The sequence below is a fragment of the Leopardus geoffroyi genome (assembly GCF_018350155.1).
Source record: "Leopardus geoffroyi isolate Oge1 chromosome D3 unlocalized genomic scaffold, O.geoffroyi_Oge1_pat1.0 chrD3_random_Un_scaffold_48, whole genome shotgun sequence".
NCBI classification, from domain to species: Eukaryota; Metazoa; Chordata; class Mammalia; order Carnivora; family Felidae; genus Leopardus; species Leopardus geoffroyi.
Genome location: NW_025543560.1, coordinates 58199 through 122500, shown reverse-complemented (window position 1 = coordinate 122500; position 64302 = coordinate 58199). Strand labels below are relative to the sequence as shown.

General features: G+C 50.3%; 2 protein-coding genes, 1 long non-coding RNA gene and 1 pseudogene across 3 annotated transcripts in view; 3 read left to right on the top strand and 1 right to left on the bottom strand.

Annotated features, from left to right (window-relative positions):
• LOC123595692 overlaps positions 1 to 7333 on the bottom strand; it is an 11468-nt gene extending 4135 nt beyond the window's left edge. Inside the window, exons 1-2 of the long non-coding RNA XR_006711305.1 lie at positions 7218 to 7333; positions 6007 to 6012 (exon numbers count right to left, since the gene is read on the bottom strand). This is a non-coding gene — a long non-coding RNA (uncharacterized LOC123595692). The remainder of the gene's footprint in view (positions 1 to 6006; positions 6013 to 7217) is intronic.
• Positions 7334 to 23770: 16437 nt separating this feature from the next.
• LOC123595687 (liprin-alpha-1-like) lies at positions 23771 to 37151 on the top strand. Its single transcript, XM_045473358.1, has 8 exons — positions 23771 to 23938; positions 29790 to 29891; positions 30163 to 30273; positions 30918 to 31055; positions 32576 to 32722; positions 34279 to 34413; positions 35970 to 36107; positions 36957 to 37151. The coding sequence occupies exons 1-8, from the start codon at positions 23771 to 23773 to the stop codon at positions 37149 to 37151; spliced, it is 1134 nt and encodes a 377-aa protein (XP_045329314.1).
• A 2593-nt stretch (positions 37152 to 39744) lies between these two features.
• On the top strand, positions 39745 to 49018 carry LOC123595691 (liprin-alpha-1-like). The gene is made up of 4 exons (XM_045473361.1): positions 39745 to 39820; positions 42941 to 43082; positions 47784 to 47935; positions 48601 to 49018. Exons 1-4 carry the CDS (start codon positions 39759 to 39761, stop codon positions 48767 to 48769), a joined length of 525 nt encoding a protein of 174 aa, XP_045329317.1. The 5' UTR covers positions 39745 to 39758; the 3' UTR covers positions 48770 to 49018.
• Positions 49019 to 54130: 5112 nt separating this feature from the next.
• Positions 54131 to 63451, top strand: LOC123595686 (annotated as a pseudogene).
• The last annotated feature ends 851 nt before the right edge of the window (positions 63452 to 64302 follow it).

Genomic DNA, 64302 nt, shown 5'->3' with positions numbered 1-64302 from the left:
TTTCATCACAATTACCCACAATCAATAGCATCCCTACTTGAAATTACAAACAGTGAAATTCTCATAAAAATAACTTTGCCCCTTGATTCCTAGCAGGCTCTCCACCTCGTCCCCTCCCTGACTCCTCACAGTCCAGAAAACTGGAGGACAGCAGACAAGTCAAAAAGGAGTGGCGCAAAGGCCAGCACTCACTAGGCAACATGCCACAGTTCTGTGACCCGGCCCGGCCCGCCTCGCCCAGCCCCCCAGGGAGGTCCTCCCTGCTTCACCACCTCAACTCTGGCGGGGCTACCGTCCTTACAGGTACTGAACACCCCCAAACCCTGCCTGGAATGGGCTGCCCCGGTTACCTAACTCCCACTCACCTGCGTCCCAAGTGCTGGCTACCCGACGAAACGCAACCTTCCGAATTGGTCCAGCGAGACTTGGACGTGTCTTTACCTGAGCTTTCTCCTTCCCTTTGAAGCGGCTATTATTTTGGCCACTTCAGCCCTAAAGACCAACAGCAGTGGCATGTATTGATGTTCCGTAACTGTTTATTTAGTATTTTTAAAACCCTCCACTTCACCCCATCAGCCACTTATACTCCAGGAAATTCCTGCAAGGTTCTTAAGATGTCATGCTATTCTACACTTCACTACTTTTGTTCTTTTGCTCCATCTACTGAAACTGTCCAAATTAGCCTGGCGAACACGTCCTCATCCTTTAAGACCCAACTCAAACATAACCTCCCAAGGAAGCCTTTCCTGGTGTTTCTAAGCAGAGCCAAGCACTCCCCGCAGACCTCTGTCCCTTGCTCTTTCTTACCCCTCGTGCGTCCCTCTTCACGTCTGTCTCTCCTGCTTGGCGCACATGATGGCAAAGCCCTGGCAAGGCCCCTGCACCAGCTGGTCACTGGGTCTGCACAGAGAGGACACTCTCAAGAGTGTGCCCTACAGGGCCTGAATCAAGACCTGGTTATGCTTCCCTCCTATGTACACTTCCAACACCTCCTCTTACTCAGACTCAGACAAATCAAAGAGCAAAACCTTTCAGAAAGTAAACGCCTTTCAGAACCACATGAGCAGGAAGAAGGAAGGAGAAAACAGGTTAACTTCCCTCCCCGCAAAGAAATCACAGGACAGGCAAAGGAAACCAGAAGACTGGCTATCCCCCCCTATTCCACCGTATGGATCAGGAGAGCTAAAGAATCCTGAGATTCCACAACTGGATCTTAAAATCACCACGGAACCATCTTCAAATAAAAATAAAGCAAAAAAATAAAAAAGTCCCTGACATAGGAATTTGTCACTGAAAAAGATCTTGGGCCAATGCTGTCAACTACAACACCAAGAAATGACAACGTGTATCGTGTTTCTATTTCATTACAGGTTGACGATACACACTGCCTCGAAATAAACCTATGACCCCCTCTTCCATGACGAAAATTCAAGAAAACACCACTACAAAATGGAGAGTAAGGCGTGGGGGTGGCAAAGCCTCTCACCATCTCCTCCACTGTCCCAATCTCACTCCCAAATCTGTCCTGGATTTACAAGAGTTCCCTGTAAAATACCCTAGAATCCGTATCTGAGAAAGAGTGTTTTTTATTTTCATATTATAACTAAGATGTCTTTTAGACATTCAAATTACAAAGTGATTTGGACGTAAAAAAATCGAAGACAATGATCATTCACTAAACGGGACTTCAAGGACTCTAGCACCAGAGGAATAAACTAACAATGTTAATTTTATATTCCTCGCTGACAGGAAGAGAGACAGTAATCACTACGTGGCATTTTTCAATTTCAAACGAAAGGCAAAAAATATATCATCAAACAAAAAGCATCAATATATTATATACATAAAGTACGTAATATACCCTTTAAAATAAGAGTATTTGAATCTTAATTTAAATTTTTTACAAAACTGAGAGAACCTGCATTTTACATTGTTACCAGCATAATTCATGCCAGACCATAAAACAAACTCTTTCTATCTATATCTTTTTAACCAAAACAACCAGTCAAACCAAATGCTTATGTTATCTGGCTGGATACATCTGTAGATATGATGGGTATAATTAATTGTTCAGCTAAAAATGCAATTCCATGGTGCTTTTAATGATTTAGGTATACACAGCTTTAGTTCCCAGAACAGACTAAAAATAGTGATTTTAATTTATTCCTGCTGCCTACAATTACCCACAACCATGTATTTTTAAATATTTCCAGCCTATAAAAATTACTAATTTTTGCCACTTGTGTTTATCTGCATTTAGACTTTGATTTGGATAAATTAAGCTCTCAAGTGTTCCTTGCTTTATGAAACTCTGCATGTTGTAGACTTCAACACAAATAAATGACTTGTACCATTAGAGGTTTAAATAATGTAATGTATTTCATGCTCAGCCTGAAGCTGGATTCCAATGAAGTTGCTAATGCACGTAATGATTAAGTGTAACTCAAATACTAACTGTGTTGTTGAAAACATGACAGGCAATAATTTGGTCTATTATATTCTGCCATTTAATTGCCTAGTACAGACATTCTCTGACACATTATGAAGCAATGATTTACAATTATTCAAGCTGCAAAGGTCAGAAAGTGACATTATAATCATCTACATAGAGATCCCTTCTAATGCACAAAAACTAGGTAATGCCACACACACACACACACACACACACACACACACACAAAGAGTTTTACTGCATTAGTAACTTTCTATTTAAGGTTTCTTAAACCAAATAAGAATAAACAGCTCATAAGCACATCAATACACAATAGAAAATGTCTAGAATCTTTTCGTGAACCCGGATGTAACAGACTTAAGAAAATGCCCTTATTCTCTCCTGATTAGGTAAATTCTACTCTACTACTTAACTCGACACACAAGATTCAAGACCAGACACAGGGAAGTCCTTCAGAAAATAACCTAATCCCCAGACTACGCGTACTGGGGTCTCTGTGAATCAAGGCATGCAGCACTCAGCTAGCACTTATGAGGTTGGTGGAAATCACACTGGTCTGCTACTCTTTTTTTTTTTTTTCCCTAAGTAACTGATCATAAAAAACAAACACAGTAACCAAAGCTGATCAATCTTCACCCCTCTCATCCTAATGGAAAGGTAAGAATATTCTCACCTGTCCTGGCACTTAATTCTATTATACGATGTTCAATTTGTAACCACTCCAGTGCAATAGACTACCAACACATACACAACAAAGGGGAAGAATGATAAAGTTACTGAAAACAATGCTTTAATGTGAGAAAGTGAAACAGAGAAAGAGACACAAAAACAGACTGAATTCCAGAATGCTGAAGGAAACTACCATGCAAGCAAGTTTTCAAAAGAACAGAAACCTGAGCAAAAGCAGAAAACAAAATTGGCTAGGGGCTGGAAGGAGGTAGGTAAATTACAGTTATTACATTCTGGGGAAAATAACCTAGAGAGAAAAAAATAAGTACAAATTAAAGTCAATAACAAACCAACAGATAATGCACAAAGCAGAAAAAATTTTTAAATAAAAATTAAAAAAATAAAGGGACAGTTAAAAGTAAGGAAACCGTGGTCTACTCTTACCAGTACATAATTTGACTCCATTGCCAAAAATACTTTTAATCTCAAGTTTACCATCTGTACAATGGGGATAATAAACATGAGATGAACAATATCATGACACTATGAGATCAACAAATGAAGTGAATGTTAACAAACAACACCACCGCATAAATACCATTTATTATGGACAGGATCACAAACCCTATTACATGTGTAGATACACACAGAGACAGAGAGACGTAAATTTAAACAGATTTAACGAAACATGGGGTCTATAAGCCACCCAGATTTCAAGTTGTGTTTTTAGTAGTCGAAGGTAGGAATCACTAATTTAGGGAAATATGTGTTTCACTTATTTCTAAACACACGTTCCCAACAAACATGATTAACTTCTGCAGAGAGATGCTCTATTACTTCTTCTCTCCCCACTAACCCTTGTCAGCTCCACAGCACATGCTCATGTGAACTACCCAGTAAGTGCTGAATAAAAATACAACCTATACTCTATAAAACCCCACTTGAGATCACATTCACATGTCAGAAAAACGTTAAGAAACTTATTGTTCAAAAACTCCTCCTCTTAAAAGTGAAAGTAAAATAAAAGACTTCTAAATAAAGTGATCAACAACAGGTTCTTAAAACAAGAAGCGCAAAGCAATACATTTTCGAAATTTTTACCATGTCGGGGGCACATGTATAAACCATGGGTAAACAAAACTTAAATCCTGAACTCTGAACCCTAGCTACCTGATAGGAATTAGACGTCTAACACATTCAGCTACTTTTGTCAAACTGACTTACATCCGTAATATACCTTAGCTAAGATTTGCCGATGAAATGGAGACAATTATCTTAAAACCGAGCTTAACGAGTCAAAGAAAATCACTGTAGGTGCAAACAACTGGAATAAAAGTTTTAAAAGGCAGTCTTTGTTAAGGGGGTAGCTAACGCACAACTCTTCAGCCAAGCCTTAGTAAAAGTACACGAGATACCTATCTGATGAGCGTCTACAATCTTCTAGAAAGGCAGACATGAAAAACCAATTACAAAGAATCTAATGTGCTCAATTCAACAAAACGCGCAGTTTACTATTTCCATCAATTTCGCTATAAAATGTGAGGGTTGTTTTTTTTCAAGAAAAGCAAGAGTTACTAGGACAAAAGAATACAACATTGTATTAATTTCATTTTTAAAATGTCTGCTCCATTGTTTTTATACATTAGTCAGTCAGAACTATTTGAAAAGCAGTTTATTTTCTTGCAATTCAGGTAACGAAAAGGTTATTCATAAAACTCTAAAAGCCAGAGATGAAGATCCTAAGTACTGCAGAAAAGAAAACACAGTGCAGGGCCTTCTGTTTGTGACAAAATTATAGAGTTAATGTTCCTGAAAGATCGCTTCACCTTTTAAAGCATGATTTTTTTAAAAGGTAAAATTTATAGCAATTAAAATTGCTAATGAAGACATGCAGCATGGGCTGCTTATGTTCAGGAACTAATAGGTCCACTGAGCATTTCTAGGATCATTTAGCCATCAATGATAATGAATTGACATTGTCACCAGTGTTAATGTACCAATGCTACTGCCACTAAGCTGACGGCTAATTCTTGCTTTTTATCATGATTCTCACTTTAGTTTTTAACCTACCTACTGCCCTATCCATTTGAAATACAGGAAATACAGAACGCCCTACAATACTTTTTCTTTCCCCTGAGAGGGTTCTAACTCGTTAGACCTAACTCATCGAAACTGCTCGTTTCAACTCCACAGACAAACACTTCTTGGGTTTACTACAATTCTTCAGAACTTTCAGCGTCACCGTGACAAGATGTACCCTAGAAAAGTTATTGTTCTATAACTTTTAAATCAAATTTCACTTACAAAAAATTAAGACAACTATTATTTCAAAGCGAAATAAAGTTCAATGACTACCATCATTCTCAAAGACACAGTTTTGGAATCTAGATTGCCGCTCCCGTGCATACGTTCAGACCTCTGTGGCATCAGCACACAACTCAATGTATCTCTATGTATTTATAACTCTTCATCCTGGGAATCGAGCAAATAGACGAGTGTCACATGTCAGTGGTGTGCGGTAACAAGCAATGAGCCAAGTGGGTTTAAAAAGGACAATCAAAGCCAACCAATCCTGTACTGCTTTGGATGCTACTTAGGTCAGAAACTAGTCTCCAAAAAAGTTTCTTCTCTTTCCCAAGACTTAGTAACCCTAATAAAAATTAAAAAAAAAAAAATGGAGGAATTAGATTTCTAATAACAGAGCACGCAAAAACTGCCCGATTATTTTGAAGATCTGAGGAAGAAACTGCTTAGTGCCATCTAATAGCAAATTCTCATTGGAGTCAGGGCCTTCCTCTTTCCTACGACTCATACGGTAAAAACAATAAATGAGGTATCTCTTAAAATTCCAAGACCTAGAGCAATTAAAATGAACCATTTGGCACTCAACCCTTGCAGCTAAAGCCAGTGGCAACAAAACTCATTCCCCACTGATCTTCAGGGGGCTTGAGGGCAAAGGTTCATCTTCATTTACTTTAGCTGCAAGTTACTGAGCCATCAATTCGGCCAATGAATAAATCACAGACCGTGGTTAATAAAACTGCTTGCAAAGTTATTTGTAAAACTATCTTAAGGGTCAAAAAATGCAACGGCATCCTGGCATGACATGACTGCCCAACAAAAGACAGAGGCTGTTTTTGACTTAAAAGATATTTGCCCACTAAATCTTCCACTAAAAAGGGAAACCTAATATAACATGTGCACAGTGCATAATTTAATTGAGCCTGTAGTATTTAGGGAATCGGCCGTAAGAATTGCACGTTTCTCAGGTTTCACAGAAAGTGTTTTCACAGGATACACATATTAGTTAATTTCTCTAGCATAATAGCATTAAAATATATTTTTAATCAGAGAGAGGGTATTAAAATCCAGCTCTGAATGTCCTATGATATACCATAGATGTCATGGCATTTTAAAACCTTTTAAACATTTCTGCTAAATTAATCAGTTGTGCATTAAGGCATCTCAGTGCTTCCTATTAAACGCAACACATCTGAGTGACAGCTTAACACCGGCAACGATTCTTTAGAGGAAGAGTCATTAACTAAAAATGGCAAACAAGTTTTGGAATAAAGTTACACAAAAACATACATTATACACTGTTTATTTAAGCTTCATCTCTGCCACAATCAGTGACCAGTTGTCTGAAATTAAATCTTTTTCTGCCTTTCTCTTTATGGGATATGTCCGGGATATCTAGCCATTAATGTGATTAAAAATTAAAGCAGTATGGCAAAAGAAAAAAAAAATACATATACGTTCCTAAAGCTGTATAATGTATATTTTTTATGTCTTTAAATGGAATTTACGGTTCTCTCTGGCAATGTGAATGAACATCCTATAATTTAGTCAATTTACAGATTACGGGTTCAAATTGACCTTGTAGCCCATAAAATTGCTCATCTGCAGTAGAGGATTAGAAGTGGGAGAAGAATGTCATAACTGTATTTAAGGAATTTACCATAACAATGGAAAGGAGGGTACGCAAGCATAATTTTAGCCACTCTTACTCATATCACTTCTGAATTCTGAAACAATGGCTATCCCGCACATGCTGCCTGGCTCACCAAGGCAGAGATGGTTTCAGGTTACTCACCCACAGACATGACACTTGTATTCCCTCATCCCAAGGTGCCTTTTGACATGGTTTCTGGCATCGCCAAGCTGAGCCGTTGCGAAGTGGCATATCTTGCACTTGAATGGTTTTGATCCTAAGTAAATTTAACATAAAATATGATTTGAATTTGAAGAACACAGTACTGATAGTTTAAGGAGAGGCCTAGATCTTAAATCACACTTTTCATCCGATTAGAAATTTCTGGCCCCAAAATGGAGTACTTGCTTTCCTTTCTAACTGGAATAGACCCGCATTCCATAATTATTCCACCAAGAAGACTTTAATGTTTCAGTGAGTGTTCCTAACTTTCAATAATAACACTCTTAAGATTTAAAGTCCAACGTGATGCCGCTGAGCAGTGCTAAGTGTATCAGATGGGCTAAGTAATTTTAAATATTTTTCTACCGATTCGCAAAAATATCTTTTGGAGTCGCTCAACATTTAAAATGGAACATTATAAAACACAAATGCATACACGGTAGCTGATATTTTTTTAAGTATGTTTATCATCAAATACATTTCTCAGTGGCCATCTCCCTCCTACTTCTGCAGCTTTCAATTTATTCACATTAAGAATGGCATTTCAGATTTTTTTCGGACATTTATCCCAAGTGATTCACTATATTACTATTTTGGTAGCACACAATGTAAGAATACACAACGGATAAGTTATCTGCTTTTATGATCATTTTAGAGTCAAAAATCTGTGATGATTCTGCAAACCAGGAAGTACTGACATTTTATTATTGATCTCAAGAACAAATATTTCATCATTAAAAAGCATAGTACCAACAATTTTTTTTAATTGCATAAAGAAATAAGGTTAGCCTATACTCAAAAATGAGAAAGCAAACTAATTTCAGAGGCAACAAACCCGGTGTTGGTATCAGACAGACTGTAACTGGAACATAGTTAACCAACAGATAATCGGTACCCACGTGAGCAACAGCAACACTCCTTTCAGTGTAACAGGTATACACCATTGTTTTCAATTTTCTAACCGCTAAGTCCTCAAACAAAGAAATCAAAATCATAAAAATCACAGCCTAGAATCAGAACAATGTGCTTCCAGATCTTTCGTAGCATGTTTAGTACCTATTTGGTGAAGTATCTCTTCTAATATAGTTAGAATACGAAATATGGGAACTTCAATAAATATACAAAAAGAGCTCAAATAAAAAAATTGCAATAAATCACATCTGATCAATGAACCTTTGTGCAGTGCCCTTGAAAAATATAATCCTCCAAGAATACTTTGTTGACATTGAAGCACTCAGTAAAAAATTTTAGAGTCTTAAATGTCAATTTAACTCCCAAAAGCTGACAAAAAAAGTGAAGCATTTAATTTTAATCTTCCAACAGAAATAAAAAAGTCAACAGTACTAAGCGCGGGCAGACAAGGTTGAATACTTCACAGCTCAATGACAATGAAGCCAGATCTCTTAATACTTCCACTTGTGCTGTTAGAAGTAGATGTAAAATATATTTAGCACCTGAATGGCTATATCTAGTCAGCTTTATCTGTTTAAATGTCAACAGCAGGTTGAGACCACAGCTCACAGTGATCACACCCTATCAATCACATTAGAAACTACAGTTTATTTAAATGATTCTGATAAAACCAAGCCTAACACTACCTGGAAACATTTCATCTGAAGCAGAATTCTATAAAGGGACACATAAAAGACGGGAGTGAGAAGAACCAATTTACCTGTACTTTAAACTGAAATGCATTCAAGATAATAAGGTACTCAGGAAATTATTAATTAACAATAACATCAGGACTCCAACCGAAGAAAATAAAGCTCTCTCAATATCTGCCTTACAATTTGGGTGAAAGGCTAATTTACAGTATCCTGTGGATTTAAGTTTCCTGGCGTGCCCCCTGCACTGACCCTGTGATGAGTCCCTCCTGAGTCAGCGTGCCTGCCACAGGGGCTGGGCACAGACCCTCCAAGCTTCCTTATGAGGCTCCTCAGTGAAAACCTCTAGTTCCTCCAGGTCTCGGCGCTCACTGCTAGGGTGCTGACAGCACATAAACGAGCTACTCTGCTGACTGCTTTCATGCAGAAATCACTGAGGTCCTGACTATCTTTCACATCTTCTATTCACAGCAGGCTGTGTTAACATCTCCTTTCTATGCCATAAAAACTCCAGGGAACTGGAGATCATACTTTTCTGCATAAGGGAAAAAAAAGTCCTTTTTTCCAATAATGTTTCCACTTTTAAGCTTGGTATGCACATCCCAAGATGAAGCCAGGCATACTGTTAATAAGGCAAAATTCGTACAATTATGTATTTCTCCCCTTGTCTTTTTCACAAGTGTATTGTGATTATTATAAACTGTCAATATTACTTTAAATAGTTCCATCCCTGGGAACAGCATTATCCTCACGGGGTTTTTTTCCTTTTAATTTGGCCTCTGAGGGTTTGCCTGTTTAATTTTTTTTAATGTGTAATTTTTTTTAATATGAAATTTATTGTCAAATTGGTTTCCATACAACACCCAGTGCTCATCCCAACAGGTGGCCTCCTCCATACCCATCACACAACCCCCCCTCCCTCCCACCCCCATCAACCCTCAGTTTGTTCTGTTTTTAAGACTCTCTTATGTTTTGGCTCCCTCCCTCTCTAACCTTTTTTTTTTCCTTCCCCTCCCCCATGGTCTTCTAGTAAGTTTCTCAGGATCCACATAAGAGTGGATGTGCATTTATTCTTGAGAGAGAGAGAGAGAGACAGACAGACAGACATAATGTGAGCAGGGGAGGGGCAGAGAGAGAAGGAGACCCAGAATCTGAAACAGGCTCCAGGCTCTGAGCCGTCAGCACAGAGCCCGACGCGGGGCTCCAACCCACAAACCGGGAGATCAGGACCTGAGCAGAAGTTGGATGCTCAACCGCCTGAGCCACCCAGGCGCCCCTCTGAGGTTTTGAAAGGGAAAAACAAAAGGGGCTCTAGCTTTCTGGCCCCTTACATTCTTTTACCAAAAGAATCCCAAAGGCTTTTAAAACTAAAACTCTCCACCTAGACCTACACGGGCACTCCTCAGCATCAGTCACTGCTAACTGCCAGGCATACGCGGATGTGACGACAGCATGTAAAAAGCGATACTAAAACTTGATACTAAAACTAAAGAATGAAGTACGATGTATAGAACCCATCATCCAATGCTTCGCCACGATGGCCTCCATTCTACAACCCTCCCTACACAGTGAACACTCCCTTCCGCCCTTCATTCCCTCATTCGGTCAATAACACGGGGGGCCAGGTCCGGAAGGGGCCCGCACTGACCAGCGCAGAGACCAGAACTGACCAGTGCGGAGCCCCTGCTTGGGCTATGCTTGGAGTCAACAGACCACCTCACCTCACCACCTCTTCTCCAGCTGATTCAGCTTCTAAACCGCCAGACAGGTGCTAAGTGCAACACTAGGCCTGACCTGGCCTGGCCTGGCCCCGCCCCGCCCCGCGCCGCCCCGCCCCCCCAGCCCGCAACCCCAGGGCACTTGACAAGGAGCACGCTCCCCGCTCCCCGCTCCCCGCACCAGGCCAAATCCCACCGCACCGGCTGGAAGCCACGCCCCAGCTGTGCACCTTTCCTGACACACCACCCACACCGGCACCCCACGGAGGGGTGGGGGGGGGTGCGGTGAGGGCGCGACCGGGGGCTGGCGCCTGGGGACTGGAGGGTGGGGGCTGGGTGGGTGGATACAAGAACCCTGGAGCCGGCGGGAGGGCGGGGCAGCGAGTCCCCAGTCTCCGACTCCGCCGCGGCCCTGGGCTCCCTGGGTCCCGGACCTCTTCCCTCCCTGGAGACCTCTTCCCCAGGGCCCCGGGCGTTTCGCGAGGCCCAGCTAGGGCAGCGGGCTGGGGCTGGTGATGTTCTCTGGGGGCGCTGGGGCCTCCGGGGTGGCTTTGCACCAGGTGGGGCGAGCGGGAGGGAAAGGCGGGGGGGGGGGGGGGAGCGTGGGGTGCTGGTTGCGCTCGCCCTGAGGCTGGGGAGGAGGCGCTGAGAACCCGGCGGGGGGGGGGGGGCCGGAAGGCACGGCCGGCCGGATGCCCCATGCTCGCTTCCACCCTCTTCCCAGTAAGCCGCCGGCGTGGTGCCATGCGGTGCGGGTTGGAAGCGGAGGCGCCTGCCTGCCTGCCTGCCTGCCTGCCACCCTGCTGCCGCCCTCCGAGCGGGCCCCGGGCCCTGGGCGGATGGCAGAGGCCGCACAAGAGGACCCTGGCAACGCGCTGTGGCGCAAGCCCGGGCGTTCTCCAAACCCGGGACTCTTGCAGGCTGCTCCTGGCTTGGCCCCACGCCCGCCTCCTCTTCCATCCCGAAACGCACCACAAGGCACCTCGCAGCCCGGCACCACACCACGCTGGGCCGCTCACTGGGAAGTTGGTGGAGCCAGCTTGGGGCTTCAGGCCGCTCCTGCCTTCCGGGCCCGCCCCACCAGGTTCTCAGGGCCTCCTCCCCAGCCCTAGGGCCAGCGCAGCCAGCCACCAGGCCCTTCCCTCTGGTCTGCCTCACCTGGTGCAAACCCACCCCGGAGCCCCCAGGCCAGGAGTGCATGAAATATACGCAGATAGTAGGCTATTAGAGCATTTCCTATCCGGAAAACCTACTCTAACAAGATAAAACGTATCATTTTGCACACAGAAACTGACCGTAGTAGGTACATGGTGCCATTTGCAGTCAAGAGAAAGGCAAACACCTTCAATGCAATCCCCATCATAATTGTGCCACCATTCTTTTCAAAGCTAGAACAAATAATGTTAACATGTGTATGGAAGCACAAAAGACCCCGAATATACAAAGTAATATTCAACAAGAAAACCAAAGCAGGAGGCATCACAGTCCCAGAATGTAGCCTCTGCTACAAACCTGTTATCATCAAGACAGTGTGTATGGGCACACAAACAGACACATAGGATAATGGAACAGAACAGAGAACCCAGATTCAGACCCACAAATGTATGGCCCGGCCCACTAATCTTCCACAAAGCACGAAAGAGTATCCAATGGAGAAAAACCAGACTCTTTAACCACTGGTGCTGGGAGAACTGGACAGCAACATGCAGAAGAATGAAACTAGATCACTTTCTTACAGCATACACAAAAATGGACTCAAAGTGGAGAAAGGACCTGAATGTGAGACACGAAACCTTTAAAACCCGAGAGGAGAAAGCAGGACGGAACCTCTCCGACCTCAGCTGTGGCAATTTCTTACGTGACACGTCTCCAGAGGCGAGGGAATTAAAAGCGAAAATGAACTATTGGGACCCTATCAAGATAAACACCCTCTGCACTGCAAAGGAAACAAGCAACAAAACAAAAAGACAACAGATGAAATGGGAAAAGGTATTTGCAATTGACGTATCAGACACAGGGCTAGTATCCAAACACCTATAAAGAACTCACCAAACGCCACACCTGAAAACAAATAATCGGGTGATGAAATGGGCACAAGACACGAATAGGTACTTTTCGAAAGAAGACATCCAGATGACCAAGAGACATATGACAAGATACTCAGCGTCACTCCTCATCAGAGAAATACAAACCTAAACCACACTGAGATTCCACTTCACATCGGTCAGAGTGGCAGAAATGAACAAATCAGGACAAAACAGATGCTGAAGAGGATAGGAGAAACAGGAAGCCTCTTGCATTGTTGGTGGGAAGAAAAACTGGTGCAGCCGCTCTGGAAACAGTGTGGAGGTTCCTCACTACGTTAAAAATAGATCTACCCTATGACGCAGCAATAGCACTGCTAGAATTCAGGGGATTCAGGAGTGCTGATGCACAGGGGACTCGTACCCCAATGTTTATAGCAGCGTTTTCAACAATAGCCACATGCTGGAAAGAGCCTAAATGCCCGTCGATGGACAAATGGATACGGAAGATGAGGTTTCTATATACAATGGAATACTACTTGGCAATGAGAAAAGATGAGATCTGGCCATTTGTAGCAACGTGGAAGGAAGTGCAGGGTGTTCTGCCAAGTGAAATGAGTCAGGCAGAGAAAGACAGATACCATATGTTTTCATGCATACGTGGATCCTGAGAAACTTCACAGGAGACCAGAGGGGAGGGGAAAGGGGGAAACGAGTTGCGGAGAGGGAAGGAGGCATACCATAAGGGACTCTTAAATACTGAGAACGAACTGAGGGTTGATGGGGGGTGGGGGAGAGGGGAAAGTGGGTGATGGCCATTGAGGAGGGCACCTGTGGGGATGAGCACTGGGTGTTGAATGGAAACCAATTTGATGATAAATTATATGGAATACAAGAAAAAAGAAAAGATGCTCAAAGTCACTCCTCATCAGGGGACTACGAATCAAAACCACACTGAGATGCCACCTCACACGGATCAGAGTGTGCCTGTGGGCGGGCAGTCAGCACTGCTGCTTTGCTGGGACACAGTGTGTCCTCCAAAAGCGACAAGGGGTGGGGGGGTTTGCGCTTTGGGAAACATGGACAATCAGGAGCAGCGAGGCTGCAACGTAGCCCAGGGTGTCCCGAAGCTGGCCCAAACGTGGCCCATCAACGGCATCGGGGCTCTTACAGGCTCCCGAGCCCCCGTCGGTGGCCGAGGAGGGGGGTGGGGGAGGGGCTTGGCAAGAGCACAGACTTGGGTTATGATTGCACGGAGGCCCGCCCATGCATATTTTTGGGGGTGGTTTTGGCTTCTTGGCTACTTTTCTAGAGCAGTTTCAGCAAATGTGACAGGAAGCTCCAGAGATTTCACACACATACCTGCCCTTACTGAGGCCCAGCCTCTCCCCTGAGCAGGTATCCGAAACCCCCACCAGGGCGAGGCCTTTGTCACAGCCCCAAACCTGTGCTGATGTGTGTCCATCGCCCAAGGTCCGCAGCTGAGATCGGGTTCGCCTCTGACGTTGTAACCCAGTGCGTCTGGGCGGGTGCGTGTTGAGGATTCTCTGCCGGTGCAGCGTCCCACCCGGTAGTCTTTCCTCCCTGACGCAGTGGGTTCCGTTGGTGCTGGCGCCACAGCGCATTTGCCAGGCGGAGAGGTGGGCGGGAGGCCGGCAGGTTCTTGAAGGCGGCGGGAGCCCGCATGCGCTGTGGAGGGCGAGGGCGGTGCTCTTCTGAGCCTCCGGCTTCTCCCTTGCTAGAAGTCTTCCACCTACGAGGATGTCGCCGTGGGGCCCCTGTTTCTCCCAAGACCGTCCCGTTCGAGGCAGGTGAGTTCTGGTGGACCCGGCGCCGCTCGGACTCCCGCAGAGGCCGCAGTGCCAGCCGTGAGAGGCCGGGTGGTTCGGGGCGCCCTGGTTCTGCTCACTTGGGGGACAGCGTTTGGCCCCCCTCGGGAGGAAGGCCGGCCTGTCCGTGTGGACGCCCGCAGGCTCCCGGGAGTCGTGGTGGCCGCTCTGTGGCGGTGGGGTGTGTGGGGGGGCGCCTCCCGTGGCAGTGCTGGCTTAACCGCTCGGCAGGCGGTAAGGGCCCTTCTCCCTGCCGGTAGTGGCTTCTGGGAGGTTCTCCGGGTGCCCGCCTCAGCCGCGGCTGTCGTGTAAGGAGGAGTGTGCCGCCCGCCCTCGCAGAGGCTGTCGGAGACCTTCCCGCCTTGTCCGTCCCCTGACCCCGCACAGGCTGCACACGTTCTGTCCCCCGAGGCGGCTGCCACGAACAAAGGCCGCCTTAGGCCCTTGCGTCCTGTGGGCCAGGCCCTAGAGAGTTTGGTGAGCTGGGGAAACCCTATAGAAATTGGGAAGTTGATGAGAAGAAGGGGAGAGTGTCCTTTGTTCCCTGGGTCAGTGTTTCTCAGACTCGGTGGTGTCGGGACACTTGGACATCAGGGGATTATTGAGGGCCCCAGAGAGCCTTCGAGTGTGGGGGTTGTGTCTCTTGATCTCTACTGTGGTGAGGTTGAACCGAGAATTGAAGCGGGCGCCTGGGTGGCTCTCTGTGTTAAGGGTCCGACTCTGGCTCAGGTGGCGATCTCACAGTTGATGGTTTAGAGCCCCATGTGGGGCTCTGTGCTGCCAGCTGCCAGCCTGGACTTGTGTCAGATTCTCTGTGTCCATCTCCCTCTTCCCCTCCCCTCACGTGCCCTGTGTCTCTCTCTCAAAAACAAACATTAAGGAAACCAAGCCAAATCCGAGCATCTCAGATGTGATGCATCCACTTAAAGACAATAAATTAGTACAGATTAACGTACTCATACCTTTCATGCAAAAAATACGTACATTTTCAGAACAACACCGTGTAGAAGCGTGGCATTGGCGTTGGCATTGGCATTGGCTTAGGGCAAGATCTTTATTCTTCTTTGTCCCAGCTGTTCTGTGTTCTTTTGGTCTCTAGCCTTCCTTTAGAAGTAGGAGGGAGTTTTTAATTGTACACTGATCTGTTAGGTAGTTGGAATATATCTATTTCTAGAGGCAGGTGCATTTTAAACTGACCCCTGCCTGATTCAGGACTTGTACTGCTTCCCAGACACTGCTCTCTCCTTTTGTCTTTTCTTTGCTTTAAGATTTATTTGTATTTTGAGAGAGACATAATACAATCGGGTGAGGGGCAGAGCAGAAAGGGAGACACAGAAGCTGAAGCAGGCTCCAGGCTCTGAGTCATCAGCACAGAGTCTGACGCGGGTCTCCAACTCACAAACCGTGAGATCGCGACCTGAGCCAAAGTCGGACACTCAACTGACTGAGCTACCCAGGCGCCCCTGCTCTTTTCTTTGACACTTGAACCACACTGAACTCCTCTTCACCTTTTGTTGGCTCATATTTTTAAGTCTTAGATGGATTTTGGCGTTGTTGTCATTGTTTCGTGCACTTAATGCTTGTGAAGGTTTGTTCTCATAGTTACCCTTTCTGTTGTGACGTTGTTCTGCAAGCCTTGTTTTTTCATATTTCTTTCAGAGACTACATTTCTTTTCTGCAACAAGCTGCTTTAATATTGATTTTAGTTTGTGTCTGTAGTTGATGTGTCGTCATGGTTTGTGTGTGTGTGTGTGTGTGTGTGTTGTTTTTGTTTGTTGTTTCTGTTTTTATTTTTGTTTTTGCTTCTGTTTTGCCTGAAAAACATCTTTACTTTGCCTTCACTGTGAAGAATGTTTCTGTTAGGTAAAGACTTCCAGGTTGGTGGCTATTTTAGTTCACCTTTCATACATGCCAATCCATCATCTGGCTTCATTTGCTTTTCTTGAAGAGTCAGCTGGTAGTGTTGTTGTTGTTGTCCCATGGAAGGCGGTATCTTTGTCCTCTCGTGACTGTTAACATCTTTTTGCCTCGGGTGTTCTTTGTGGAGTCACTCTCATGGTTCTTTTATCAGTTTTGATTCTTATCTTTGTAGCGAAGTGGTACTACCCATTCTGTGTTTCCTCTACTTTGTGGGTTCCTATTGGACCTTTGTACCATATCTTCTGTGTCTTTTGGGCTTCTGTATTTTCTGGACGTTTTCTCTGTGTATGGTCTAGATATATTTTTACCTACCTATCTTTCAGTTCACTGAGTCTATTCACCTGTGTCTAGTCTGATGTGAAACCCACAGACTGAGTTCTTAATGCCATTGACAAGATTTTTTAGTCTTTTAATTATGTTAGAGAGCTAGACAGACTGGGAGCAAGGGAAGAACAGAGAGAGAGGGAGACACAGATGCCGAAGCAGGCTCTAGGCTCTGCACTGTCAGCACAGAGCCCAACGCGGGGCTCAAACTCCCGAATCACGAGATCATGACCTGAGCTGAAGTCAGATGCTTAACCAACTGAGCCACCCAGGCACCTGGAGATCTTAAGTTTAGCTCTGATAATTTGCAGTTTGAGAATCTGTTTTGAGTCTCTGAAAATTTCCCATTTGTCAAGAATGGTTTTTGGACAGTTGACTTTTGCATCCAATAACTCCAGTCTATGTGTCTCCTCTTGGTCTGTTTCTCTTCTTTCTTCTTTGGGTCGTTATGATGTAAAACCTGTTGTTTTTTTTATGTTTATCTATTTATTTTGAGGGAGAAAGAAAGTGAGAGCAGGGGTGGGGGTAGAGGACGGGGGAGAGAGAGACACTGTTGAGGAGAGGCTCTTTTCTGTCAGTAGAGAGCCCAACACAGGGCTCAAACTCACAATCGTGAGCCGAAACCAAGTGTTGGTCACTTAAACGAGTAGACTGAGCTATCCAGGTGCCTCTCTTTTTTTGTTTGCTTGTTTGTTTCTTTCCTTTTCTTATTAAAAGAATTTTTTTGTTAATATTATTTACTTTTGAGAGAGAGAGAGAGAGAGAGAGAGAGACAAAACTTGAGCAGGGGAGGGGGAGACAAAGTGGGAGACACAGAATCCAAAGCAGGCTCCAGGCTCTTCACTGTCACCACAGAGCCCGATGCGGGACTCAAACTATAAAGCGTCAGATCATGACATGAACCAAAGTGGGATGCTTCCCCGACTGAGCCACCCAGGCATTCCTTTCATTTCCTGGCCTTGCCTTGCCTTGCCTTGCCTTGCCTTGCCTTGCCTTTCCCTTCCTTTCCTTTCCTTTCGTTTCCTTTCATTTCCTTGCCTTTCCTTTCCCTTCATTTCGTTTCCTTTTCATTTTTTTCTTTTCTTTTCTTTTCTTTCCTTTTTTCTTCTTTTTTCTTTTCTTTTCTGTCTTTTTTTTGTCTTGTCTTATCTTGTCTTTTCATTTCTTCTTTGTTTTTATTTTTCTGCTGGACTGTATGGAGAAGCATAGAGGCTCTTCGTGTGGTTGTATTCCTTCAGCATTTCATCCCACACACCCCGAGTGCGGCGGTTATTGGGCCCACTCAGGCGTGAGTGAGTTGAGACTGGGGCTCAGTCTTTGTAAGGTGCAGTGTGAGCTGGGCTCACGCTGTCCCCCACTCCCGTGTAGACCTCCAGGCTCTCCATTTGGAGGCCTGGAGTGTTTCCGAGGACCCGTTCTTGATGGTAGGTCCCAAAGCCCAGTTATTTTGTCCACAGCACAATGACATGATGGAAGGGTCAGCTTCTCAGGCAGTGCTTGCCGAGTGCCGGGCTCATTTTCTGTGCCTCCCTGTGCTGTCCAGAGCTCGGTTAGCTGCGACTTTCTGCTGGCCTTTCTGTTAGGTTTCCTTTGCAGCTCGTTGGTATATTGCCTCCAATCCCTGAGGAAATTCAGAATCCTCACATGTCTTGAGGGAGAGAGAGGACTCTGAACATTAGAGTTGGCTCAGCGGGCTTCCCTTTTGTTGGGGTCTCAGTCCTTCCAGTGGTGACTGCCTCGGGGTCTCCTTGATGCCTTCAAACATGCTTCAAATTGAACTCATCTTTCCTAGTTCATGATGTGTTGATTAACAGGCTACTCACATGTATAAGAGCAAGCCAGGGAAGACTGAGAAGTCGTAGTAAACATTTTGGTCATCAGCATTTGTTACAGGAGAAAACGAAACCCAGTAGTCCTTGCCTAGTACCCGTCGTTCTTCTAAAATGACCATCCAGTTTGCCCACGCTCAGCCAGCGTCCATGGGGTGGTGATGGTGTCAGCCTCCCAGCTCCCTATCCCCCACTGCCATGGCCGCCCTCCTCCCCTGTCAGGTGCCTGCCCAGGGCAGGCTTTGTGATGACGGGCTGGCTATGGCAGGGCAACGAGATGAAGTGGATCGCTTAAGTGACAGTTATTCTGGGAGTGTTTGATCGGTGTGGTTTGTTTTCTAATTTTCGTAATGTTTATTTACTATTTAGAGAGACAGAGAGTGTGGCCAGGGGAGGGGCAGACAGAGGGAGAGCCAGAATCTGAAGCAGGCTGGGGGCGGGATGCCCCTCAAGCGTACAGGGTAGCCCCCCCAAAAAGGGCTTCTGTGTTGGTGCACCCGAATCATCTGCAGAGACACAACCACCCACCCTTGTTGAGCCCTTTTGTGACTCTGCCCCATTGTGGTCGCCAGGCTCTGGCTGCTGTGCTCCTCGGAGACGGTGGTGGAGGCACATCTGAGAAGAGTGTATCTGGACGAGCGAAGGGGTTAGGAGGAAATGTCGCTTACTTGTGCACTGTGCTTCCGGAAGGGCCTTTTCCGGAGAGGTCGCTGGGGAGCTGAGGCTGACCGAGCACTCTCCCAGCAGTCTGACTCCGAGGCCAAAGGCTGGGGTCAAGGAGGAGCTTGGCTTTGTTGTGAGCGATGGAAGCGGAAGCGGAGCCAGGTGAGGCACCGGGCAGCTGGTGTTGGGACAGAACCTACCCCGTAAGGAGTTGGGTTTTCAGATAAGGGCCTGGGGTCGTTGTGTCCTCAGGGGGAAGGACCGGCATGATGTTGTGGAATTTTTTATGTTTATTTATTTTTTTCAACATATGAAATTTATTGTCAAATTGCTTTCCATACAACACCCAGTGCTCATCCCAAAAGGTGCCCTCCTCATTACCCATCACCCACCCTCCCCTCCCTCCCACCCCCCATCAACCCCGTTTGTTCTCAGTTTTTAAGAGGCTCTTATGCTTTGGCTCTCTCCCACTCTAACCTCCTTTTTTTTTTTTTTTTTTTTTTTCTTCCTGTCCCCCATGGGTTTCTCTTAAGTTTCTCAGGATCCACCTAAGAGTGAAACCATATGGTATCTGTCTTTCTCTGTATGGCTTATTTCACTTAGCATCACACTCTCCAGTTCCATCCATGTTGCTACAAAGGGCCATATTTCATTCTTTCTCATTGCCACGTAGTACTCCATTGTGTATATAAACCACAATTTCTTTATCCATTCATCAGTTGATGGACATTTAGGCTCTTTCCATCATTTGGCTATTGTTGAGAGTGCTGCTATAAACATTGGGGTACAAGTGCCCCTATGCATCAGTACTCCTGTATCCCTTGGGTAAATTCCTAGCAGTGCTATTGCTGGGTCCTAGGGTAGGTGTATTTTTAATTTTTTGAGGAACCTCCACACTGTTTTCCAGAGTGGCTGCACCAATTTGCATTCCCACCAACAGTGCAAGAGAGTTCCCGTTTCTCCACATCCTCTCCAGCATCTATAGTCTCTTGATTTGTTCATTTTGGCCACTCTGACTGGCGTGAGGTGATATCTGAGTGTGGTTTTGATTTGTATTTCCCTGATGAGGAGCGACGTTGAGCATCTTTACATGTGCCTGTTGGCCATCCGGATGTCTTCTTTAGAGAAGTGTCTGTTCATGTTTTCTGCCCATTTGTTCACTGGGTTATTTGTTTTTTGGGTGTGGAGTTTGGTGAGCGCTTTATAGATTTTGGATACTAGCCCTTTGTCCGATATGTCATTTGCAAATATCTTTTCCCATTCCGTTGTTTGCCTTTTAGTTTTGTTGGTTGTTTCCTTTGCTGTGCAGAAGCTTTTTATCTTCATAAGGCCCCAGTAATTCATTTTTGCTTTTCATTCCCTCACCTTTGGGGATGTGTCGAGTAAGAGATAGCTACGGCTGAGGTCAGAGAGGTCTTTTCCTGCTTTCTCCTCTAGGGTTTTGATGGTTTCCTGTCTCACATTCAGGTCCTTTATCCATTTTGAGTTTATTTTTGTGAATGGTGTGAGAAAGTGGTCTAGTTTCAACCTTCTGCATGTTGCTGTCCAGTTCTCCCAGCACCATTTGTTAAAGAGACTGTCTTTTTTCCATTGGATGTTCTTCCCTGCTTTGTCAAAGATGAGTTGGCCATACATCTGTGGGTCTAGTTCTGGGGTTTCTTTTCTATCCCATTGGTCTATGTGTCTGTTTTTGTGCCAGTACCATGCTGTCTTCATGATGACAGCTTTGTAGTTGAGGCTAAAGTCTGGGATTGTGATGCCTCCTGCTCTGGTCTTCTTCTTCAAAATTACTTTGGCCATTCGGGGCCTTTTGTGGTTCCATATGAATTTTAGGATTGCTTGTTCTAGTTTCGAGAAGAATGCTGCTGCAATTTTCATTGGGATTGCATTGAATGTGTAGATAGCTTTGGGTAGTATTGACACTTTGACAATATTTATTCTTCCAATCCATGAGCACGGAATGTCTTTCCATTTCTTCATATCTTCTTCAATTACCTTCATAAGCTTTCTATAGTTTTCAGCATACAGATCTTTTACATCTTTGGTTAGAGTTATTCCTAGGTATTTTATGCTTCTTGGTGCAATTGTGAATGGGATCAGCTTCTTTATTTGTCTTTCCGTTGCTTCATTGTTAGTGTATAAGAATGCAACTGATTTCTGTACATTGATTTTGCATCCTGCAACTTTGCCGAATTCAGGTATCAGTCCTAGCAGACTTTTGGGGGAGTCTATCAGATTTTCCATGTATAGTATCATGTCATCTGCAAAAAGGGAAAGCTTGACTTCATCTTTGCCAATTTGGATGCCTTTGATTTCCTTTTGTTGTCTGATTGCTGATGCTAGAACTTCCAACACTATGTTAAACAACAGCGTTGAGAGTGGGCATCCCCGTCGCGTTCCCGATCTCAGGGAAAAAGCTCTCAGTTTTTCCCCATTGAGGATGATGTTAGCTGTGGGCTTTTCATAAATGGCTTTTATGATCTTTAAGTATGTTCCTTCTATCCCGACTTTCTCCAGGGTTTTTATTAGGAAAGGGTGCTGAATTTTGTCAAAGGCCTTTTCTGCATCGATTGACAGGCTCATATGGTTCTTATCTTTTCTTTCCTTACTGTGATGTATCACGTTGATTGATTTGCGAATGTTGAACCAGCCCTGCATCCCAGGAATGAATCCCACTTAATCATGGTGGGTAATTCTTTTTATATGCTGTTGAATTCGATTTGCTAGTATCTTATTGAGAATTCTTGCATCCATCTTCATCAGGGATATTGGCCTGTAGCTCTCTTTTTTTACTGGGTCTCTGTCTGGTTTAGGAATCAAAGTAATACTGGCTTCATAGAATGAGTCTGGAAGTTTTCCTTCCCTTTCTATTTCTTGGCATAGCTTGAGAAGGATAGGTATTATCTCTGCTTTAAACGTCTGGTAGAACTCCCCTGGGAAGCCATCTGGTCCTGGACTCTTATTTGTTGGGAGATTTTTGATAACCGATTCAATTTCTTCGCTGGTGATGGGTCTGCTCAAGCTTTCTCTTTCCTCCTGATTGAGTTTTGGAAGAGTGTGCGTGTTTAGGAATTTGTCCATTTGTTCTAGGTTGTCCAATGTGTTGGCATATAAGTTTTCATAGTATTCCCTGAGAATTGTTTGTATCTCTGAGGGATTGGTTGTAATAATTCCATTTTCATTCATGATTTTATCTATTTGGGTCATCTCCCTTTTCTTTGTGAGAAGCCTGGCTAGAGGTTTGTCAATTTTGTTTATCTTTTCAAAAAACCAACTCTTGGTTTCGTTGATCTGCTCTACAGTTTTTTTTAGATTCTGTATTGTTTATTTCTGCTCTGATCTTTCTTATTTCTCCTCTTCTGCTGGGTTTAGGCTGCCTTTGCTGTTCTGCTTCTATTTCCTTTAGGTGTGCTGTTAGATTTTGTATTTGGGATTTCTCTTGTTTCTGGAGATAGGCCTGGATCGCAACGTATTTTCCTCTCAGGACTGCCTTCGCTGCATCCCAAAGCGTTTGGATTGTTGTATTTTCTTTTTCGTTTGTTTCCGTATATTTGTCAATTTCTTCTCCAATTGCCTGGTCGACCCACTCATTCTTTAGTAGGGTGTTCTTTAACCTCCATGCTTTGGGAGGTTTTCCAGACTTTTTCCTGTGGTTCATTTCAAGCTTCATAGCCTTGTGGTCTGACAGCATGCATGGTACAATTTCAATTCTTGTATACTTATGAAGGGCTGTTTTGTGACCCAGTATATGACGTATCTTGGAGAAAGTTCCATGTGCACTCGAGAAGAAAGTATATTCTGTTGCTTTGGGATGCAGAGTTCTAAATAGATGTGTCAAGTCCATCTGATCCAATGTATCGTTCAGGGCCCTTGTTTCTTTATTGACCGTGTGTCTAGATGATCTATCCATTTCTGTAAGTGGAGTGTTAAAGTCCCCTGCAATGACCACATTCTTATCAATAAGGTTGCTCATGTTTATGAGGAATTGTTTTCTATATTTGGGGGCTCCTGTATTCGGCGCATAGACATTTATAATTGTTAGCTCTTCCTGATGGATAGGCCCTGTAATTATTATAAAATGCCCTTCTTCATCTCTTGTTACAGCCTTTGATTGAAAGTCTAGTTTGTCTGATATAAGTATGGATACTCCAGCTTTCTTTTGGCTTCCAGTAGCATGATAAATAGTTCTCCATCCCCTCACTCTCAATCTAAAGGTGTCCTCAGGGCTAAAATGAGTCTCTTGTAGACAGCACATAGATGGGTCTTGGTTTTTTATCCATTCTGATACCCTGTGTCTTTTGGTTGGTGCATTTGGTCCATTTACATTCAGTGTTATTATAGAAAGATACGGGTTTAGAGTCCTTATGATGTCTGTATGTGTACAGTGTAGCCCCCCCAAAAAGGGCTTCTGTGTTGGTGCACCCGAATCATCTGCAGAGACACAACCACCCACCCTTGTTGAGCCCTTTTGTGACTCTGCACCATTGTGGTCGCCAGGCTCTGGCTGCTGTGCTCCTCGGAGACGGTGGTGGAGGCACATCTGAGAAGAGTGTATCTGGACGAGTGAAGGGGTTGGGAGGAAATGTCGCTTACTTGCGCACTGTGCTTCCGGAAAGGCCTTTTCCGGAGAGGTCGCTCGGGAGCTGAGGCTGACCGAGCACTCTCCCAGCAGTCTGACTCCGAGGCCAAAGGCCGGGGTCAAGGAGGAGCTTGGCTTTGTTGTGAGCGATGGAAGCGGAAGCGGAGCCAGGTGAGGCACTGGCAGCTGGTGTTGGGACAGAACCTACCCCGTAAGGAGTTGGGTTTTCAGATAAGGGCCTGGGGTCGTTGTGTCCTCAGGGGGAAGGACCAGCATGATGTTGTTGAATTTTTTGAAAGCTGGTGCTGGTTCTGTGTGGATAGTGGGTTGGGGGAGGAGACAAGAATGGATGCTGTGTGGACGTCATTGGGTAGAGTGGCTCCTTCTAACGTGTGGGTTGAGCTCTAAGATTCGTGCTTTAGGCAACAGGTACAAGCCCCTCACATCACCCATCACATAAAGCACAGGACAGTGTGCGTCTTTATACCCTTTACAGAACTACGTAATGTGTAAAAGCAGCGTGTGTAATATTTACGTGTGTGGGTACAAGGCGTACACTAAAGCATTCACCTGTTCTGGAGAGCGTGGCAGGCACTGTACTAGGTGCTGAACGCTATGTGCTGCAGTTACCTCGCCCAGAGACGTATGTGGTTTTACGGAGAGCAATAGAAGGGCATGGGAGTGTGTGGTTCGGTGGAATAGGAGGAACGTGTGCACAGTGCGGCCGCAGGATGGCCGTTTTGTCCCATGGGTCGGCGTGGGTCAGACTCGGGGAGGCGGTTTTCCTTGGGAGGTTCGGCTGCCCTGTGTTCATGCACCCCACTCTGTCTCCCGGACGCCTCTCCAAGCACCTCGTAGTGAAGCTCCATCTGGGCGGACTGTGGGCTCTTGAGCTCCACACGGGCCACCACCCTCCTCCCCACACCTGTGCCTCCTCCTGGGAACAGAGCAGCTTGCTCCCTGGTCCGGTGGTCAGAAGCCAGGGAGATGGCTTTGCCTCTTTCCTGCTCTTCCCTCTCCCTGCTGGTCCGTGGGTCCTGTGGCGTGGAGCTTGCCTGTCTCAGAAGCCATCTGTGAGGTCTCTGGAGATCTGTACCCTGTCATCACTTGGGTGGACTCGGGGAGGGCCCGAGTCCTGCGGTCTCTCCTGCGCCGGCCCCACTCACCTCGCAGCAGCTTGGCTGTGGGGCGGGGGGCGCTTCCTGCTGTGCAGAGATGCTGGCGTCCTGCCCCATCCGTGTACAATACGCCTCGCTCTCTGAGAAGACGGCCTTTCTTTCTGAATCTGTGTCCTGCCTGCTGGCCCTTAGTGCCGGGTGTTGCCGAGCAACTTGGTCACTGACTCCTTTGGGGAAACACGTATGCCTTGTGTACGAGGACCGTCTAAACTTCTCCTTTTCTGCTCCTAGGTTGCTCAGTCAGTTAAGCGGCTGACTTTGGCCCCGTCATGAACTTTTTCTTGGCGAGGTAACCCCCGAGACGGGCTCTGAGCTGACAGCCCAGAGCCTGGAGTCTGCTTTCAATTCCTTGTCTCCCTCTCACTCTGCCCGTCCCCTGCTGCTCTCCGTCTCTAAGAAATAAAGAATGACATTAAAAAATTAAAACAGAAAATCTATTTCTAGTTTACTCTTTTCTGTTGTTCACAAAGGTCGTGCTTGCTTCGTTCTTCCCCAAGGATGAGTAGAGCTGACCGTGGAACAACTTGGTGTTCGGGGTTCCACCCTGCCCACGATTGAAAATCCGTGTATAACGTTTGGTCCCCAGAACACTTAACTGTTCAAACTCTCCTGTTGTCCAGTAACCTGAGTAGAAACAAAAACAGTGCATTAGCACCTGTGTCTTGTATGTGTTATATACTCTATTCTTCGAGTCAAGTAATCGAGAGAAACAGTTTTACGTCACAGGGAAATAGGTGCACAGCTCTGCGCTGTATTGATCCCTAAGTGTATTCTCCGTTTGTTTCTAGAATGAATTGTCTATCAGAACCCACATCAGTGCTGGCTCAGGTGACACACTACGCTGTTGTTACGTGTATCATTAGCACTATGCGTCCGGAATGGGAGGAATTGGAAAGATTCCTGTGTATTCACGGATGTCACAATTCATGCGTTACCAGTGAAGGGTGAATGCTTCATGATGGCCTGGTGTAATCAGTACGATTGCTTCGTCATGGCCTAGGAGATACACGGGGGAATGAATGGTTACAAAGCTTTGCTAGCCTGCAGTTTTACAGCCCTATTCCTAATACAGCCTGGACACATTGTTACATTACAAAGACAGCCTGTGATAGTAGGCTGAGAGGCATCTTCTCTGGGCGGGGACAGAGAGAGGCCTGCCAGAAGGAAATGTCATGTTTGGAAAGCCAGGTTATGGAACAACACGTTATTCGTTTTCTGTCAGATCTTACTGCCCTTATGCCCGTGTGAGGATAGGCTGTCCGAGTGCACACAGTTCTCGCACACGATGTTCCTCCTGATGAACGCTTAGGTGGTGGTGACACACATGCGCCCCGGGCGGCCTGGCTGCATGCTCCCTCGATTTTCACGCACAGACGTGTGCATGGCAGGCGAAGTGGTTCACTGAGCACCTTGGTGAGGATTTGCTGTCTGGAAAGTGGGGGTGGGTCCTCACAAATGTGCTGATATGCAGACCTGCATGGGGTGGGGGGGACCCGCTAGCTGGGGCAGGCTTGGGCCTTGGGGCCCGGCGGTATGGGGGTGGAGGCGGGCACTGTCTGTGCAGCTTTCCAGAAGGGCCTTTCTGTTCCTGGCCAATGTTTCCGTAGACGGCTGGCTGGCTTTAGTCCCAGCGCCCTTGTCGTGGAAGGGTCCATGTGGGAAAGGAGCCGAGACTCTGCCGGATCACTCCTGGTGGCAGCGTGCTTTCCAGCGATGACACTTCCATGCCGCCTTCCTCGCCCTCCGTCTGCTTCGCCAGATCTCCTCTCTGTGCTGTCTTCTTCTGTGACCTCCTCTGGGCTTTTCTCTGTGCGCGTGACCTTCTGTAGGATACGCCTTTTGAATCCCTGCATCCCCCAACTCTTTTTCTTTTTCTTTTTGCCATATGCACAGTCTCATTCATGAGTTTCCTGATTGGCTGTGTCATAGGTCCTGGAAATCACGCACGTCGTATGGACAGTCATCTCTAGCAGGGATTTCTTGATTGTGTTGGGCTTGATGGTTTTCCCAGAGTGTTTTGTAACGTCCCTTGGCATCTTCCTGACTTTCATAATGTTCCCTCTGTGGCGGTTCTCTTTGGTAGCATTGACTGTCCTTCTTGTAAAGTGCCTGTGTCATGAGCCTCACAGATCCTCGTGGCCCCTGGTCCGCAGGCTGACTGAGACCCGCTGCGCTCCGGAGCGAGTGAGCCGCCAAGACACGATTGGTGGTGACCCGTGGGGTTCTGGGTGGCCAGGACTTTGTCCGATGTCAGAAGAACTTTGGAGGACAGTCCCTTGCTTTCAGCGTGCTTCCTGAGTTGAGGGACAGAGCCGGGATGGAACTGGTCCGGGGCAAGGGCTCTGGCTGTGCAGCCAGACCACTGGCCACTGGGACTTGTTGCCTTCAGGACCCTGGGGTGAGCTTCCTGCACAGGGCCAGCCGCCCTGATCACACCCCCGCCTGTATCCGCTCAGTCGGTAGCTGCTTCACCCCTTCCCACCCAACATCTTGGTGCTCACTTGTCTTTCTCGTGAATAAATGTCGTTTGTGGCATTTTCCCCCCGACGGGGCACCTCCTTCTGCACGAAAAACCTGTGCAGGCAGCCATGGTCTCCTCAACTGATTTTCTTGGGCTTTCACTTTTTGTGTTGGAGAGGTCGACATGCGGTGGATGGTAGTTCCTTCTTCTCTGCAATCTTCTCTGGGGCGTCTGGGAAACCGTGTGCTTCCTCTTCGTGGTAGAAGCTGCTTCTCCTATCGTCTGGACCATTTTAAAAGCCAAACCCCTTTCTAAAAGCACCAAGCTATCCTGTGCCTGCAGTGAAATGTGCCAGTTTTCGATCCTTCCCTTCCTTCTGCCTTACGTCGTGATGTCAGGTCTTCACTTGTCTTGCAGTTTGAGTTGAGTCTGCAGGTGTGCCCGTCTCACAGCAGTCCTACATCCACAGAGATGCCACATCTTCCACGCGAGACACAAAGATGTCTCACAAATAGCACCAGGTTTTTGCATGGGCTGGGGTAGCTGCAACGAGAGCTTCGAGAATTTCCCTTTCTTTGTGCCTCCGTGGTCCTCACGCTGGCCGGCTGGCAGCTGCAGCTGTGGACCTCGGTACATGTCAGGCCATTCAGCCTTTTCTTGTCATACCACGAGTCTTCTCTGCATCGCGGGAGCACGTCCAGCATCCCTGGGGACACTTCAAACGGGTCCCAGGCTGTAATTCAGGTTCATGGTATTGCCCTTAACACGGCGAAAATGACGCAGGAACCCTGAGAAATCACTTTTCCTGTGGTGCTTGATTTACTGGAGAAAGGAAGTGCTTACCAAGAGCCGAGTAGCAGATTTGTGGATTCGTGCAACACTTGAGGGGACCTCAATAGCAACAGGAGGTGGTGCACACTTCCCCCAGAGGACAGGGTCTGCTACAGCTCGTGTGATGCGGTTAGGACTTAATCCTGCGTCTCCACGTTTGTTTGCCTTTCTCTTGACTGCAAATGGCACCATGTAGGTACGGTCAGTTTCTGTGTGCAAGATGATACGTTTTGTCTTGTGAGAGTAGGTTTGTGTATGTTTTCCCGATAGGAAATGCTCTCATAGCCTACTATCTGCGTATATTTCATGCACTCCTGGCCTCCCTTTTACTTACTAGTTTTGATACTTCGTAGCTGCTCAGCTCATCTGCCAGTCTTGCCAAACGTCACACATCTCCAGAAAAGTTTCCAATGTATTTATTGGAACAAAAATCCCCACATAGAAATGGGCCTGCACAGTCCTACATCAAGGATCAGATAGGCTTCTGTGGGTTCACCTTGTCAAGTCAGATTGCAAGGAACGTGGTCAGTTCTGTGGTAACATTCCCAGAAAATTTCCAATGTATTTATTGGAACAAAAACACATGAACACAGAGAGAGAAGACACAGAATCACAGGCTCAGGCTCTGAGTCAGACAGTCGAACTCGGACGGCATCGTGACCTGGTGAAGTCATTAACCGTTGCTGGAAAGGGCTGATTTATGAAGGAACTTGAAGTATGTCACCAGTTTGTACTTGGATTTTCTAGAATTGCTGAAATCAACCACTCTCTCTTTGGAATGTCAGTTGATAAGTAAACCTTATCCCCTCATTTGTCCTACAGAGACAAAAGCTCTGGGGCGCCTGGGTGTCTCAGGGCGTTAAGCGTCTGACTCTTGGTTTCAGCTCAGGTCATGATGTCATGGTTCACGGATTGAGCCCTGTACCGGGCTCTGCGCTCGACTGACTGCAGAGTGTGCGTCCACCTCCTTGGAGCCCACCTGTACGCCATGTCCTGGTCGGGCGCCCAGTATTGGCGAGAGAGAAGCCCCACGCGGGGTGGTGGGCCCTGGCATCACTCTCCTCAGAAACCCTTCCTCCCTAAGATTTCCTGCTTGACTAAGGAAAGAAGTCGTAAACTCGCCCTTTCGCCAAGAGTCCTACCATCCTTTGTGAAAAGTCCATTGGGTATGGTTGAGTCTGATTGAGCCAGGTGTTCAGGCTAAGACAGCAGCTTTTGAGTACCGTCAGCCTTTCCCCACTGCCGCTCCACAAGCCTGCTTGCCAGACGAGGCCAGAGGCCGGGGACGGGCAGGAGGCTTCTCGGCCTGTTGCTCCCGAGTCAGCCGAGTTCCTGAGTCCTAGACCTGCCAGGCACCTGAAAATGTCTGTCCCCTTGAGTGTCGGTCCCTCCGAAAATCCCCGGGACTCCTGTGGGTGGTGAGGAGGGGACTGGTGTGTGTGATGCTACTTGAGGGTGGTGGGTGCTGGGACTCTGGAGGGCCACGGAGGCCTGGTGTGCTCTGGTAAAGACCCCCTGTGTCTCTCCACTTTTGTCCCCTCGCCGACCCCAGGAGTGTGCAGCTCTCGCTGCAGAGCTCCACACCTGCAGGGAGCAGCTCGTGCAGAGAGAGGAGGAGATCGCCAACCTGAAGGCGGAGAGAAACAACACCAGGGTCAGTAGGCGCACTGCCAGTGTCTTTAAACACAGGACACCATTCGCTCCCCTTGTCCACGTGTCCCCGTGGAGTTGGCCGGGACCTATTGTTCTCAAACCTTGTTTGATCCGTGAGGAGGAGTAAGGCTATTTTAACACATTCGAGGGGGTGGCTCCCTACCTGGGAACTGAATTGAAGGGATTCAGACTTGGTTTTGCATTTGGTGACCTTGAGGCCCGGAATTGAAGGTGTTCTTGAAACACGGTTTTCCTTTTGCCTCTCCCGCCAGCTGCTGCTGGAACATTTGGAGTTGCTCGTCTCCAGGCACGAGAGAGCTCTTCAAAAAACAGTCATACGGCGACAGGCGAAGCCTCCGGCCGGCGTGTCCAGTGAGGCGGAGGTGCTCAAGGTGCTCAACTCCATATTGGAGAAGGACAAGACCGAGGCTGAAACGGTGTGCCTAGCCACGGCGGTCCTCAATTTGTGCACATGCTGTGTGTTCTGGGCACACTTTGTGTGTTTGTGTGACTGGAGTTTCCTTTTCATCTTCTCGAATTCTTGTAAGAAGACAGGTCTGTATGGTCAAAAAGCAGTAGTTGGTGGCAATGTTGTGTGTATCGATTGGCTAGTACAAATTGCATAATGTAATTTCTTTCGGGGAAGATTTGTCTCCCATGTAAAATTGAAAGCGGTTAACAGGCAAGTTTGTGAACAGGAGCATCCGTGAAAACCCTTCCCAGCATTCTGTCATGTTATTTGAGGCGAAGGGGATCTTAGGGTAACTGTATAGTAAGGACTAACGAAACACCTCTGTGTACAAACTCAATCCCTTTGTTTTTCCAGGTAAGAGAGCAGTTACGTGTGGCACTGGAGGGGTGTAGTTTCGTAGAAGAAGAATTAGGGGCCACACGCAGAGTTCAGCTCCAGACCTCATCCCAGGATTTGGTTGGAGGGGGTTTCCTTTTTATCCATTGTTTTTAAAACAACATATGAAGACTAGCAGTGGGGGCCCTCACACGTTGCTTCCCTTTCTGAGTTTCAAAGGTGCAGAGCCAGATGAAAGAGCTCCTGGCTACCCTGTGCACTCTCGTGGCCAAGCTGGAAGAGGACCTGGACGTCTCCAGGAAAGACCTCATCCTTTCGGAAGCAATGAACACCATATTACAAAGAGATGTCCGTGAAGTGAGTGTCAGTTGAAGTGGCCACGCCGTCGTCGAGCCAAACGTGGGGTGTTTGGTTCGGCCTTGCCCAGCGTGTCCTTCGTCTCCCACGGGTTTTGAACGTTTGGAGTTTGGTAGAAGTAGCAGCAGAACGGGACGTGACTCCGGGGCCTGGGCGGGCTGCCTCCCCGTCTGCGTGGTGGCATCTGTCCTCCCTGGGCTCTCCCCTGCAGAGGCCTGGCGGGCAGGCGGCGGAGTGGCCTCGGGCGTGGAGTGTGGGCCACCTGAGCTCGGCCCATGCCGTGCTCTCGGTCCGTTTTGGGAACACACTCGGCACGTAGGAACCAGCGTGGTGCTGCCAGGTCGCTTCCGGGGGCACGACCGTGCGAGGGCGGCTCTGCCGAGGGGCCGTCACGGCCGCCTCTGCCGCCCTGCCCTCCTCCCGGGGGTTCCGTGCTCCTGGTCGTGGCGGTCAGAGTGAGCGAGGGGCAGCCCGCTGGTCCTGGTGTAAGGTCATGGAGGAGTGCGGCCGCTTCTGCACGTGTGGTCGTCGATGGGAATCTGATCATTGTCACAGAAACTAGTAAGGGTAGGATGGTTTCTCTGTGCCTCCTCCTGTCACTGCGAGCTGCCCTTTGCAGACAGTCCCCGCACACCCCACCCCCAGCCCGGCAGTGCCACCTCGGGAAGACCCTGTCAGACCCTCGAGGGTGTACGTGCACGAGCAGTGTGTTTAGTACCTTAGTGTGGGTGAGGTCGTGTCAGAATTTAAAACAAAAGTATTTGCAGAAATTATATAACCCGTTCAGTGAAGTTGTTGTTTGGCAAAGGTGGGGAGAGACCCCTCAGCAGAGTTCAATATGCAGAGAATTCAGAAAATCATTTCTTAGGACTCATCACTTTCACTCTTGAGCCTGCTGACATAAATTGCTTAGTAAACACGGAGGGCTGGAGGAGGAATCCTTCGGGTGGTGGACAAGAAACGCAGGGCAGGACGTCCTGGTTCCATTTGCAGTGTCAGATAGCATGGGATACAATGTTGTTACAGGGTTAAGCTATAGAAGATGACTTCCACTTATATGAAAGGTGGAGTTTGGCTTCCATTTGTTAACACTGCTGCCTCAACTTTGTGGTCATTGGATGAGATTTCATCCACCTTTTCCCCGGAAAAAGGATGGTTGTCTCATGGTGTGTGCCTCCAGAGGCAAGTCGCTGTTGTGTGCAAAGCTCAACGGTGTCCGGAGGCAACCGAGGTTGTGACTTCCGGGAGACTCTATTATCCGTTTGTCGTTGAACACATGGGAAAGAATAAGCCTGGGTAACTGGTCAGAATCCCGAGCAGCCTCCGCACTGTCGGCACAGAGCCTGACGCGGGGCGCCAACTCACAAAGCGACACCGGCTGAGCCACCCAGGTGCCCCGAGGATGCTACTTTTCTGTTTGTTTGGAAAATGAGGACTTCGCCCGGTTTTTGTGTCTGGAGTGTGTTAATGTGTCGTACGCTGATTCTTTCCCTGTTTTCCCTCTGAAATACCTGCTGTAGGCCACGGCCCAGAAGGAAGACATGCAAGAGAGGATCACTACCCTTGAGAAGCGCTGCCTCAGGGCACAGCAGGAAGCCACCTCTCTGCACGACCTCAAGGATAAACTTGAAAACGAGATCGCAAAGAAGGACTCTCTGCATCGACAGGTCGTTGGTTTTCGTTGAACTTCATTCCACTTTTATTAATTACAAGTCAAGTTAAGGACCAAGTGTCAATGTCAAGGTTTTAGGATCTTAGAATCTTGTGTTGACCAGCGGGGTTACCTCAACGTCCAGGGTTTAATTCTTTCGACTTTTATGGAAGCATGTGATGGGGCTATCCTCCTTGATTCCTTCTTTGTCTTGTCTTACATGCACGTTACTCTGTTGCCTGTTAGCACTGTTTCCAAAGGAGTAGGGAGTGGCCGGGAATGTGTAGGCAGCTGGCCATTTTGGTTAGTACCTGAGATCGGGGGGAATGGCAGGTGCAGAAGCACAGTCTGGCGTGAGGATGTGAGACCCTGTGTTTTGGGAAGCAGCACGTCTCTTCCTTGGTTGTCTCAGGTCATCCGGCATTGAACAGGAAAACCACATCCAGCTTCTTGGAAACAGACTGAGTTTGCCTGGTGTGTTTGTCAAATGTGTCAGTCGACCCAAAATGATGATCAAAGTGAAATACTAGGAGGCCATTAAAATGACACCTGGAATGCTGTTTGAGAGCACATAAGATGTTCCAAATCATGAGTGTAAAAGGCAGATCACGAGAGACTACGTGTACAGCATGTGATTTATTTTCTGAGGGTTTTAAAGCATGATACGCGGTCTGTATATACACACAGAGCTATATGCACACAGAAGATGGAAGGCGTCTGTGGGAACAAACGTTAACCTTGCAAAAACCTCACCTTGTACATGATTTTTAAAATGACTTTATATATTTTTAATGCTTATGTATTTTTGAGAGAGGGAGCCAGAGTGAGAGAGAGAGAGCGAGCAAGCATGAGCAGTGGAGGGCCAGAGAGGGAGAGAGGGAGACACAGAATCCAAAGCAGGCTCCAGGCTCTGAGCTGTCAGCACAGAGCACGAGGCGGGGTTGACCCCATGAGCTATGAGATCATGACCTGAGCCGAAGGTGGACGCTTAACCGACTGAGCCACCTCGGCTTTCCTAAAAGTCCTTTAACAAAAAATCTCGTGTCTAAGTTTTCCACGTTGAAGTTTTCCACGTTTTTGGTCAAGAGGGAGAGTGTTTTTGTTGAATAATGGTACACTTCCAAAAAGAACTCAACTGGCATCAGGCATGCTCTCAGAAGCTCTGTGCTGGCTGATGTGCCCACCTCAGAATGTCCTATGTAGCGAGCCCTCGGACCACAGTATAAATATGTTTACGAAGGGTTAGGACCGAACCCTTCTCTCCTTAACTGGTCAGGAAGCACGAGCAAGCTCCTCCAGAAGATGGGTTTTCTTTAATGTGTGGGAACTTTGTTGAAGATACTGAAGAAGAGCAAAGAGTTGGGCAAGACATGTTTTGCGTAGTGAAACGAGGACCAAGGCAGTGGGTGACTCCTTGCAGAAAGGAAAGGGTTACTCTGAAGCACCTACCAACCTGTTGGCTTCAGTCAGAACTAACAGTAGATCTCTGCATTTAGATTTTGTTTCAATTTATTAAAAATGGAAACGGAGAGAAGACTTGCTACGCTTTGATGCTTTGCCTTCATTTCCTAGACTGAGGCTCAAAACCGCCAGTTGCAAGAGCGCCTGGAGGTGGCGGAGCGGAAGCTGCAGCAGACCCCGAGGAAGGCCAAGTCGCTGCCCGAGGTGGAAGCCGAGCCGGCCCAGAGGGTGGCCACCCTCTGCAAGGTGGGGCCCCCGTTTCCTTCTGGGTCCCATGGTGGGAATGTCATTTTCATGGCGGTCCGTTCTTGTATCTCATCTCTCACCGGTAACGTCGGCGTGCCAAATTCCACGAACCGGCTGAGATCTGTTTTCGGTGCTCCTTTGTCTGAGATTGGAATGCTTTTCAAACGGCAGGCATCATCCCCAGTTTTGTTCCCTCCGGTTTTGTCCGACGTGTGCTGTTTGCCATTGGTTGCATCCAAGACTCACTGCTTTTCAGAGTTAAGTCAGCGACTCAAAGCTCAAGATAGTAGCCTTGGGTAAGAGAAGGACAGGGGTGCCTGGCTGGCTCAGTCAGTGGAGCTTGGGACTCTTGATCTCAGGGTCATGAGTCTGAGCTCCCCGTTGGGTGTAGAGCTTACCGAAGGAAAAAAAAAACAAAAAAAGCATAGAATTTTTCCGAGAAATGAGAAAATCCTATCCTCTTTTAAACAGAATCGTTTTTATGTGAAACATTCTTAAATGTTCATTTATTTTGAGACAGACAGAGAGAGCGAGCATGGGCACATACATGAGCAGGGGAGGGGCAGAAAGAAGGAGATAGAATGCCATGTAGGCTCCATGCTATCAGCACCGAGCCTGACACAGGGCTCGAACGCCCAAACCTTGAGGTCATGACCTGAGCTGAAGCCAAGAGTCAGAACCCGACTGACTGCGCCACCCAGACACCCCTGTAAGAAATAAATCTTTAAGGAATTCCCTCGGAGGTTCCACAAATAGAGTCGAGGAACGTGCCCGACACAGTCCCTGCCCTCCCAGTTCTCACAGCCCTCACCACCCACAGAGGAAGGCAGCAGTTGAAGAGGGAGTTTCCAGATATGATGTGGTCGGTGCTGGCATCGAGTGATGCACACAGGACTAGGGAGCCCGTGACTGGGCAGCCAGTCCATCCTTCCAGAACCTGGGCTGAGGGAACCTGTAGCAGGGAGCCTGTCGGTGCTTCTGTGTCACCGGTTCGAGTGCAGTGAGGGTCCCAGTGGGAAGGGGGTGGGGTCGTCACGGGATAATGACCCTCAAGGCTGCCATCAAGTCGGGCAGGCGGCATTGGGCGCCCACAGGCCCAGGCTCCAACAGAGCCTCTCCTCCTTGGTGATCTGCATGTCAAGTCTCCGTTTCTTTTCTCGCCTGTCCTGTCTCCTGTTCCTGGTCAGCCGTGTAGCCCGACCCTTTGTCTTTGGACAGTCTGCTGCTGAGGAAGCTAAATTGTTGGAAGTAACTTCCCAGCTTAGGAAGGCAGCACGCCTGTTTGCTCTTTCCGCTTGCTGCTTCCTCCTGTCCGTGCTGAGTGGACAGGGGTGTCTCCCGGGGGACGAGGCACCGTCCAAGGATCCGGGACCCGGGGTGGGGACGAGACCATTGCCTACCCCCGGTCACCAGCATGGAAGCCCACTGCTTCCCACTGGCAGGCATGAGGCCTGTAGGGACTGTGGGCAGGCAGAAGGCCGCTCACAGCATGTCGTGCGTAGGCACAGCGTGTGGTGTGGGGCAGCCAGCTCTTCTGACCCCGCTGTCGCCCACAGGCCGAGCAGAGGCGTGGCAACATCGAGGAAAGGCTGCGCCAGATGGAGGCCCAGCTGGAGGAAAAGAACCAAGAACTGCAGGGGGTACGTGTCCGAGCGGAGCAGCCGCTTTTCTGTTGCCTGCTCCCAAGGAAAGAGGTGCCAGCAGGTGTGGCTTAGAGATGAGGAAGCCGGAGCCTGGAGGGACTGTCCATTGCCTAGCCTGCGGGTGTGTCCTGTGGGCTCTTCCTCTTCTCTGGGCCCCACGACTGCAGGGCACATGTGTACTCCGTACCCCACGGCCCTCCGTCCGGCAGGAGCCCCTGAATCCTGCCGGCCTGTCCTCGCCGCTTCTGTTTTGGGTTAATTCAGGATATGCGGTAGAAACAAGGTTTTAAACCATACGATCGATGAGAGTTCTATAAAACACAGACCCGTGAACCTTGCGGTTACGTTCGGAAATTACTTGAGGTAAATACAAGTTTCCATTACAAAACGTTCGGGAGATGTGTGAATTTCACGAAAAACAGGTGAAAGTCTTTCTCACCACTGAATCTTTCCCAAAGTGGATTTTTTTTTTAATCTTTCGGTTTTGTCAATGGATTCATTTCTTTCCCCCTGAGGCCAGATCCGAGCTTCTGTTTCCGCCCCGGAATATTCCTCCTCCCGTGTGTAGATGAGCTGATCCCCTTAAGAATATGCTCTTTCCTGCATGTGCATCTGCCTCCTGAGCCCATCTGAGAGCTAATAATGAGGACATTCGTGAGGGCCCATGCGTGTTTTGTTTCCCAGAAACAAAGGGACCTGCTAAGTGATGACCCCTGGGAAGCAGGTTCCTGCGTTTCTGTGCCCCGCTAGGTCGGTGCTGGCAGTGACGCACAAGCACGCCAAAGAGTGCCGTGGGAAGGGGCAGCCGAGGACGGCGTGCGTGTGGGTCACACCGCTGGTCATTCGCACGCCTGAGCCGGTGTTCGCACTTTGGCTTGAAGCCTGCGTCTTCTCTTTCAGGTAAGGCAGAGAGAAAAACTGAAGGACGAGACTAATCAACGTCTCTCAGACACTATCGACCAACTCCTTGACGACTCGGACCAGCGTCTGAAGCGTCAGCTGAAAGAGAGAATGGCTGCCGTGGAAGATAAGGTAGGACATGAGAGACAGCGGCTGAGTGCCCCCGTCCTCACAGAGGAGACGCTCACGTTGTGATCCTGAGGAGCAGCGTGGAGCAGAGGCTAACAGCCACTGTAGAAAGTAGAAATGATTCTTTCACGCGGAAAAACTGCAGGCTGTTAGCCACTGTCTGCGTTAAGTTCCCAGTGTCCTGTCCCTGCCCGACGTATGTGTGCGGGAAGGTGCGTCTCACTGTCTAGAAGAGGAGTATGGTCTGGGGAGAGCCCGAGAGGAAGTATTTTAGGCTTTTACTAACTGAGACGTAAGGAGTCAGCTAGCTTCATGCTAATCAAAGATGGGCACAGAACCAGCCATAGGCAGTATATAACTAAGGGGAGGGGCCGTGTGCCGATAACCCTTTGTTGCTAGGACCCGGCGGTGGCTGGATGTGGTCGGCAGGCCCTCGTTTGCCACCCCTGTGCTGGAACCTTCGGCCTGGTTCTTGTCTGGGGAGCTAATTTCTACCTCTTTTGTCCAGACGGACCGCTAGGAGTGCGCAGTTGTGTCAAGCACTTAACCAGCTGAAAACAGAGTTTCTCCTGTTCCATCTCCTGCCTTCCCTCTTTTCATCTGGGTTGGAAAGAGTCTAAGGCTGGACTCTTACACCATCATAACGGATACACTTGAGGTGTAACGGGAGGGAAGCAGTATCATAGGATCTCTGTGAGAGAAGCTCTGGTGGTGACAGTTGGACGCGGACCTGATACTACCGGTTCTGGTTACACCTGTGTCCCTGTAGATGAGCCCAGAATCTTCCCTCAGATTGGCACTTGCAGACACCAGTGAGCAATGCTAATTACACGGCACACTTGTTTTGGGTAAAACCCATCATGAGGTGCGTTATTATACCCCACGTGAGGTTCTACCTTGATCACTGGGGCCAGCCTTTCGGTAGAATAGTTGTATGTGAGATTGGAAGTATATGTACGAAACTTAGGTCAGGTTTCCCAAGTGACTGAGGCATCACAGACCCTAAAAGCTAGTACAAACCAGTGTACCTGCTGCAAGTAAACTTAGGAACCTGTCACACTTACAGTCAGACGGTGATCCGTGAAGAAATTGCACATGGACAAAGTATGAGTAAAGGCTGTTACTGCAGTTTCACAGACAGCATTTCACTCTGTGGTCATGTGACCCTGATCGTTGGTATGGCCATCCGCTCCATGCCTTGTCTGTGGCGCTGCGTTATCGTAAAGAGAAACGTAGGCATGCTCTAGCATGTGGAACGTTTGAAAGAATCAACACTAAAGGACTGTCAGTACCTTTCTCAGAAGTCTCTGTTAGGAGAAGTTGGCAATCTGAAACCAGTTAGAAGAAACGCAACGTGAGAAGGTATTTCCATCTCTCACTCATTCAGTGATCGGTTGAGACTGGAAAGGAGCAGGTGTCCTGTGGGGCTCACACTTCCTCCAAGGCGAGCCACCAATGTGCTTTCGAGCGGCCCCACGCTCGCAAGTCTGAATAGCATGCATGTGGCGGACTTGGAGCCGAGCAGCCTATGGGGTTCAGATTTCTGAGTCCCTTCGGGGGTTCGCTCGAAAGCTAAAATGTTCGCGTAAACCGTTCGTTGAGTGCAGCGTTGCCCAGCAGGAAGGTAACAGGTAACACGGGCGTCATCCCAAGGGTTCTCGCGGCTGCATTTGAAATGGTCAAACAGACGGGTGATGTTAGTTTTCATGTAGCCCGATGCAGGCAACATGTTATTGTGTCATGTAAATAGTGTAGACGTGAAGGAGCTACTCTACAATGTTTTTCCACATTCAGCCCTTGCAACCCACGGGGCGTCTCACAGTTCCATCCCCTGTGGTCGGGACCAGCCCCATTTTGGGCGCTCAGTTAGCCACGTGCGGCGGTGTCTCCGGCCTGGGACGGCACTGCCTCTGGGGTAGTTGTGTGACCGAAGCTCCTCGTCGGTTTTGCTCCCTGGGGCTGCGTGTGCAGACGTGAGGCTGGGCTGCAGAGGGTCCACGACGGAGCACGTGCCTATTGCACAGAAGGGCTATTCCCCCACCGCCCAGAAAGTCCTGCCCCTCTCTACATAATTAGGAAGAAGTCCCAGTGGCTCGGTGTTTCTCCTCTGTAACCTTGCTATGCCTGAGACCTAACTGTTCAGTAGGGTTTAGGACGTCCACTTGGTGATCCGGGTGTTTACTGGAGGACTCTCGGAGAGAACGGTCTTGGGGTTTGTAACTGCTGAATTTACCCATCGTGGTTATGATGGTCAGCATTTCAGCACACTTGATGCAAGTAGTGTTTTCCATTTTTTCTCGAATTCTAATGAACCTACAGTGTTGTATCAGTTTCAAGTAGACAGCATACCGTTTCAAAAATTGCACACGTAACTCTGTGCTCGTCACCATCGCTGTGGTCACCGTGTGTCACCATACAGGGTCCTTAGGGTATCACGGACCGTATTCCCTGGACTGTGCTTTTCATCCCCGAGACGGCCTTATTTGATATCTGGATGCTGATGCCTCCTAATCACCATCATCTCTTTTGCCCACCGCCCCTACTCTCCTCTCCTCTGGCCACTACCAGTTTGTGCTCTGTGTTGAACGGACTCTTGATGCAAAGAATCGTTAACCTTGCTTGCAACGAGTGTCGTTGTCGTTTGCTGCTTTGTAGGATCGCCTTCTAAGGAAGATGGAAGCAGTGAGTGCTATATTAAAGCGGGCAAGACCGAGAGGCTCTTCACTTCACCACGGGTATGACATTTCCCGGTTCACAGATCTGTTTGAGATGCGGCTGGGGGCGGCTTCCCTCTGTCACCAGTATGACCCGAACCAGCTCATGGTTCCAGAGTAGAACCGTGGGTGTGCTATGGTATGACCCGAACCGGATCAGAGTTACACACAATAACCCTGAGTGTGTTGTAGTCTGACGCGATCCATTTTCCAGGTCCAAGCTAACTGATGATGGGGCGGGGCTGGGGGGGGACACTGCCCTTCACCATGCCTAACATGAACCACCTCACAAACACATACGTTAGCACCTGCTGTGTATCTTCCAGAGGAATCCCTTGGCCGAATGGGCAGAGTGACTGGATGTAGCTCAGGGAGCCGGTAGCTTAGTAGTTGGCAAGAGGGAGAAGTAAAACCTCATTCCAGACGTTAGGTTTGGAATCTCAGGAGACGGGGAGGCATGACAGAGCTCACAGCCATGGGAGGAGGAGTGGAAGTTAGGGGAAGTTCTGTTCGTGTTTGGGTGGGTTTATTTGCGGCCTCCCTCCACCGAGTGTGGCGGTGATGGTGTGGGGCTAGGAGGGGTCCAGCGTGCCAGGTTCGGCCCAGCATCCCTGGAAGCTATGGTCCCTTCCGCAAGGCCAGTGGGGTCACCATGGGAGTGCACACGTGGCCATGGTTGTGAAGGTCACCTTGACGTTGGTGGGGTTAGCGCAGTGCTCGCAGTTTCTTATATTTTTGAAAAGACTGGAGAATGACATGTAATCGCCGTAACTCTGTCGGGACGTTGGTGAGTCGCCTGTGAGGGCGCGGGTCAGCCGGCTTGTGAGCTGCATCCCGCAGACAGTAATTGTCAGCAAGGTATTAAAAGGTTTGCTTGCTTCTTTGTAGGAAATGGGTACCATGTGAGAGTCATTCTGGTGTGACGGTGCCTCGAGTAGCTGACTGGGCCCCCTTAGGTGCAGGGGGCAGGCTCCGGCTCCAAAGGCAGGCCCCCTCAGGCCTCACTGGGGTCTGTGCGGCTGTCGACAGGGGCTGTCGGGAGAGTCGAGGGTGTGCTGCGGCTGTCCTTGTTGAGCCTGCTTGTAGGAGAGAGAAGTCAGTGCAGGTAGAGTCACGAGCGGCGCTCCCTGTCCATGGAACTACTGGTGGCACAGCGAATGTGTGTCCGGAGAGAGAAGCACACGGGAAGATCCGGGCACAGAGCAGCCTCTTGGGTGGCTGACGGAGATCCTGGCCAGCAAGACACCCGTGTGCTGAGTGTCACCGTTCCAGGGCTTGAAGACGGGTATGTGTGAGGAGGCCAAGGGAGCAAACAGTGGATGCGGTGCAGGCCCCTCGAGTGCATGTTAGAGTTCTCAAGGGAAGGGGCTGTGCAGGCCCCTGGAGGGTGGCACCCTGGGGCAGGTGCCATAAGAGGGACGTCCACGCCCGTCACCCGCCTGAGGTGAGCTGGCCAAGGAGAAGGATAGAGAGGATCGCAGTGCTCCGGTGGTTGCGGAGGCATTGGCCGCGGTCACAGGTGGCCTTGTGGTCAGAAGACCCCGGGCAGGAGACTGGCTGAGGAACAGGGTGTGTTTGAAGCCGTCTCACAATGTGGTCTCTCGTGTGGTGGCAGAAGAGAGGCTGGTGGGAGCTGTGTCACCGTGAGCGGCCGGGGGCCGTGGGGACGAGACTGAGAAGGCGGCAGGCAGGCTGGACAGCTGAGCCCTCCTGGCACGACCTCACAGCCACGTCTTCTGTTTGGGTCCTCCTCTAGCAAGATGACACGGTCTGGGTTGCAGAGGAAAAGAAAGGTGACGGACCAACTTCCACACGCAGGCGGGGCAGATGGGAGAGAGCTCTGGGATAGGACTGGATGCAGGGTGGTGGGGTCAGGAGCCAGGGAGCCTGAGATAGGGTGTCAGAGTCAGGGGACACACGCGAACCTCGGAGGAGCCACGGACCATGCCAGGTCACATGCGGGGTGGCGTGTGTGGCTCTCCCCGATTGGCGATGTGTCGGGGCCCCACAGCGGTGAAGCTAGACCGCCTGAGCTCAGGTGAGCAGTTGTTCTGGCAATGGGGGGACCAGAGGAGGGGAAGATGGTTGTGGCCAGTGGGCAGTTCTGACTTGGCTGTCTTAGAAACAATCAGTACCCTGAGGCAGCACGTGTCAATGACGTTTCTTGAAAGGCCGCAGAGAAGAGCTTGAAGCACCACAGAGGAGACGCCCTGTCGTGGTGGCTCTGTCTCCAGGCCACAAGGGGTGACACCGGGGCCCCCTCTTTAGTTGATGTGAAGCAGATGGGTGTGTTCTGTCTCCAGAGACCATAAGGATTTGTGAAATGGAAGGCAGCCTCTCTTCTTTTCCAGAGAGCAAGGAGCCACTGGACTCCCGTGCAGGGTTCAAGTGTGGAGGGTGAGCCCGTGGCTGAGGCCGGGCACGTGGGCTGGCGGGTGCTCCTTCACACCTGCTGACCGCTTCGTGCCCAGAGCCTTTGCTGAGGGGAGCAGCTGACAGCCCAATTAAGTGACTCCCCCCTAGGGGCTCGGGGCTCCATGGAACTTTTCTGGAGACTTCTGTGGCCAAGGGGGACATTTGTCTGTTAGTCTACCTGCACAGAGGCCAGAGACGCTTTTGCCTCGGAAACACCGGGCACACTGCCACCTCCTGTCTACGGGAGCTGCGAGGTGTGGTTCCCGAGGATCCTGCCGCGGATGCCCCTGGGGCGCCCGATACTGGTTGGAGGAGGGAAACCTGGGGTCACCTGGCATCACAGCGAAGGCCTTGGCACACGTGGTCCGATGGCAGGTGAAGGCCAGAGGGACGTACAGGAGTGCTTTCCGGTCAGTTGGGCAGGAGGTGGTGCAGACACGCAGGATGACAGCTTGACTGGGGGCAGGCGCTGCTCCACCTCGGGGACGTCTGGGCCGCGGGGATGCGTTGCACCTGCTGGGCCCGGGAGACCCTGTCTCCACAGGGCCCGGCTAGCGGGCTTGCACTGGAGCCAGGGGCAAGGATGCCTTCCATGGAGACCTTTTTCTGTGACCTCATTTTCCCAATTGACGGGTTCTGGCCTGGCTGACAAAGTCCACTTTTCTTTAGATGACAACCTTGGTGTGTGTGTGCGTGTTTGTTTGATTGTTTCCGTCCGTATTTCAGGCGGACGCACGTCAGCAGCGTCCCAGCTTCCAGGTTCCGTCTGGCGGACAGCCCCACAGATGCCAGCAGCAGCAGCAGCAGCGCGGTGTTGCGGCGCCGCCAGAAAGGCCGTGTGGCCCGTCTGCGACATGAGCCTTCCAAGGCAAGGACCTCCATCCTCTGGGGGCTCTCATGGGACCCACCTGCCTGCTCCAATGTCACCTGCCTTTTCCTCTGTCTGTGAGGCTCTTCTGGAACTAAAGAACCGATAGGCTGCTTTCTCTTTTCAGCTTCCCCCATTCTTCTTTGGCTGCCTTAGAATTTACTTTTGAGAGCTTTTGTTCTCTCTTTGTATAAAGTAGCAATGTGGATTAAGATAGGACCTAGTGTTAAGCACAGCACAATGCAAATTAGTAAGGGTTTGAAACGCTAATGAAGGTGAAGGGAACACGTGTATTCATCCTTAAACAACAAAGAAGTCACCTTTGGAGTTTAAGGACTTTCGTCCTTTGGCTCTTCAGCCGCGTATATTTTTATATATTTGGGTAAGTTTTGAGCACCTGTAGTCATGGAACAAGTTTGGTGCAGACATCGTCCCAGAGCTAGGGTGCAGCATGACTGAAAAACCCAGATGAGGGGCGCCGGGTGGCTCAGTCGGTCAAGCGCCCGACTGCTGATTTCTGCTCATGTCACGATCTCTGGGTTTGTGAGATCGAGCCCCGGAGCCCAGCAGCCCCGCATGGGGCTCTGCGCTGACCGCGCCTAGAGCCTGCTTGGGATTCTCTCTCTCTCCCTCTCTCTGCTCCTCCCCCACTTGAAATAAAACAAAGAAAACAATAAATAGCTAAAAAGTCAGAGGAGAGGCCTGCACCCCTCTGTGTGCACAGTGTAGTGAGGGGAGACCAGCAGCGAACGGGAAGTAAAAGGTGATATGTGTGTTAGTTCTCTATTTCTGTTTGACAGATGATTGACAAGTCCCTAGATGGGCACCTGTGGATAGCCCCAGAGTCCAAGGGGGGCTCTCTGGGCACTGCCCAGTGTGGCGGTGGAGAGAGAGAGACAGAACTGGCAGAGACCAAACGGTCACAAGGGGGAAGGAGCTCAGTGAGCCCGGTGCTCGGGGAAAGGGAGACCGGGGGCCTGGTCATGCTGGGTGGGGCCAGGCAAGGTGGAGGCCGAGGACCACGGTGGTCTGGTCCAGGAGCCCTTGCGCTAAAGCCCACTCGCCCGAGTTCCAGAGTCTGTGTAGACACAGTAGGGGCAGCTTTCTGGAGGACTCGAACTCTGGTTGGGAGCAGAGACGCAGTGCTAGCTGGAAGGAGACACAGGGTAAAAGTTCTGCGGTTTGTGTTCTGTTATTTTGTTGTTTTGCCCTGGAGGGTCTGTGGTCAGTCGTGGCTGGCTCGTGTTGTTTCTCCTGTATCTACATTTGTCAGTAGACAGTGGGGTTTTGCCCCAATAGTGATCAATTGTCGTTAGCGTATCACTGTATAGTACAGGTGGATACGGGTATGATCTAGATAATAATTTGTAAACGAAGCGTTTCTTCAAAAGAGATAAGGCACTGACCGTAGATGAACGGAAGCTCGATACAGACAGCACGCTCTGTGGTGCCGACACTCGTGTTCAGGACTCCAGATCTCATGGGCTTACTGAGCACAAGTACTGCCTTCTACACTGAAACTCAGGACTCCTGCAACGTGAAGCTGTCACCTGCCCCTCAGCCCGTTTTTATCACGTACCTGCCCAGGGCACCCTCCTGTAACCAACACGGCGATTCCTGAGAGGTTGTCAATCAAATTCTAGGTCAGGATTTCACATTCACGTCCAGCAGGGCATTAACAGAGTGGGTTTGTTTGGTGTTGTACAAGGTGTTGCGGGAACTTCGGCATCCCCTAGGGTGATACTGTAAAAGTGTAACTTGGTTGTCAACAAGGAGAACAGTTACAGGAAAGTTTAGAATAGGCACCTGTTAGATGTCTTTGTTCTACAAGATGCCGTGTTTTAATAAGTTGTGTATGTTGTGATGGAGTTTTACGTCCCTGAGTGATCATTGGTAGTGTCTCTGGTAAATGTCGAATAACCTATTACGTTCAGATGTGTGGTGGAACAAAGTTCTGCTTCCAGTCGTGGTTGTTTCTAAATCTTCTCTCAATGATATCCATCCTGCTGTTCTCTTTAAAATATGTTTGCTCGTTTGGTCTTGGAAATGGTAACTTCCAAGTGTGCAGTAAATGTGATTTCTCTTCCTTCCTTTGCATGCCTCTGTCAGCCTAGTGATGTCAGGAAGCATCGGAGAAAGCGAAAGTGCTTAGGAGTGCAACCTAGCTGTGTTTGTCTGTGGTGTGGGGGAGAGTGCCCGTCTCTTCACAGTGAGCACCACAGCTGGGTAAGGACGAGCGGCTGGCGTGTGCGGGGAAGTCCAGGAGCCACTGGGGGCTCGAGCGTGGCGGCCGGTTTCCACGGTACCTGCGACGGCCACCAGAGCTCACCGTTGTCTCTCGTTTGTCTCTTGCTCGCTGCGAACGTTGTTCCGTGAGACCTAGAAGTTTCTAGGAAGAGAAATTACGGAAGCAGTGCCGTAGAGTTTCGATTTCGGGATCACCACTTTTGACAGCCGTAGCCAGCAGCATTCAGAGAGCTCTTAGGGTTCTCCACCTGGTGTGTGCAGTGGTTTAGGATCCTGTGACCTGGCCCTCACAGACATCCCCGCGAGCCACAGCTTGTGTGGTTAGCCCATTTCCAGATGTGCAAGCAGAGCCTGAGAGCCCGGGTCCTGTGCATGAGGACACTTTGCAGGGCAAACACTGGCCGCGACACCACTCTGCCACATACCCCACCTTTGCTGGGGCGCCCTTCTCCCATTTACAGTGCCCCTCGCCGGGACAGGACACCTCCTGTGTCCAGAGGACAATGATGTGGGTGTGCCCATTCTCAGGGGAAGCTCCGTGCCTCGGGACGGAACCCTCGACCAGAGAGTCCGCCTCCTAACTGGGATGCCTTGCTCCCTGGACCGTACCCCCATCCCAGACCTTCCCAGCCATGCGCCGACAGGGCCGTGCCTCTGATACAGAGCTGGGCGACAGCTGGGGGAGCCCCTCCGCTGCACAGACGGTGTGTCCGTTCAGTTGAATTCTTGCGTTCAAGTGCCAGTTCGGTCACTGGTTGTTTTGTGACCGGGGTGTCTTCATCACCGTCTTTTTTTCCTGCTTTGCTCTCCTGGTAAGTGAGGACAGCGAAAGGTTCATGGCCCTTGGGGTGTCCACACACTGCCCATCGGTGCACGGTCCTCAGAGAACAGGAGCTCACACCGGCGCCGGGGCACAGAGCACGCCCTGCATTCTGCTGGCTCGTGCTGCCTTTTCCTCTGTAGCAAGACTTTCTCAAGGAACAGAGGGTCGTGTGATGAACACCCAGGCAGGACGGCCTGCTCCCGCAGCTCACTGATGGCTACTTGGAGGGCTCTTTGGAGGTTTTGGGGGATGAAGTCTAGGTGTACGGGCAGTGGGTGTCAGGTCCATGCGGACAGGGCCAGCACGGGCGTTGCACTTCCCAGCCTCGCGGGAGCCTCCCGTTTTGGTTGAGACTGAAATGGCCCATAGGCACAAGTCTGGCAGGACCCAGTGCTGGGCGGGGGCCTGTGCGTGGACTGCGCTGTGACACAGGGGAGGGTGTGCTCCCAGAACCCTCCGTCTCTGCTCACCTCATAGCCTGGTCGCTGGTGTGGCTCCCTGTCCTGTTCCCTTTTGGTGTTTGTCTTCTCCATATCTTTGCTTCCACCTGGGTGTGAAATCTACTTGTGTTGACTGAGTCTGACCCTGTTTGGTTTTATGTGGATAATTTGTAGCCTGTTAAGGTAGCCTTTTGTTGTCTGGTGATTGTCAGGAAATCAGGAGAGGAGGCAGGTGTTCTGGAGCTGTTGGTTAAGCTTGTGTCTTCCCTGAGCTCAGCTCGGCTTGGTGCTGACCGCCATGGGTGTCCCGAGCCCCACGCAGCTTCGGAGGTCCTGGTACGAACCCAGTTGGCTGTGCCTGTCTCGCCAGTCCTACACGTGTGTCTCATGAGATCCGGCCCTGCCTCACCACCAGGACCTGTCAAGGGTCATAACGCTGGTGGGTCCGTGGCCCCACGGTCCTTTCCAGGGCCCACAGCCACATAGCCGCAGACCCACAGCCTGTCACAGAAGGAAAAATGGAGTCTGAAGGGGTTCATTTGTCGTGACGGCAGCCAAGGGACACTGTGTCTCCACCGTGTCGAGCAGACTGTCTGTAAGCTGCAGATGAGTCCGTCAGTTTGTAACACCAACCGAAATGTCCCCGAGAAGCAGAAGTCAGACCCGAGTGTGGGGTCAGGGGGTTGGGTGCCTTGTCACTTTACACACGTCCCCGTAGATTCCAGCCTTGCATCGCTACCAGAAGTGACAGTGGATTAGGCCACAAGCTCCCTCCACTTCCCCCAAACAAAGAGCTTTGGACCATCGTGCGTGGGAGGGCTCCGTGCTCGCCAGGGTTTGCCCTGAATGGCGTCAGGAAACAAACACCTTCCTTCTCAGCTGGCCGTGGTGTACGGTGACATGGTTTGGGTCTCCGCCTCTACCTTCTGTGGCCGGGCTCCTGGTGGGGCGAGGTCCTGGGGAGGGTACACCCCTCGGTGCAGATGGGCTGGGGGTCTCAGTGGGCCCACTGCCCGGACGCGAATCCACCCTTTCGCCTGGCGTTAGGCCGATCCTAGGAAGGCGTTTTGGACGCTGCACAAAGCACAGCTCATAGCTTTTCAAATGAGTTGCTGGCTGTGATTTCAGGGCTGTGTGCTCCTCTGTCTGGGTGCACGGTGAACTCATGTCACTCTCCTCTCCACCCCACAGTTGCTGCCTTTGGAGGAGGAGTCGCAATACAGGGTGGCAAGGACACGATGTGTACCATCAGCTCCTTCTTCCCAGAGGTCCCTGAGCTTGGACAGGCTGCAGCAAGGGGCACTGCACAAGGCCAGCCACGAGGACATCAGGGACGCCACAAAGTAAGGGGCACAGGCATCGTAGGAGACATGCCTGTGCGCTGGTTTTCAGCTCTGAGAAACCTTTGATCTCTACATGGGGGAGAAAGGGTCGGAACAGCGATTCCAAGGAAAGGCCAATGAACTGAGTTTACGTGCACGGCGTTCTTGGGATACCTGCCTGGGTGCCCTGGGTGTGGCCGGCAGAGCAAAAGGCAGGTGGGAAAGACCAGAGTCTTGTGATGCTGGTGGCTGTAGGGCAGCCTCGTTTGCTCAGATCCTACGCACCAGCCGTCCTGAGACCTCCCTTTTCCTCCCGGTGGGTCCTGGGTGACATGCTCCCTAGGGCTCCTCCCCTGGGCCGCACTGTGCCCTGTGGGGCTGTCAGGAGCCATGCTCTCTTCCCCCCACCCCCACCAGGCAGCTCCAGCAGCCTCTCTGTTACTCACACCACGTCCTGGGGTGGCTCAGGTGTGCATGTCCTCCGTGCTCCCGGGTCACGGCCAGGGAGGGGTGCTGAGCGTTCTCAACCCAAGGCGCTTGGACTCCAGATATACTTGGGAGGGAGAGAGTGTCAGCTCCCAGGGCGCAGCCCTCCCTAGAAGCTGGGGGATTGTGCTTCTAATCACGCGGGGCGGTGTGTCGTGTGACGAGCACGCGTGGAAGATGCTCTCCTGTGCGTCCCCCAGATCCTCGGGCTCTCAGGATGGCCCCTCGAGCAACGTCAGCAACACTAACAATTGCCAGGACTCACTGAACAACGCCCCCAAGAAGAAGGGCATCACCAAATCCATCCGCTGGTTGCTCGCCAGAAGACAAAAGGTCCACCCCAGCCACACTAGCGACGAGCCTGCATGACCAGGTTGGTGTCCCCTGCGTGTTTCCAGCGTGTGGGTGGTCTTACTGGCCTCATTCCTCTAGATCCGTGGTCTCTCTGCCTGCAGACCCCTCCCCGTGTCGGGAGACCTCACGTGGCTGTGGACACCCCCCACCTCCCATTTCATCACTCTGCTTCCCCACAGCCACTGAATTGCAGCCACTGAATTGAAAACCCTTCCCAGCGTGCCCTGGGACTCAGCAAATTGGGCGGACAAGCTGAAAAACACCAAAAACTTTAAAAAATAAGCGTTGTGTTTCTTGTCACCTTGCTGAGCACTTTTCAGCTGTACCTGTTTTGAAAGCAGTAGCTGTTCGTTTGCTCAATAGACTCTATAGCGGCAGAGCAGTATTATGTCCTCCACGCTGAACCTGAGGCTCTTCTTCAACTGTGGGTCCTGGAGGACGTAGAGCACGTATGAAATCTTGAAGGGACTCACATGGATTCCCAGTGCACCTTGAGAAGTTGTGCACGGAGGATATGTTGTGGCTCACGTGAGGGTGTGGCCCCAGCGCACTTTCGTCTGAGCCTGGCTCCTGCACAGATGGGTTTGGGGGTCTGGGCAAAGTCCATATTAGCATTCCCGTGCTTCCGTTTTCTCACCTGTACCTGGGAACAGTGGGAGCACTTCCGTCACATGGCTTTCAGGAGTGTCTGCATCTAAATATCCACGAGATACTTTGAACACAGAAGCTCCATCACATTATGTGTAACTGCAGCCCCTGTGAGGACCTGGTCACCAGCATTCGGAACCTGTCATTCATGCTGGTGATCTCTCTGGCGTCCTCACTAGGCTGCCCCTGTGTTTCTTTCCCCTGTAGTGTTTGAGTTTCTCTTCAATAGACTCTGACCTTTGCAGTCTAATCAGTACATCTTATTTTCAACTGGTCTTGATTCTGACAACGAGTAACAGCAGAGGGTTTCGTTTGCTACCAAGCAGCTGAGGCGCTGTGATGCCCGGGATGGGGGCCCAGAGGAGCGGTGCGGGCATATCTCTCGGGGCCTTTCCACTGCAGAGCATGTCGCACGTGGGTTGACTGTGTCCCAGAGCTGAGTTAAGTGGATGAAGGAGGCAGGTTGAAACCATATCCCAGTGATCCCACAACTGATTAAAAGAAGTGAGCTCTTTTCAACAGAAGAGATGGTTTGCAGCCTAGCGCAGTGGAGCAGGAGGTGGGCCACGGGGGTACATTGGAGATGGTGGGACGACGGGATGGGGCCTTGAGCCAGGGCAGAAGTCAGTGGGCTCTGTGATACACCGGACATTAGGCAAGGCGTGTGGCCACTCTTCCGTGCCCTGAGAGCCTGCAAGGTCTGGAGCGGGGTGCCTCACGTCCACAGTGGGCCCACAGGGCGCCTTCCCGCTAGAGGCTCTTTCCCCGTCAGTCCCCGGACTTGTCCATTGGTTTGTCTTTCTGTCTGCCTCAATCTAGTCTCCTTCTCAGAACTCATAATAAGGATCATGACTGGCACACTCAGTTGTACTTCAGTTGAAATGCCGTTATTTGTGTTACTGCTCACAATTCAGTAGGAACCCTCAGGTTTTTGGTTCCCTGGGAATGGAAATTTGTGGAAACTGTTCAACAGTGGTCTGATTTGAATGTCCCTATGTTTGAAGTGTATAAAAGTGTTTTACAATAACTTGGATAGTTGCCACCTGGCTGTATGCAATTTGATACTGAAAGTAGACCTTTTGCTCCTGGAACCATGCTGGGAAAATTCTGTCCCTTAGATGTTGCTGATGTGTTTTCTTTCACATCCTTATACTTTCTGTAATGAAAACAGTAAGATTCGTGGTAGTGCCTTCTGGTTCTCCCACCCCACTGCTCCCCGAAATGTGTATTTTTGCAAGTTGAGAGGTAACAAAAAGTGTGGGTTGGCTGCTTTCTGCGTGGAGCCTGCTTTGGGTCCTCTTCCTCCTTTCTCTCTGCCCCTTTCTCCTCATACACACTCGTTCTCTCTCTCTCTCTCTCTCTCTCTCTCTCTCTCTCAAACTCTAAAAAGAGGGGCGACGGGGTGGCTCAGTCAGTGAAGCATCTGAGTCTTGGTTTCGGCACAGGTCATGTTCTCACACTTGGTGAATGTGAGCCTTGCAGTGGGCGCAGAGCTGACAGCGGGGAGTTTGCTTAGGATTCTCTCTCCCCCTAACTCTCTGCCCCTGCTCCACTCTTGCTGTTTCTGTCTCTTTCAAAAATGAAAAAAAAAACTATAAAAAATAAACAAACCAATTAGCTATTGAGGAACCAATAGTTTCACAGAGATGAGGAGTTTGGTTTCTTTCCTTTTTGCTATTTGACACTGATAGTCTTCAGAAATATTTTTGACATCATAACTCGCTGGCTGCAGCCTGGGAATAGAGCCTGTAAGTTGTGTTTTGGGGGTAGCCGGATATCTCACTGCAATCCAGGGCCCCGTGCTCTGGGGGAATGTTTCAGTTATTTATTTGAAAAGACACAAAACGTTGCATTCTCCTTCTACAAAACCGGGACTGATTTCCTCCCACACCACCACTTAAGACTGTCGTCATTGCCATAAGAACCAACCCATGCTTGTGAGGAGAACAGGGCAAGGGCAAGGGTGCTGTGGGACTGTCCCAGCGTGTGGCACTGTCTGCAGCTTAAAGACTATTTGGAAAATGAAAAGGTAGTATCTTCTATGGCAGGGAGGTGATTTCACATAGACGGTGGAGCAGGCCCAGGCAGCCCAGGGCTCTGCTGACTTGTGCCCGGTCAGGGTCCTGGCACAAGTGTGGCCCTGTCTCGCTTTACCCCCTGGGGCTGCCTTCTGGGCAGGGGGCCCGATGGCTGTCAGGGATGTGGGTAAATACCTGTAAACAAAATTGCAGAGCGAGGTCATTTTAAAGGGCTGTAACTTTAGTATACACTTTTGTGTTTTAATTTCCAATCAGTCTTGATTTCTGGATGATGACAAAACTTTAGGAAGGCACCTTCTTGGAGAAAACAATGTAGACCAAAGGACATTTGTGACTTAGCTGCTGGGTCAGCAGAGACTTTCCCTGCAGACTTTTGGGTCACTTCCTCTCTGTCCTCTATGCAGCCAAAGAAGATGCAGCTGGTCGTCGGTCCGTGACATGCTGACCTGCCCCAGCCCCTCGGCGACGGCGCCACGGGAGGCTCTTTGACCGGAATGTGAACAATGGTGGACAATGGCCGACTTCGTATGTAACAAGGCTGTGGCCCGCTCAGGCTTCAATGATCTAAGATGACTCCTAACTTCTGCTTATCTGCTTGAACATTAGTGTGCTCTTCCACCTACCACAGCTAGGCATCGTGGGTGTCCTCAGTGCGTGGGCTCTATCAGAGCCTAGTCCTGGGGGCCTGGGCAGCTTGCCTGGAGTGACCCGCAGAACCTGGGAGCTGGGGTCGTGGCAAGCCTGGGTGGGGGGGGACCTGGGCACGTCCTCCCCCCACCCCTGCCCCACACCCATCCTGAGCTCCCTGGCACCCGAACTCTCAGAAGACCAATCAGGAAGCACTGGGCTCCCACCGCGGGGCAGGGTGCTGGGTGTGCACCCAGGAGGAAGGCGCGAGACCCTGGAAATAATGTCGTGCAACACTAATAAAGGGCTTACCGTTCTTACGGAAATCAACTTTTTACATTTGTTTTTTGAACAAGTTTCAAGAGTGGACCTCATTCTCCATTTGTAGATTTTCCTTAAGTTTTTTATGTTTATTTATTATTGAGAGACAGTGAGACAGAGCATGAGCATGGGAGGGGCAGAGACAGGAGAAGACACAGATTCCGAAGCAGCCCTCACGAAGCCACCTCAGGAGGCTCTGGCACAAGATCCCTCATAGCTCAGGCGACTCTGGGATGGTTCCTTCCCTCCCCGCCACAGAGAGCTTACGGCCATTGGGTCAAGGGATGGACGCCCTGACCCGTGGGCCTTGTGTGGAGGGCACAGCTGACAATCGCTGGGATTTCCTCTTCCTGTACTGTCTCTCCCGCCAGGGCCGATGTTTACTAACTGTGAAGGATACATAGTTTCTTTCTGTGGAGTAAGACTTCCCTTCTCCTTTCTGTCAGGGCATAGTTAGGTCATTCTGTGTCTTCCTGTTCAGAACCTTTGCTGGCTGATCTTTAGTTTCTGCACTTCCTAGTCCTCAGTGTTAAGTGTGAGGTTTGGAACAACAAAGTGCTTCCCTGCGTTTTACATCCAACATTCTGTTTTTTCCCCACCAAAGCTGGGCAAGCCTTAGGCATCTGAGACTTTCTGGAAACAGACCAATTCCCCACAGGTACATTAGGTTGCACACGGTTTATTAAAACTTGATTTGGTGAATCCAATTATGCTTAAAAAAGAAATGTCAATTGAGAAACAGACCAAGCACCGAGCAGATGTCCGAGGGGTGTGGCCTCTCTGAGAACACGCGTTAGCCATCCTTGGCTGTGCTCGCCCCATACCGAATGTTCCGGGGCTTGCAGGCCTTTCCACAGACCCGCCAGGTCCCACCGAATACCCTTGACTCTCCTACCGCTACACGCTCCTCCTTGAGGCCACTCTACCCTCCTCACTGCTGCCCTTAAGGTCCTTTCTTGTGTGTCACGTCGAGTGTTCTGAATGTAATTGTGACTTCACACTTTCCTCCTCGCCTTTTGCTGGCCGAGTCCTGCCACCTCCCAGGTGGGTGCTCCGCGGTACCGGGAGGGGTCTGTCCCCACGGCCCCTGCAGAGGGGCAGCAGGCGCATGCCCAAGAGGGGTTGTTGCCTCCTTCCTGATGATGTGGCTTCACTTGATGGTGTTTCTCAACATCTCTGACGTTCTGCTTTCTCTTCCCCCCCTGTCGCTTGAGTCCTCGGTGGGAAGAAGTGGCGTGGATTCTGCTGATTCTCCTGCTTGTCTTCCTGCGGCACCTTTCCCAGTCCTGACTTGAGGCCAGCGCTGTGTCCACACCACCCGGTGCGTGGGCAGATTTCAGCGGGAGCAGGGAGGCTCCATCCTGCCCGGCTTCGGTGCTTGCTGGCCCCCGTGCCCTGTCCCTTCTCGGTGCATCTTACCTGACTCCTCTTTGAAGAACATTCATCCGTGTCCTCCCCAGCCCCCTCCCCAGGGAGTCCAGGGTGGTCTCCAGGTCCTCCACGTAGCTGCACTTACAAAGACCGCTTTTCCAAATAAAGTCACATGCACAGGTTCCAGAGATTTGCACATAGACGGGACCACCTCCCCAGTCCACCTGTTTCCGGAGAAGGCCTGCTCTGCCCGGTCCTACCCCGGAGGCATCAGGGTGGGGAGGACGGGCCCAACCCTCCCACGGGGAAGAGGACTCTCGGGTCACACGACAGGCCCTAGACTGTCCGGGAAGAAAGCGGAAGATGGAGAATGGTCAAGAGGACCTCTGGCGTGCATCAGGATTACTGCCGGTTGATGTTCTCACTCGAGCGTGCTGGGCCTCTCCTAGCCACGAGCGTGCGTGTGCCTGCTGGGGGTGAGTGTTCTCTGCTTTGGTAGAAGGCACTGTCAGGGACCCCTGAGACAGGAAGCACTCTGGAAAGGCACTAGGACGTGCGGGGGAGACAGTGATGCAAGAGGAAACCATCCTGCCCACACGTGAGAGGAAGCAGCATCAGGCCTGGATGCCAGGATGCCAGCCAGGCTGGGCTGTGGTGAGGGCCAGGTGCAGGGAGGCCTGTGTCCCACTGTGCCGCCTCCAAGGCCTCCGTCCGCTGTGAGCCATGGGCATGGGGGCCGCCCACAGGGTTTCGGGGCGCACACACCAGAGCACATCCAGCAGTTAGAGGGTAGGTCAGCCTCTCCTGCGCAACCGGTGGCTGCCGTCCCACTTGCTTGGATTGTTTTCAGTGCGTCCGGGCAGCCATCCTTAGAGGAGGAGAACACAACCTTTCTCCACTGGTGCTGAGGGGAGGCCCACAGCCTAGTCTCCGTGCTTCAGGGCCACGGCTCTGGTTTTCAGGCCAGGATGCTCGCGGAAAATTAAGTAAAAGCTATGTGTGAACATTTTCAGGAGAATAATAATGTCAATTAATTTAAAATTTTTGAATTAGGGTAGCCTGGGTGGCTCAGTTGGTTGAGCGTCTGACTCTTGACCTCGGCTCAGGTCACGATCTCATGGTTTGTGGCTTTGAGGCCCGCATCGAGCCCTGGGCTGACAGCACAGACCCTGCTTGGGATTCTCTCTCTCCCCTCCCCCACTCACGCAGGTGCTCTGTCTCAAAATAAAGTTAACAAAAATAAGAAATTTTTTTCACTTGTAATTAAAGCAGTGAGTAAGGCATTGTCACATTGCAAAAATACAGGGCTAAGGTTGTCTTAGTCTCCAACATCTTATTTTCTTTTTTATTCATGTTAATTTTCAAACCCACGGGGCTGTGGGTGTGCATTTGGTGGCCCGGCTGCTCAGCCCCCCAAGCTTAGAGCTGTCACACTGTGGCCAGAGAACTTGTTGGGTGGCCTCTGAGAGCCGTTCTCCCAAGCTTCCGTGACCCCGGGCCCTGCTCTTTCAGATGTGGAATATTAGGAAGGCCACACCATGTCCATTCCCCAGGAAGAGGGGGTGCTGATGAGATCCATGGGAGACTGACCCTATTTTGTGGTATGAGTCACCAGTGTCCTTCTGTCTCCCTTTTCCCAAAGGTGATTTTCCTCTTGTTTTCATTTGGCTTGTCTGTGTTTCTTACAATCCCCTGTGTACCCCCTTACAATCACTCCTCATTGACTACACTTTTCTGAATGATGTCAGTGGAAAAGAGCAGAGATGGGGGTCAAGACCGTGAAAGTTTCTGGGCACCATGAGCACATCAAGGAAGAGACTATCTTAATGCTGGTGTGAAATTGGTCTTTTGAAGGGCAGAGACACAGACCAGGGGGAAACAGTTTTCCTGTGAACCCACACTGGCACGACTTGGTCTGTCTTGGGAGCTGATGTTCCCACAACACGTGACTCCGTGCTTCTATACGTGTGTTTGCATAGGTACGTGGTGGCTTAGAATCTCCCATCACAAACAGTTCCTGTATTGATGATTCTAGCATCTTGTCTTCAAGAGCGGAGATTTCATCAAGGGACTCGGTCACCTACGCTCTCCGCAAGTGGGCGTTCCTGCCACACACCATGTCTTTGAATACGTTCCACCTTAAACTCCCCTCCACGACTCTAATTTTCCTGCTTTGTCACTGCGCGTGGGGTATACTGGAGAGCTGCTTTCTAAGTCCCATGTTCTCATGAAAAGCCCCAAATAGGAGAGCCGAGGGATTGTCCCGTGGGAGAGCGGGCCCTGCACCTGACTCGGCATGACCTTATGCAGCCACCTCTCCCGGTGGTGTTTCCTAGTCAGCAAGTGTAGGCAAAAGGAACCTTGAAACTGTGCTCAGACTTTTCTTTACGCTGCACCGGCTTCCGATTGGACCTTCCCGTCCCTACTGTGAGGGACCATCCCTCTCATCTGTTTGGGTCACCTGCGGTGCTTGACTTCCTTGGCCCCAATATCTTTCAGGAAAATGAAGCTGTTCTTGGCTGAGGCAGTGCCAGGAAATCATCCCCAAAAGAGGTGAAGTCTGTAGTGTGGGTATTTTAGACACAAGTGTACGTTCCTCCGTGACTTGCTGAGCCCACACCTTCCACAGAAGCCACGTGAGGATGTCGAGGCCCTGGGAGCCGACTCCCGAGCCGGTGAAGTCACCATCGCTCTCATCGTCGTTTCTGTTCCCGTGGCTTTGAAACATGCTGGATGTTGGGAGAACCCCTGGGACAGTCGTGGGCACCCTGTGGCCGTTCCAGGTGTTGGAGCCGGTTCTACCCCCGTCGCCATTCCCAAGGACACTGGGCAGTGGCCAGGGCTGGTTTGCTTTTTCGCTATACTCTGGGATTGCCATCCAGATGTGTGGACGTGGTGACCCGTGGACAGCCCTGTGGGGTGGCCTTTGTGCCATTTTGTGGTCCCCTGATTGTGACAGCTCTAAAGGCTTCTTGACCTGCCATATTTTGACCACAGCTTGTGATCTGCTTCACTATTCCCAGTGTTAAATGTAGAAAGGGGCTTTAGATGATAAATTCTGATAGTGTCTTGTGTCACCTTCGAATATGTAAGAACATGTAAACCCAGTAGTACTTCAAGTAAAGAGATGCTGTCTAAACGTTTTGCCTCACTGTCTTTGACTAGCGTCCTCAGAGTCTCTGCGATGTGGGATTGTTGACTTGCTTTCCACCTCTGCTATGAGCTGAGGCTTGCAAAAGTGCTTCTCCTAATCCCGCTACCTGATGAAAGAGAACCTTTTCACCATATGAATATAGAAAATTCCAAGTTTCGTACACCTACTGTTGGATTTGGGATGACTCACTGGCCCGGAGCACATTAGTTTCTGTTTTCCCTGTAAACTTGACTCTGAGCCCTACTGACAAGATGGGCCTGGCAGACTAAGGGGAGACTGGCAAAGGCAGGGACTGGGGGTGTGGAGGAATGGGGCCTAGTGGTGTAGAGATCCCACCACGTGACCTCACGTGTCATCTTAGAAGGCACCGACGCCCTCCCACCATTCCCAGTTCTTTCTCTTCTCTTCTCTTCCTTTCCCTTCCCTTCCCTTCCCTTCCCTTCCCTTCCCTTCCCTTCTTTCCCTTCAAGCATACACAAGTTGAGAGAGAATGATTTTTAAGAACACCAGACCCTCAAGGAAAAGAGCTTGAAAGAGGAACAAAAGCCTCTCGTGGTTATGGCAGGAAGTTCGGCATGTGGCAGGACTGGATGGACAAGGTCGGTGTTGGCAGCACGTGCCGGTTCGCTGCGGGCACAGAGTTGGCGAAGTAGGGGCTCAGACTTCTTGCAGAAGAGCTTTGAGTCCATGCGGTGAAGGTGAGATCCTCCTCTGTTGACTGACCTTTCTCATGAGGTGTTCCTACGTTTTAGAAGCTCTTTTAGGATTCTCACGTGTGCCGGGGTGTGGGCAATGTGGCAGAAGGCCTTACTGGGGGGCGGTGGGGGGGCTCTGGGTGGAGGACAGAAGCCCAGAAGCATCTTGAGTGTGGGTGTTGGTGTCACTGCTGCCCCCAGTTCACCACGAGCCTAATATGAGCAGGTCTGCAGACCAGAACCAGATCAGCGACTCTCCTTCACGGCGCAGGCGAGCCTTCAGCCAGCTGGTGCCAGAACCAGATCTGGGGCTGTTCTTCAGTGGGCGGGCGAGGCTTCAGCCAGAAGGTGCTTTGCCGTTCTTCAGGCATTGATGACCTTGACAGAACAGTCTAACCCGGCCCTCTGTATAGAGTCACTTCCCGTGAGTCCGGGAGACAGCACTCACTGAGGACAGTGGGCGAGCCTCCTCTGCCATCCAGCTAGAGGGTTCAGCATGGTTGACTGCACACATCAGCCTTTGGTGGCACTTTGCATCCTCTGTCCTGAGACACCCGGAGCTCGTCCGCTCTATTCCACGCCCCATGCAAGAGACGACGGTGTAGGGGTTGGTGTGTTACATGTTTCTCCAGGGAGGTACCTGTGTACATTCTGCAGACCTCCCTGTAGAGGTGAATTTCCCAGTTTGAGCAGTGTCTCTTATTCTGACCCAACAGATGTGTGCCTCTGCTCTGCATAGAAGGGCAGCCATCAGCTGATACGGAATTTCGGGTCTATAATTCTAACCTGTCCCTTGTAATTGCAGATGCTGCTCAGATCGGGCTCAGTGTTGCGCCAAGTGCAGAACTGCACCACTGGGTCACAGTGAGCCACGCTGAACTGTGTTCACACAGAGCAGATATTTGGGGCGTCCTAGGGGCACCGCACACCAGGTCTGGAATTTGCCTACGCTGGGGTTGGACCAAGAGTGAGCTACAGGAAACAGACAGGGACGTTTCCTGGTGTGACTGACATTCCCGGAGATATCTAGACAGGCAGAGTGGGGAGTGGAATCATCTTTGGATTCGACAAAGCTGCCTGGTTGCCTTTTGCAGTACAGACAACCCGTCACCCCCGTGTGCTTCGGACAGTGAGGGAAACAGGTAGAGGCCTTTCGTTCCTGAAACGAAGCCTGTGCCCATGGGGTTGTAGGGATTTGAAACGGAGAGAAATTCGTGGTCTGTCTGGGTCTCTGGCTCTGGGTTGGCAAAATGACTCATTGGGGGCAAACAATGAATCTATCAAGGAGAAGCTTGATGGCAGTACCAACAAAGCTGTCACTGCTGGCTTCTCTGCTTCTGTTGTCCTCTCAACACCTCGGGCTCTGGCCTTACTAGGCCCCAAAGCTTCCCTGAGGAGCCCTCCTTCCCGCCAGCCTGTCTGCAGCTGCCTTTCCCCGGTGTCTTCTGCCTGTGGTCCTTCACTCACCCTGGACATTACTGTATTTCCGTGGAGGCTCTCTGGGGCTGGGACCTGTCCTCCTTACGTCGTGCCTGGCCTGGCACTGTGCAGGCGCTCAGCGATATCTCATGAGTTACCAGCCGGTGCAGTGATGGTACCCAGACAGCTGACGGAAATGCCCAGGTGTCTACACCTGGTAGAGTGGGGAGACTGCCCTTACAGATGAATTTGGTGGGGTGCTGCCATGGGCTCACAGCCCCTCTCTCCGTGCCACCCTGCACCTGTAGGCAAGCTTGGCTTCCAGCTCTTCCAGATTGGACCAACTTGTCAGAAATCTAGGTGGCTCAGTCTATCATGTGTCTGACTCCTGGTTTCGGCTCAGGGCATGATCTCACGGTTCCTGGGTTCGAGCACTGCATCGGGCTGTCTGCTGTCAGTGCAGAGCCTCCTAGGGATTCTCTCTCTCTCGATATCTCTGCCCTCCTTGAAATGCTCTGTCTTTGTCTCACGCAAAATAAAAAATAAAGATAAAAAAATGAGACTCAAAAACACGTAACTCTGAAGTTATTTGTAACCTGTCCTCTCTGAGTTGGAAAGAGCCCTGAGATCCCTGGGTTAAGATTTGAGGAGAATGTGATGGAGTCTCGGAGAGCAAAACTCTGCTCAGGCAGGCACGTGTTTGCACGAGTGTGGCCTGGGCAGGTGTGGCAGCCTCCAGGCCCCAGTCTGCACTGCTGTCTGGTATCCTGCCCTTGTCTGCGGGTGAGCCAGTGAGGCGGACCTCATTCCTGCTCTCGCTCCTGGACTCGTTCCTGGCCTTGGCCCAACCCCCTGCCTGGACCATGAGACTTGGCTTCCAGACCACACCCTCCCTGGTGCTGATGCCTAGTTATACGCATGATTTTCTCAGTTGGATCAACCTGTTTTGATTAAAAAAAAAAAAAAAACTTGGAAAAATTGCCACTCTGCATCTCTGGCAGTACTCTTAGAAAAGCTCTCTTACAACTTCTTTCTGCTAAGTTTTGTGCTGGGGAGTCCCTTCCGCAGGCTGTCCTCCAGGGGAGCTTTGTCAGCACTTTTGAGTGGAAGCCTGGAGGCTGTGGGAGGCCAGTGTGCCTCAGGTGTCCAGGCAGCATGGACATCAGAGCAGAGCCGGGGAGGGGAGAGAGTGGCGGGGCTCCGAAGTTTGGAATAAACCTCGCCGCTCTCTCCCTTGAACTGTGCTGACAAGGGCCTCCTGATTTCCTCTTCACCCAGGCTCCTCCTGACCCAGGTATCTTGTAGGGCCCCGGAGAGACCAGGTGGAGGGGTGTCTATGCGCCGTGTCCCAGGCAGTAAGAGGGAAGGTTCAGATGCCCGCACTGGGTCACACATCTGGGCCGTCCACACTGGGGACAGAGCCTGGTGCTGGGAGGCCAGGCAGGGCCGGGGGCTGCCTGGGAGCTCGGTAGTCCATATTTTCAGCTTTGGAGGATGTGGCACATCTGGCATTTACTGAATTTGGTGGGCAGGTCTCAGAAACGGGCTTATATATAAATGCTAGGTGGGGGCTGCATTCCAGAAGCTTTGTTTACAAAGTGCTGTGGTGCCCGGTGCGGCACGGAGGCTATGGGTGGCTGGTCCCACCGAGGCCAGAGTGGCGGGAAGCCTAGACTTTCCTGCGTGGCACACCCTGTATGTGGATAGAGCGGGCGTTGCAGTTGCAGTTTCTGTGTAGAGTGGTGGAGTGCATGGTGTCGCCAAGAGCGTGAGTCTGTCTCCGCCTGTCGCCGCAAATCTCTGGTCCTCATTCCTACGCCACACGGTAGGCAAGTGCCTCGCTTTACAGAGCTAGTGATTGTATCGCCATCTGTGGGTGCCAGGTGTCAGACTCGGCTGTGGATGGTCCCGGCCTCGCGGCCCTTTCCCCCTGCCCCTCAGATCACAAGCCCCACCTGGTAGGGTCTTGGGTGGCTTCGGGGATCCCTCCTCCACCAGCTTGCACACAGAGCCTGTTCCCAGGAGGAGCCCTGGTGTGGACAAAGGTGGGGGCCTGTTCCCCGAGGACCATGCCCGGGGGTGTCTGATACAGCTGCCATGCCCGGCAGCTGACACCTTTGCTCTGCGACCTGTTTCAGTCAGCTGTCGGCCACGAGTATCAGTCGAAGCTCTCCAAGCACTCGTCCCAGGTCCACTCCATCAGGGGCATTCGAGGCGAGTTTGGTGTCCAGGTGGACAGAGTTGACCAGGTGAGTGAGGCGTCATGGGAACCAGAGTGCAGGTGATGGAGCCCCTCCCTCTAGACCAGGGTATGCACTGGGCCTCTCGAGATAGCGCCTCGACTCAGGCCTGTGGGGTGGCCGTCCAGGTGCAGAGCTTCTAGAAGCCCCCCGCCCCAGTCCCTGACTCTGAGATGATTTTCCAGGTTAAGAAGTGAGAAGAGGAACACTGTTTCTTGTAGAAATCCCCCACATTGGTATCAACAGATCAGATAGACCAGGGACAGACAGCCTTCCACTGCCTAAGACTGTGCCCGTGGGGACCATTTCTAGCCAGCCTCCCTGCATGGGTATCACTGTGACCCGGTGGTGTTCAGGGCAGACATGGCAGAGTGCCGCACACGTGCCCGTTTCCAGGGCTAAGGCCCGGTGTCCTGGCGCCTCTGGCCTCAGTCTCTCAGTCTCGGACTGAGGGTCGTGTATACCCTGTTTTACATCACAGCAGTTGGGTTTTGGAGTTAACCCTCTGTCTGCATTCAGGCTTTACTACGTGTCAGCTGCGGTTCTGCGCTAACTGCCTGTAAAACGGGGCGACGGGGATTCCTGTCTCCTAGGGCCGTGTGCGCAGATGCCCCCCCACCATGCCCGTTGTCGTTACTGATGATAGTATTGTTCTTGGAAGAGCTCTTGGAAAAGCAGGTGTGGGTGTGGCGGGAGGGGGTCGCCGAGGGTTGGCATTGTGGGGCTGAGGTCCACGAGCACAACTTGCCGTGCAGGGCCTGCGGGTGGCTACCGGTCCACCCGCACTGCCTACTGGGCGTTGCAGAATGTTTCATGGCCGAAAGTTTCCATCCCCAGAGCTTTGGGCGTGACGTAGGCCTGCCTGTGGCTTAGGAAAGCAGAGGTCAAAAAATAACACGGTTTGCGGTTTCAAACCTTTCACATGCATTCTGGGATCAGATGACCCGTTTTGGAGACCTCTAAAAACGTGTTTCCCTTCTGGTGGTAATTGCACTCTGCTGTGGGCTTTGAATAGCAGGGGAAAACTGAGAAACACGCCTCTCAGAAAGGTAAGGCCTGAGGCCAGTCGAGCGGGGGGAGAGGCCAATGTCCCCGGAGGTGGTTTCCTGGCGAGTGCAGTGTCTCCTCTGGGGAAGACTGTGCTCTCCGGGTGTGTGGGTCCTGTGTCACTGCCACGGAAGCTGTCTTTCTGAGCAGTGTTCCCTGGACAGTCGGCTCTGGGGCCCGGTCAGTGAAGAGCTCACTTCCCCCCCGACAATGTAAACCCGAGCCTTTCAATTAATGATGGTTCACTTTGACTGGACACGGGTGCTCTCTAATAGGTCATTGGCTGACCTTTCAGTTGTGCCCATGTTTTAGAACCTTTTTTACCAATGAAAGAGTGTCACCTTCTCAGAGGACTTGATGTGTCTTGAGCAAGCCGGTTACTTCCGCCTCTTGCTTGTCATCAGATGAGCCAGGGCGCGGGTGCTGTGGCCAGGTGTGGGCATTTCCTGTCCCTTTGGAAAGGGATGGTAAGTGCGTAGCTTCCAAAGGGTTCCTTTCCCGAATGGGAACGCGGCTCGTTTCTGCCCCAGGAAGCAGGTGCCCATCACAGGCTTGGGGTCCTCGCTGCCCAGCGCACAAGTTGTAGGCCGAGGCCGGCTCACTGGTGTGTGACCGTGGGTGGTGTTTTCAAACGTGTGCGTCCTGTCCTGGCGACTCCTAATTCCGGAATGTTGCTGTCGTGAGCGATAGACGAGAGACCAGTCCATCGTCGGTCTCTGTCCCCGAGCCCTGTCCAGTCCCCTCAAATTACTCGAGCGACTTTGGCATCAAGTACAGCCTGAAGGCAAAGCACGTGGACAAGAGTGTCGTGGACTTCAATTTCCAGGGCATGACCGAGAAACACGAGTCACAGAAAGGTCAGCCTGTGGCAGCACGTCCTCACCGCTTGGGGCCCCCTCGTGTGGGACGCCTCCTGCGTCCCCAGAACAGGACCCGGGGAGACAGGCCCACATTACACTCACGCAGCCTTTTTACGTGAGCGTGTGAGAGCACTCCTGTCTCTTCCATGGGTTTAGGGGGATTGTCGTCCTTCGGATGGCAGCTCAGCCCCAGTCCTGTGAAGGGCCCAAGTCTCCCAAGCTACTTCCTTCTTCTCTGGACCATGGGATCCAGGCGCTATGCAGGTTTTGAAGTTAAAAATCTTGTTCTCTTGTGTCATAGACATAAGTGATTATTAAGAAGCGTAGATTTCTAGAAGAGGAATTGCCGGGTCGCAGAAGGTGGAATGTAAAATTTTGGTGGATGCTGCCAGATTGTCCCTGCAGGCACTGCTGGTTTTCCTGTCCCTTGTTAAAATCCCTGCCAGGCATCAGTTATACACTGATGTGTGCATGCGGGGTGTGTTAGAGACGCAGTACCCTCCCGCAGAGGCTGCAGACTGTTGGCTCTTTTGCAATGTTTAATTTCGCGTGCATGTTAAAATGTTCATAAAGATTTTATCCTTTTTAAGTCATCCGTACACACGTGTGCTGCTCAAACATACAACCCCTATATCACAAGTCAATAGCTCGCACAACTGAGTCACCAGGAGTCCATGCACGTTTAAATTTTTGTGTGATTTTATTGGTTTGTTTGTTTATTTATTTATTCATTTATGTATGTATGTATGTGTGTATTCATGCATTTATTTATTTATTTATTTATTTCTAATAAGCTGGGAAACGGCAGAGAGAGGGAGAGAGAGATTTCCAAGGAGGCTCCACACTGTCAGTGCAGAGCCTGACGTGGTGCTTAAACTCGCGAGCCACGAGATCATGACTTGAGTGAAACCAGGAGTCTGATGCTTCACCAAATGAGCCACCCAGGTGCCCGTGCATGTTTCAGATTTTGAAAATCATTGGCAACCGTTAACAATAGAGAGCTCACGTATTAATTAAAAACCCAGAGATCTTTAAAAGATGAATTAAACCCCACGACTGGAAACACCACCAGCTCGGCATTTCCCCAGGGAAGCTGCTGGTGCTCCCGCGGGACACTTCCTGTCACT

Bases quoted from the DNA above. Each gene is read 5' to 3' on its own strand.
- LOC123595687 (XM_045473358.1), top strand. From the start codon at position 23,771: ATGTCGCTTACTTGCGCACTGTGCTTCCGGAAAGGCCTTTTCCGGAGA. The intron at 23,939-29,789 runs GTGAGGCACTGG...CGCCGACCCCAG, and splicing joins GGAAGCGGAAGCGGAGCCAG to GAGTGTGCAGCTCTCGCTGC. The intron at 32,723-34,278 runs GTCGTTGGTTTT...TTCATTTCCTAG, and splicing joins AGGACTCTCTGCATCGACAG to ACTGAGGCTCAAAACCGCCA.
- LOC123595691 (XM_045473361.1), top strand. From the start codon at position 39,759: ATGGAAGCAGTGAGTGCTATATTAAAGCGGGCAAGACCGAGAGGCTCT. The intron at 39,821-42,940 runs GTATGACATTTC...TCCGTATTTCAG, and splicing joins GGCTCTTCACTTCACCACGG to GCGGACGCACGTCAGCAGCG. The intron at 43,083-47,783 runs GCAAGGACCTCC...TCCACCCCACAG, and splicing joins TGCGACATGAGCCTTCCAAG to TTGCTGCCTTTGGAGGAGGA.